General features: G+C 36.9%; 1 protein-coding gene and 1 pseudogene across 1 annotated transcript; one reads left to right on the top strand and one right to left on the bottom strand.

Moving 5' to 3' along the window:
• Positions 1 to 28,310: 28,310 nt before the first annotated feature.
• Positions 28,311 to 30,006, bottom strand: LOC113341179 (annotated as a pseudogene).
• Positions 30,007 to 55,251: 25,245 nt separating this feature from the next.
• On the top strand, positions 55,252 to 56,880 carry LOC113341181 (mitochondrial fission 1 protein A-like). Its single transcript, XM_026586163.1, has 4 exons — positions 55,252 to 55,359; positions 55,669 to 55,807; positions 55,970 to 56,100; positions 56,848 to 56,880. The coding sequence occupies exons 1-4, from the start codon at positions 55,351 to 55,353 to the stop codon at positions 56,866 to 56,868; spliced, it is 300 nt and encodes a 99-aa protein (XP_026441948.1). The 5' UTR covers positions 55,252 to 55,350; the 3' UTR covers positions 56,869 to 56,880.
• The last annotated feature ends 15,209 nt before the right edge of the window (positions 56,881 to 72,089 follow it).

The following is a 72,089-nucleotide window of genomic DNA, read 5'->3' as shown; positions in this document are numbered from 1 at the left end:
TTCTCGATCTTCTCTTGCAAACCTATATCATAATTATTCCCATTTGATCAAATCTCTTCTCAATCTCTCTGTTAATTCATCTCACCATAACAATCAAAAACACCAAATAGTTCAGTTTCTCATCCATTTCGAATCCAAATCAACCTGCAGTCTTCAACTACAATCTCCTCACAATATCGAGCCACTAATTCACCCAAACACCCAACAGAATCCATGGCATAAACAGCTTCTCTCGACTGGATTTCAGGCATAAAACTGCCCCAATTCTCCTCCAAATCAAACATAATTCAGCTCGAAAATCCATCCACATTAGCCACTTCCATGGCTTCCCCTTGTCGGATTTAGTAGAACTGTTGACCCTTGATGGGCTTCTGACACTCTTTTATTTCAGCAGGTTTCCAGGCTTGTAACTTCCGAGCTGTTATGCCCATGTCAAAAACTTCATATTGTCTCATTTTAAGTCCATGCCCTTGTATTTTCCAGACCGCAACAAAGAGAATTAAATTCTCTTTAGCTCCAGCTTCGTTGCCAATATCCTTGGCTTCCAATGAGCTTTAGCCGCGTGCATAGATGTAACCCATTTTGGTGCTTTTTCTTCCCTTGCATTCTTCCACCAACGACAGCCGTCTTTTATTTCTCAGATCCACTTCTTTCCTTCAATTCTATACATCATTGAAGCTGTCATGCTTTTCAGACAAAATTTGCATCACTAAAGCTGACATGCTTTTCAGCCAGAGATGAAGAGATAAAAGAAAATACTAAAAAATAATCCGCCTCCAACAACAGTTGCACATGAGATGAGATTTTTGCGCTATTTCTTCTTCATTTGTTCCAAACGACTTCAAAGTACCTAAAACTCAAAACTAAACAAAAGATACATAATTTACAAGAAAACTTAGCAAAGAAAGCATAAACAATAGATAAATATTAAGGTTATTTAGACACCTATCAGTAATTCCAAACACCCAAAAATTATCAATAAGAATAAGCAATCAGGTTTTCTGTTAAATAGGAGTTCTAGTGGTGTGTTAGTTTTTGAATTGGATTTAGGAAGCCTATTAATGAGATAACAAGTAGTGGTAAAAGCACCATCCCAATAAGAACTTGGAATGTGGGCATGGAAGCTACATGTCTTATACGACGTTCAACTATGCAATTTTAAGGTTAAGTATGTGGACAAGAGAACCTAAGTTGGATGCCTGAATCATTGAGATCTGTGAACTTCTTGTATTCCAAAGCATTATCCAATTGGAACACTTTTATTTTATGATCTGTGAGATTCTTAACTTGTTTATGAAAAAAAAAAGGTTTGTAAAGCATCTGAACATTAAACAAGAGGGAAAATCCATGTAAAATGAGAAAATACATCCATAATAAGCAGATAATAACGAAAACCAGAACATGATAAATGAGGTGATACCCAAACGTATGAGATAACTAAGCTTAAAAGATTTTCATAAACAATATTGCTAACAAAAAAAGATAGTTTCTTGCTCTTACTGATTTGGCAAGAATGACAATAATTAAAATGTTTATTCAAAACTGGAAGACAATATTGATGATAGATCCTAGAGACAGTTTGCAACATAGGATGACCTAGATGTTGGTGCCAAATTGGAAGAGTAGATGACATATATGACTGTGGCTTGATGAATTTGTCTATAGTGTCAACTTCATCAAAGATATATAGCCCATTTCTATTCAGCCCACGTAGTAGTGTGTTCCCCGTGTGTTTGTCCTTCACAACAAAAAAAGGATATGTGAAACTCAAAATATATATCATTATCTTTACAAAACTGAAAAAATGACACTAAATTAGTTCTGATTTGTGGCACATGATATATATTGTTCAAATGGAAACATCTTGATTGATATGTGAAGGAAGCATTACCAATACTGGAAATGTTTATCTCATCACCATTACCAACATGTATTTGTTCAGTTCCATCATACTCATGAAGAATTGTCAAGTTCTTCACATCTGCAGTTAAGTGACGGGTTGCACCTGTATTAGTCACCTATTGATTATCAGTTGAACCACCAGGTAGGGATATATATGTTGCTGGTTGTCTTTGATGGTTATTGTTGCTCTTGTTATAGCAAAACCAACACCTATTAGCTGTGTGATTTTGTTTCTTGCAGATTTGGCATGGTCCTTTTTCACGTTGATTAAAACTCCTTTGAGGTACCTGATTACGGCGGTTGAACTGGTTGTTGTTTTGTTTGTAAGGACCTTTGTTTTGGTTGTTGAATTTTCTTGGAGCAGTGTTGCTAGAAGAACATGAGTTGGGAAAAACAACATTTGCTATTGTCTGCTGCAGTAATGCGAGTTGTTGTTCTAGATGCATATCAAAAGCGAGAAGATGTGCATACAAAGTCTTCATTCCATATCCTCAACTGCACTTAATGCAGTCACAATAGGGTCATAGGTTTGATTTAACCCATTGCTTATGGACTGCTTCATCTCATCAGCAGATCCAGTATATCTTGATGCTGCAAGCTGATCAAACAAACTCTTAGCTTCATGAAAGAATACTTTTAAAGTTTTGTTCTTTAATCATTGAATGAAGTTGTTTCTTGAGCTGATCTGACGTGCCTTTGTTTTTGGTGCAAAATGCCTTTATATGGTATCCCAGACCTCTTTGGATGTTTTTAATCCATTAACTTTGCCTAGAACAACTTATGTTAGTGTGCAATTTAGCCAGTTAACAAGAAGGTAATCTTGTTCTTCATACGCATAGTATTCTGGTTGATAGCTTCTGAATTGGGTAAAGTTCGTGGGGTTTTTTCCTTTGTCCTGTCAATGAACCCTGTGATTTAGGTTTGAACTGAGTTTTCCAAATAAGAAAGTTTGTTTCTGAAAGTGATAGGGTAACTAGGTGGTGGATCTGTATTTGGCACAATTGATTTGTGATTACTGTCATTGAAGATAATAGGCTGGAGCGTGGGTTGGACCGAAGGTTAATACTAACTTAAAACTCATAAATAGGTGAATATACACCACGCTTAACCTGTGGAGATTACAACCTTATTTATATTGAAAAGATATTGATCAGAAGTTACAGAGTTGTTACAGATTTTAAACTCATTCAAAAGACTGACTAACGACTTCACCTAAAAGGAATGTAAGCATAGCCTAAAGACTTGAGCTATTTAGCTGACTCAGTTGGGAGTCTTTAGGCCCCTTCCTATGGGTGTGGCAAACATGAACGTTTTCCATTTAAGAACCCACTATGGAGGTGGCAAACCGGCCTGACTAAGTGGAAATATGCCACTTAGCCAGGCCTGGTTAAGTTTCTACCGAGTGGTCGAGTCTGGACCGCTTGGTCTAGTTTACACTGTTAGGTGGATACTACACCGCTAGAGGCTTCCATAAGACCGAACGGTCTAGTTTAGACAGTTGAATAGAATCAGATCCAACGATCATAAATCTCCCCCCTATAAATACCACATTTCTATACCATTTTAACTCACACCTTCTCTTCCCTGCTCTTCACATTTGTTAATCTAAAACAAATTTCATCATCTAACTCTTTCATTCACTCGTATTGTGTAATTTCTTTAATATTTCTCAATCTAATACTCAACCTAAACAACAAAAGAAGAAAATTAGGGTCCAAAATTTACCGTAGTCGAAGATGAAAGCATTTGCAGAAACTATGTGTAGTTTACACAAGATAGTATCGATGGTGTCAGTCAACAATCTACCAATGGGATAACATATTTGCTAACTTTCGTCAAGAAACTATGAATATCAACGAGCATGATGCAAATGGATTGTCCGGTCACTTTGTTAGTATCAACGCCCAAGTTTCCTTGTATGTTGCTGCTATAATGCAAGTTGCTCGTGGTCGAGAGAGCGTTCTTGTCGATGTTGATGTCGAACGAAAGTGCCGAACTGATTGGCACCATAAACATGGGACAAATTTTGCTTATGAAAGTTGTTATCATATTTTGAAAATATTTCCTAAATATAATCCAGAAGTGTTAGCAAACATGCAGAATATACCTGCAAGTTCACCATACACTTCTTCATCTTCAACGCCAGCTTCACAACCATCTCAATCATCTCATCCCCCTTCAGATAATCCATTTTCTTCACCAGAAACAAAATTTCCAACTTGAATGTCAATACTGTAATTAAGAGAAAATTATTAGGAAGAAATCATGCAAGAGCGGCGAGAAAAACTGCCCAAGATGGAGAAGCAAGTGAAGGAGGTAGTAATACTATGGAAACTTTGATAGAGCATCAGAAGACCGTAGAAAAACAAAGAGTTGTAGACCGCAAGTTATTGACTAAGGAGATGAAAAAACATCGACTAACTCAAGAAAATTTTGTTTCAGACTATGACAAGAATAAGATTCTAAATGCAAACACCGAAAAAAAGAATTCTAGACAATTTATGGTATGAGAGATGGAGATGGACAGGTTAACATAGGAATTGGAAGTAAAAATAAATAAGAGAAACATGGAAAAATAATTTGGGGTTCAAGCTGAAGATGAGGATGATGAAGACGACGATGAAGTAGTTGAAAAAGCGGGGGACTAACAACACCACCCAATCTTTCGCTTAGCAATTTGTATGGAAAAACTCCAATATACTTTTTATGAGAATCAACTAGACAGTCAGACTCAATCAATAAAAATATATATCAAAGAGTTTATATCTCACTCTCTCGATTTGATCTTTATTCAAGCAAATAGAAATCTGCGAGTCTTTATCAAAGAGAGAGATAACTTGGACGGTACCAAAGACCAATGTCCAAGGATCAATCAACAACCAAAGGTTGGATTTCCAATTGATGATATTAACGCACAACCTGTATTATTTCAGTTATATAAAATATAATGCGGAAAAGAAATAATCAAGACACCAGAAGTTTTGTTAACGAGGAAAGCGCAAATGCATAAAAACCCCGGGACCTAGTCCAGATTGAATACACACTATATTAAGCCGCTACAGACACTAGCCTAATGCAACCTAACTTCAGACTGGACTAAAGTGGAACCCCTATCAATGCCCCACTGATACAAGGTACATTTGTACTCCTACGCCGCTGATCCCAGCAGGACACTGCGTATTTGATTCCCTTAGCTGATCTCACCCACAACTAAGAGTTGTTGCAACCAAAAATCATAGACTTGATAATAAATGAATCTGTTTCACATAGAAAAGTCTATCAAAAGGATAAATTTGTCTCCCACAGATAAACCCTAGGTTTTGTTCCGTCTTTAGATATAAAATCAAGGTAACGGGAACCAAATTGATATTCCGGTCTTAGCAGAACATCCTAGATTAATAAATCACCTCTCAACAATCCTTCCTGACTAAACAAGCGGATTATCGAGGAATCACAAACAGTGAGACAAAGATGTTTGTGACTTCTTTATCTTGCCTATCGGAGAAATCTCACGATCCCAAGCCAATTAAAGATTGTACTCGTACGATAGGAGATGCAAGATTAGATCACACAACTACGAAAAAAAGTAGTATCGGTCTGGCTTCACAATCCCAATGAAGTCTTTAAGTCGTTAACCTGATTTTAGAGAAGAAAATCAAAGGTTAATGGAGATCGACTCTAGCGAGCGCACTAGTATCACACAGACGTGTGGGGATTAAGTTTTGCTCTAGCTAGATGTCTCCTTTATATAGTCTTCAAATCAAGGTTTTTCCTTAGTTACAAAGAAATCCATATTCACTGTTAGATGAAAACTGATTTAGATTCAAGCCAATATCTCTCAACCGTTAGATCGAAAGACATAGCTTGTCACACACACTTGGGTACACGTTTACTGGGTTCGTGAAAACCATGCCTAAAGGAGTACGTGTATGTTGGTTTAACATGATAACCCAAAAGGTCAACCATATGAGAATTTCATATTAACCTTGTTCTTCTCCACCATAACTAGTTAAATTGATCTTATGTAACTAAACAAGACACAATTGAAACAAAGATGATTCGATTCGATTAGAATCAACTCATGAACATTATAGCCACGGTTTGCATAAAGCATTGCTTAATAATTAATGTTTCATGTCATAACCACTTAAACTCACAAACAAGTTTACGGACTTAAGTTAATCGGTTGAGTTTTCCAAACTCAGCAGAAATTCTCGGTTCGAGAACTTCCGCCAGTTCACGGACTGGGTTCGCAGACTGAGTTCGTGGACTTAGCACACAAACGAGGTAAAACACAAGGCAAGGTTACTCAAATTATCAGTACTTTTCTGTTTAGAATTTCCTGATAAAATTGTATGTCTTTGTTGAGTAACGCAAGGTTGCAAAGTATTTTTGCGAGGATTACTTACACCCGAGGACATACGGGCTTGTTGAGAATGATCGACAGAGCATTCATATAAGCCAGACTCTTGAAATTTTTCTGAGTGGTTCCTAGTCACATCAGTTTTCTCAACAACCGATCGATGAACATTATCTGGCTGGTGACAATTCTTTAGAAAATAACAACTGGATTATCTCAGATTCAATGAGAGACTCTTATTAGAAATCAAATCCTTAAGAGTCGCAATTTCTGCAACAAGTTTAGAGTAGATCCGGATTTGTTCTTCCAATCTCTTTTAAAGAGTAACCAGTTTATCAGATCTTTTCTTGCGGTTCTTTTTCAACCTTGGTGAAGCGTTAATTGAGAATTTATAATCCATAGAGTCAGATCGCCACGAACACCGAGTTTTGAGGTCTTTAGTGTGTTTGCCTACTATGATACCAATTGAAAAAGCGGGGGTCTAACAACACCATCCAATATTTCACTTAGCAATCTGTATGGACAAACTCCAATATACTTTTTATGAGAATCAACTAGACAGTCAGACTCAATCAATAAAAAGATATATCAAAGAGTTTATATCTCACTCTCTCGATTTGATCTTTACTCAAGCAAATAGAAATTTGCGAGTCTTCATCAAAGAGAAAGATAACTTGGACGGTACCAAAGACCTATGTCCAAGGATCAATTAATATCAATCAACAACCAAAGGTTGGATTTCCAATTGATGATTTTAACGCACAACCTGTATTATTTCAGTTATATAAAATATAATGCTGAAAAGAAATAACACACACACCATAAGTTTTGTTAACGAGGAAACCACAAATGGTGCTTTCTCACAGGGGGTGACTTTAACAAATCTGCCAAAACTCTGTCATAAATATAGAATTGTTGGACATCAATTATCTGAATGCAGAATTAACAAGCAGTCAAATGCAGCAAATACTCAGCAGGCTTCTACTTCTACACCAATAAAGAATTCTGAGGCAACCAAGGATCAACAAACTTCTATCTCTACACCAGTAAAGAATATACATAATATTTATTTACTCCATTGAGGGTCACTCAATCTCCATTGATCCCAAGTTTAATAGCTAAACCAGTTGAGACACCTCAAAATCCAAGTCCAAAAATCTTAAACAAATCATCTTCATCTTCTCCAGCAGCTACAAATTGAGAACTCCCTTTTACTGAAGTTACTAAAGGAGGATCAAATCTAGGTCTTCTTGCTATCTCTAATCCTTCTATTCAGATTAATTATAATCAATATGAAATATTACAAGACAATGACAGTGAACTATCTGACTTTGAAGATGGTGAAATAAAGGAGGTTAGTACTTCTAATTTATTAGAATTTGGATCTATTTCTCAACCAGTTACTATTTTACAAAAATAAAAGGTGATTACTCAGGTTCCTGAATCTAGTGAAAATGATAAGTTAGCTGGGAAGAAAAAACCTCCTAAAAAACCAGCAGTGGTTACTAGAAAAGCTAGCAAAGAGAGTATGAAGCTTTTGGTTGACAAAGGGAGTTCACCTCCTCCTCCTCAGCAACCTTTCAAATGAAAGTTGTTTTTTGGAATCTTAGGGGCCTTAAGAGACAAAAGGCCAGGGATAAATTACATTCTTTAGTCAAGCATAATAATCCTACTCTAGTTTGGCTGGTGGAACCGAAAATTGAATCTCAGAAATCCAGAATAAAGTTTCCTGGTATGCATCATAAAATAATTCATAATTCTACAGATGGTAATAAAGGAAATATTTAGTTGTTTTGGAATTGCTCAATTCAAGTTCCTAATGTGGTTAAAATTTCTAGTCAAAGTGTTACTGTGGAGGTTGGTGGTGTTCTTGTTACAGGTATTCATGCTAATTCTTATACAGTGAATAGAAGAATCTTATGGCAGGATTTATATGAAATAAGTTTACTTGATAAACCTTGGCTTCTTATAGGTGACTTTAACACTGTCCTAAATGCTGATGAAAAAAAGGGAGGCAGAAGTCCTCTTAATGCTGCAATGAGTGATTTTAAGGATTGTGTTGACTCTTGTGGCCTAATTCAAGCTCCTAAAAGTGGCTTAGAATTTTCTTGGTGTAATGGCAGAGTTTGGAACAAAAGAATCTTATGTAATTTGGACAGAGCCTTATTTAATCTGAAATGGCTGGATACTTTTAGTGGTTGGCATTATCATGTAGCTGCAAGGGGGATATCTGACCATGTGGCTGATACTACTATTAGTAGAGCTTTAAATACTCCTTTCAGGTTTCAACAAATGTGGCTGAGTCATCCTTCCTTCTTACAAGTTGTTATTGACTCTTGGAGTGAAGACATTTCTGGTAATCCCATTTTTATCTATATGAACAAATTAAAAAGACTAAAGAAGATTCTCAAAGATTGGAACTGGGAAGTTTTTGGGAATGTCCATGACAATCTTAAAAAAGCTGAAGATAAGATGATGGAAGAAACTATTATTTCAGATGCTGATCCAACCAATATTTCCTTGCTGAATAATTTGGTTACTGCCAGAGGTAATTATGAAATTGCTGCTAATAAACTCAACACTTTCTTAAGAAATAAGGCTAGAATGAACTGTATTAAAGATGGAGATGTGAACTCCAATTTCTTCCATACTTCAATTAAAATGAGACAATCTCAAAATTCCATCTCAGAATTGGAAAATGATTCAGGTGATATTATTACTACTCAACAGGGGATCTCTGATGTGCTTATTGATTACTTCAAGAAGAAATTTGAACATCAACCAGTTCAGATAAATGACTCTATTTTTGATGTTGTTTCTAATATTATTTCTGAAGATGAAAATGCTTTTTTGGAAGATTGTCCAAATGAAAAGGAAATTAAGAGAGTTGTTTTTAATCTGAATGTTGATAGTGCACCAGGCCCAGATGGTTTCACTGGAGCTTTTTACAGAGCAACTTGGGAAATCAATAAAGACAACTTAGTGGATGCCATTCAATTTGCTGGAGAAGAAACACTATTCCTAGTGGTATGAATTCCAACTTTGTTTTCTTAATTCCTAAAGTTAAAGGAGCTAAGAATGCTAGAATCTTTAGACCTACTGGCCTTAGTAATTTCTGTTTTGAAATTATCACCAAAATAATTACTGAAAGACTCAATAGATTTTTACCAGTTCTTATTTCACAACAGCAATATGCCTTTGTAAAAAGTAGAAACATTCATGAGCAAATTCTATTAGCTTCTGAGCTAGTTAATGAGATGTCAACTTCTAGAAGAGGGGGAAATGTTGGTCTAAAACTTGATATATCACAGGCATATGATACTATGAGATGGGTAATTGGCAACGGTGCAAAAGTCTCTATGTGGAATGATAAATAGATTTTTGATGATCCAATATGTAAAATCTTTCCTAATCATCCTTATATTGTTCAGCATCCTCATATGAAAGTTCAGGATTTAATTGTTGATAATCATTGGTGCTTTCATGAAGATTTCCTTCAATTCTTCAGCATTGATCAACTTCCTGTTATGAAAGCAGGTGAAGACTTACTCATTTGGTGTAACAGTCATTCTGGGAAATTCTCTGTTTCAGAAGCTATTACTAAAATCAGACTTCATCATCCTAAGATACATTGGTATAAAAAAATATGGGATCCTGCAGTTCTCCCTTCAACAACTGCAAATGTGTGGAAGATTGCAAGAAATGTTTGTGCTACAGAAGAGAACCTGAGGAAAAAGGGATTTCATTTTGCGTCAAGGTGTTATATTTGTCATAATGGAGAAGATAATATTGAACATATTTTATGGCAATGTTCTTTCAGCACCAGTCTGTGGAATTGGCTTTCAGGTATCTTCCTATTTCCCAAACCAAACTCTTTTGAGGATATTTTGAAACTTCATAAATCTTCTAGTCCCGTGATAAAGGAGATTTGGTGTATCAGTTCTTATACTGCTATGGTTGAACTGTGGTTTTTAAGGAATGTTATTTGTTATGATGATGAGAAGCCAGCGCTAACTAAGATTCAGTTCAGAATTGCTAAGATAGTTCATGAATGTGAAGCTAGACTGAAGGGTATTATGTGGGGTACTGATATTGAGAAGTCTATTCTACAATTCTTCAACATCCAATTCAGAAAAATAAAAAGAATTAGAATTGTTGAAATCTTCTTCACTCTGCCAAATGAGAATGTTATATTACTTTGCTGTGATGGAGCCTGCAGGGGAAACCCAGGTTTTGCAGGGTATGGATTTATAGCAAGAGATCACACTTGAGCTTTCATTTTTGCAGAATATGGAGGTCTGGGGATTTTTACCAACTATGTTGCAGAGTTCATTGCTTGTATTAGATCCTTAGAATGGGCAATTGAGAACTTTCATTTTCAGCTTATTCTGCAAACTGATTCTAGATTATGTGCTAAAGCTCTTCAGCAAGACAAGATCCCCTGGTTTCTTCTAGCTAGATGGCAAAGGATTACTTCAAGAATTCAATCTATTAACTTCAAACATGTCTATAGAGAAATTAATTTCTCAGCTGATCATTATGCTAAGAAGGGAGCTCAATTGCAGAAAGGACAAATAATCAAGTTCAATGAAAGACCTAGTAATTCACATTGTCTTGAACAGCCAAGACAACCTTACTACAGATTTTCCTGATTTTGCTCTTTCCTATTTTAGCTTTTTTCTTTTTTCCTTTTCCTTTTCCTTTTTTCTTTTAGTCTTCTTTATGGGTTGTATTTTGAACTTTAAAAAAAAAAGAAAAAAAAAGAGGAAACCGCAAATGCAGAAAAACCCTGGGACCTAGTCCAGATTGAATACACATTATATTAAGCCGCTACATACACTAGCCTACTGCAAACTAACTTCAGACTGGAGTATAGTTGAACCCCTATCAATCTCCCACTGATACAAGGTACAGTTGTACTCTTATGCCCCTGATCCCTGCAGGACACTGCGTACTTGATTCCCTTAGCTGATCTCACCCACAACTAAGAGTTGCTGAAAAGGCGAGGGTACCCAAATATACCTCAAGCTAAAAGACAATACAACTAATCGGTTCACTCTGTGTGATCGTCTATGGATACCAGATCGAGACAATACAACGACAAACTGTGTTACTTGATAAAAAGGTTCGGACTTAACCAAACACAGTGGGATCAACTTATCAAGTAATAGGATATTAAAGTTTGTGTGATTTACTTTAATTATAATAACAACAATTATAATGCAGAAAATAAAAGTAAATGACAAAGCAAGATTTTGTTAACGAGGAAATCGCAAATGCAGAAAAACCCCGGGACCTTGTCCAGAATTGAATACTCTCAGGATTAAGCCGCTATACAAAATGACACTTACTTCGTATAGTTGAGACTAAGTACCTAACTCTATAGTATAACTAGTTCCGTCTGTATTCCCACGCCTCCAACTTATAAATAAGTCACGTACTTGGAACAATCCCTTTGGTTCGTATTCCAAACAGTAAAGAAACAAGAAATCTGTTTGGTATCAACTCACTTCAACAAAGTGATATGAGTCAAACAAAAGCTCTTCCGTTTATCTCAACATAAACTCATTCGTCAGGTCTAGATCTATCTTACGTTTCAATCACCCGGAAGGCAATCAGTTAAGATTAAGACAATAACACCTTTAATCCACAAAGTAACCGTGTTGATGCCGATCTACTACAATCAATCAATCCAATCTACCACAAGGATAAACCGATTATCAATTGGATCCTCTTTTCCCAAACAAGTATTACGCACACTAAATATTAGAAATCCAAGTCAGATCTTCAATATCTTCGTCGTCTTCAAATCTTCTTTGATCTTCAATAAACACCTGCACACAATCACTTGAATCTTCTTGTGATCAATCACGCACAAAACGGAGTCTGTTAACAATGGATCACCACAAGAACGTCTTTAGATCTTACAACAATCTAAAGATCCCTGTCAAAACTCTGTACTAGTTTGAGTGAATCTTATATCAGAAGAGAAGATTCTCAAGCATAAACAAACTAGGTCCAAACAGATTTCAACCTCTGTTAGTCAATCAAATCAAATCGAAAACAAAGATAAACCGCAATTATCTAGTTTCCTACCAACGGGTCGCACTAGAGCTTCTCAATCCCAAAGAAGACTTTAAACTGAGCGGTCGTAAGAGATTTAACCTAATTAGATTATTCTCCTCTCCGATAGGCGGCTACACCAGTAGCAATGACAAAAGAGGAAGTCAAATTGTTACGAAGGATTAGTTTGCTAGTGAAGGCAAACTTCGGTATTTATAGACAAGGAAGTTTGTACACCAAGGAATTTCCAAAACCAAAAATATTCTCAAGATACTCATAAATGCACGGATTCGGTTTTCATAATTCCTGGAAATGCTCTGTCCAAAAATATAATCGAAATATGTTGGAAAATATAATTAGTAAATGCACATTACCAATTCCATAAGTTTTCGTCCAAGATAAAATTAATAACCTTAATTAAAAGATTCTTAACTTATATGTTTTGATTCTGGGATTCTCTTCCATTTAGCCTTTAAGGAATATCTTTGAACAGTTATAGTAAATACGCATTCATCACGTGTTCAAAGTTTGTCGACATCTTCTCTTTGTAAGTTCTCTTCCACACTTACAATCTTGAAACCGATTTGCCACACTTCCAAACAAGTTTAGAATTGGTTCATCTGAATTTCAAGAACTATGTGATTGATCAAACGAAACATTCAATCACACTCATGGGTTTACGGTTCTACCAAAACAAGTTTCGGTTCTACCTCCATGTGAGTACAACGCATAGTCACACCATCTTACCAAAGATATGGTTGACTAGGTACTAGGATCGGTTCCCCACATATATATGGTATCTAACTTGTATGTACTTCACCCCTTCACAGGATCGGTTCCCCTTTTCACTGTAAAAGCACTGCACCCCATACACGGATCGGTTCCCCTTATTTGCACTGCACCCCTTACTAGGATCGGTTCCCTTCACCCCTTACAAGGATCGGTTCCCCTCTCATCTTTTGGCTGTTGCATAACCGATACATACCAAGGTGATTACTTAAGATTGGTTTTACTAATAAAAGTTCTATAATTACAAAAGTCAGGACATTGTGAATAGTTTTACCAAGAACACAACAAGTTGTGAGCGGTTCTACTCTATCACACATATTGGTTGTTCATAAGATATGCAATGAATAACAAAACCAATAACTCCTGGCCATTTCATTTTCGGTTCACAAAACAAGTCTATGAACTTACTTCCTTAGAACACATGCAAGCATTGTTCCCTAGGATGAAATCCTCATCTTATACCCATACATAACCACAATATCATTCAAACGATTATGGAGATGTCTTATCTACAAAGTTTAATAGTTAAGCAATAAACCTCGTATTGTATTCCTTAATACTATGTCTATCTAGAGTTCAAAAATGCTTCGCAGTTATGTTTTCAATATGCACGACTTGAAAGATACGATAGGGAATGAAACAGTTCAAGTCAAATATCACTAACCTCAAGTGGAAGGATGATCGTCGTTGTTGTAGCTCCTTGCTTCTTCACACCTTCAAGACTTCGCAATACTTGTAGTGTCTCATATCCTAACACTTTCAAGCTAACCTATACGAAGTATAACTCTAGTACAAAAACAAGCGACTCTTAATATGAGTTTTGATTCACTAAAATATGACAACCACACTTGACATACCAACGCATGGTGGGTTCAATCGATCAATGCTCTAAGAATCTCCCCCTTTGTCAATTTTAGTGACAAAAATCTTACATCAATATGGATAAACAAATTACATCCGCTTGACTCCTGATTCAACATCACGGAAAAACCTGCTTACATTCAATCCTTGAAAATGTCGTTGTTGACATCATAATAACAAAGCAAAATACTCCCCCTAAGGAAGATAGGTATATAATCAATCCGCACGGCTTTGTTATACCACAGTATGACATGTTACTCCCCCTTAGTCCGTGCTTTCACTCTTTCGTTAGATATAACATTCAAGCACCAATGTTCTTTCCCCTAGTGATACCAACCAATATAAATATCAATGCCAGTATCACCTGTTTACTCCATATATTTCTCTCCCTTTTTGTCACAAAAATGACAAAGAAGTGAATAAACACAGGACAACACGAAAAGAATCTTACAAATCTCAGAAATAGACTTGCAAACCTGTAGAGTTAGGCACGAGGGTTCCACACATCATGTTCTGATAACCATCATCAAAACCGAAACTACAAGTAGTTTTATTTTGAAGTGTTACCAAGGAAACAATTGTCCGAAACAATTTTTCCCATTTAATTTAGCAAACCAAAAACAACTAAACAATATAGCTCCTTTGCTAAACCGATTGTCCAAGAACAACCGCTTAATTCGATAAGACCAAAATAAAGTATAAAACTCCATCTTTCTCATCAGGTTCTAATTATCCACAACTTAGACCTTTCAATTTCAAACAAACCAAATACTAGGTTAATTAACTAGTATTTATTTGTTTAGGCATTCGATTAGGCTTGAATAACCGAAACCTCACTTCGATAAGACAAACTAAGATCAGAATTAACTTAGCTTCTTATCTGGAATCGAATTGGACTAAACAACTCGTCCCGTAAGCATATTATTTCGTTAAGTCATAAATAATTCATACCAACCAATATAAATCAACTTGCAAAATTATTCACCTCAACCGGAAGCAATTGAATCGATATAGACGTTATAAGCACCGCATTTGCACCGTAATTTTGTAATCCTAAACCAGTGATAAACTACCAAAGCAAAATACCAAAGGTTTTTTATTAACCGGAACCAATTGAATCACAAACATATCAATTGTACCGCACTTTTTTAAGTTTAAACTATCGATACCTAACAAAATCAAGACAACACTGGTTTTCCTTAACTTGAACCAATTGAATAAACACACACATCAATTGTACCATAACTTCGTAAGCCTAAACGATTGATAGCACACAATAAATCAAGATAACAATAGTTTTTCTTAACATGAATCAATTGAAACACACATCCACACACATATCATGGAATAATAAATCAATTGCACCTAAATTTCGTTAAGCAAAAGCAATACATATATATAATGTAAACTCCGGCTTTTCTTAAACAGGAAAACAATTAACTAACAACATTGTTACCTTAATTTCGCATCCACTCCTCCAATACGATTGCATCTTCGTCCAGGGAGGATCAATAACGAAATATCACCTCTCGTTGTCATACTCATGCATAAGCAAAAGAAATAACAATACACCTCAACCCTTACCAGAGAAAGGTTGAAAACCGGTTTTGAACTATTGCAAGCAAAAGTTGAAAACCGTCGAAACACATATGCTTTTATGCTAAACCAAAATCGATTCAACATATTGTGAATTTTTCACATACTGTTTCTAAGAGAACCCCTCATAATCCTTTGATAAAGCCTACCTACTTGGGTTGGAACTTAATCCTGCTAAATCAAAAAGTCACCCAAACCATGAGGGTTCACATATGAGATCGAATATCACAGTAATAAAACCGAAATCAAACATCTCATAATCATAAATAACACATAAGATAAAGGCAATGAAGCACAAGCTATGTAAACCGAAAACTATCACAAGAAAAATACTCAAAACAAATAATTTTATTCATAATAGTTTTATTCATAATAGACCAATACAATTGATGAAAGAAATCACAAATTGATGTCTATTAAACTAGATTAAGTCCAGCAGTAATAACTTAATCTCTAGAGAAGACCTCTATATATTAACAGAAGATTCTTCGGTGCATTGAATCCTTGATCTTCTCTTCTCTTTCAGTTGATTGAGTCTTTGCATGAGAAGATTCATCTCCACAATCGACTTCAAGAGATCCGATTAGAGCAGTTTCTCATTCACAACTGCCATTTCTAGAAGCTCACGAGTGACTTCAAAATCCCCCATTAGGGAAAACATAACCTCAAGAGAGATATGACTCTTTTTATGTTCCTTCGAGAAGTAACACTTGAATTCAACATGAAAGGTTTCAAGTTTTCGAAGTTGAGATTCAATACCCACAGCGTTTTCACCCATCCTTGACCACAAGCAAACATAGAAAATAATCGGTCCATGAATGGTTTATATAATAATTCAAACTTGATTTCCAAGAATGAAATACCTAATTTAGGTATCTTATTTTCGATAACTAAGAAATAAGACCGGTTAGGTCAAAACCGTATATTCAAGGGATTGTACGCAACTTACCAAACCTTTTATCAGAAGGGATTTCCAACAATAGAAATATACTCAAAGTATAAAGATACTTTAGATATTCAAGAGTCTGTAAACATTCCACAAATTCATGTGCTCCTTTTCAAGAATTCCCCCTTTTTATTTGAATGAGCACATGAAGGGAAATTCTGTGAACCAACATTAGTCGTTGGTTTGAGCTAATGATAGCTCAGAGTTTGTGGAATAAGATCCATCATGATATTTCATAATATCTTTCATATTAGGATTCTTCCGAGAATAAACTTCTTCCATGTCGTCACAATAAAGGTGGTCTGATTTATCAGAGTGATCATCACGAAAATCATGATTGTGAGTTGAAGTTTTTTGAGCTGCTTGAAAACCAGAGCTCTTAATCCGACCCAGAAATTTTCGGAATGTTACATCAACTCTTGATGAGAAGATTTTTCTGGATCCAAACTCAGACAATTGATCAAAACAACATGATCTGAAATCACTTCTTTTTGAATATAAGAGCTGATTATTACAACTGTCATAGAGATAGTCATTGTCACCATGAGTAACAATAGATTTTGACTGGATACAAGTCAAAGTATTATCTCTATAAATGCGGTCATCATGATTCTTGTGTAAATCACAATGTTGTATATTAGTTAAGAGATTCCGAGCAGAATCATATATCCTTGTTTTAACTAATATAACTTTATTGGCTGGAGAAAATTCAAGACCATTAGATTCAGCATCTTCATGAATCAAGAAATCCCTGATCATCTTTTCAGCAGAAGAATAGTAAATATTTTTATTTAGATTATATTTTTCAGCGAGCTTTCTGAAAAACTTGATCTCATTATGATCTACTGAATCCAACACTGTCTCATCAGTTTGTTTTCTTATTAACACATCATGGTTAATCTTATCATGTTCAACTAGTGAACACAAACAACGAAGTTGTTTATCCCTTTTTTAAAACAAACTCTCTTTAAGAGGAGTGTCATCTTCTTGCTCAAGAATTATAATACAATTCATTTGAATGTGTTTTTCTTTAATCTCCTCCTTAAGAAGATTTGTCTCTGTATTTAAAATAGCCACCTTAGAAGACAGAGATTGTATAGGCTTTAGGAGTTTAACCAACTCTTTATCAGCATCTTCTTTTTCATCAGAAAAAGATGTAGATGTTTTCATTACCCCTGGATCATGAGTCAATGAAATATTAACATCCTCAACATTTAAGCATTCAAGCTCTTGCATAATGTTAACTGAATCAACATCTGGATTCATTCTTATAGGTTGGATCACACCAAACACGGATTGTTAGATCTTTTCGTGTTTGCCTGCTCTTATACCAATTGAAAAGGCGAGGGTACCCAAATATACCTCAAGCTAAAACTTTTCCTACCTATAAGTCTTTTCCTCCGAAAGTGATTGTCTATGGATACGAGATCGAGACAATACAACTAATCGGTTCACACTCTGTGTGATCGTCTATGGATATGAGATCGAGACAATACAACGACAAAGTGTGTTACTTGATAAAAAGGTTCAGACTTAACCAAACACAATGGGATCAACTTATCAAGTAATAGGATATTAACGTTTGTGTGATTTACTTTAATTATAATAACAACAATTATAATGCGGAAAATAAAAGTACATGACACGGCAAGATTTTTTTAACGAGGAAACCGCAAATGCAGAAAAAACTCGGGACCTTGTCCAGAATTGAATACTCTCAGGATTAAGCCGCTATACAAAATGACACTTACTTCGTATAGTTGAGACCAAGTACCTAACTCTATAGTATACCTAGTTCCGTTTGTACTCCCACGCCTCCAACTTATGAATAAGTCACGTACTAGGAACAATCCCTTTGGTTCGTATTCCAAACAGTAAAGGAACAAGAAATCTGTTTGGTATCAATTCTCTTCAACCAAGTGATATGAGTCAAACAAAGGATATTCCGTTTATCTCAATATAAACTCATTCGTCAGGTCTAGATCTATCTTACGTTTCAATCACCCGAAGGCAATCAATTAAGATTAAGCCAACAACACCTTTAATCCACAAAGGAACCGTGTTGATGCCGATCTACTACAATCAATCAATCCAATCTACCACAAGGATAAACCGATTATCAATTGGATCCTCTTTTCCCAAACAAGTATTGTGCACACCAAAGATTATAAACCCAAGTCAGATTTTCAATATCTTCGTCGTCTTCAAATCTTCTTTGATCTTCAATAAACACCTGCACACAATCACTTGAATCTTCTTGTGATCAATCACGCACAGAACGTAGTCTGTTAACAATGGATCACCACAAGAACGTCTTTAGATCTTACAACAATCTAAAGATCCCTGTCAAAACTCTGTACTAGTTTGAGTGAATCTTATATCAGAAGAGAAGATTCTCAAGCATAAACAAACTAGGTCCAAATATATTTCAACCTCCGTTAGTTAATCAAATCAAATCGAAAACAAAGATAAACCGCAATTATCTAGTTTCCCACCAACGGGTCGCTCTAGAGCTTCTCAATCCCAAAGAAGACTTTAAACTGAGCGGTCGTAAGAGATTTCACCTAATTAGATTACTCTCCTCTTCGATAGGCGGCTACACCAGTAACAATGACAAAAGAGGAAGTCAAATTGCTACGAAGGATTAGTTTGCTAGTGAAGGAAAACTTCGGTATTTATAGACAAGGAAGTTTGGACACCAAGGAATTTCCAAAACCGAAAATATTCTCAAGATACTCATAAATGCACAGATTCGGTTTTCATAATTCCTGGAAATGCTCTGTCCAAAAATATAGTCGACATCTCTTGGAAAATATAATTAGTAAATGCACATTACCAATTCCATAAGTTTCCATCCAAGATAAAATTAATAACCTTAATTAAAAGATTCTTAACTTATATGTTTCGATTCTGGGATTCTCTTCCATTTATCCTTTAAGGAATATCTTTGAACAATTATAGTAATACGCATTCAACACGTGTTCAAAGTTTGTCGACATCTTCTCTTTGTAAGTTCTCTTTCACACTTACAATCTTGAAACCGATTTTCCACGCTTCCAAACAAGTTTAGAATTGGTTCATCTGACTTTCAAGAACTATGTGATTGATCAAACCAAACATTCAATCACACTCATGGGTTTATGGTTCTACCAAAACAAGTTTCGGTTCTACCTCCATGCGAGTACTACGCATAGTCACACCAGCTTACCAAAGATATGGTTGACTAGGTACTAGGACCGATTCCCCACATAAATATAGTATCTAACTTATATGTATTGCACCCTTTCACAGGATCGGTTCCCCTTTTCACTGTAAAAGCACTGCACCCCATACAAGGATCGGTTCCCCTTATTTGCACTGCACCCCTTATTACGAACGGCTCGCTTCACCCCTTACAAGGATCGGTTCCCCTCTCATCTTTTGGCAGCTGCATAACCGATACATACCAAGGTGATTACTTAAGATTGGTTTTACTAATAAAAGTTCTACCAATACAAAAGTCAGGACATTGTGAACAGTTCTACCAAGAACACAACAAGTTGTGAGCGGTTCTACTCTATCACACATATTGGTTGTTCATAAGATATGCAATGAATAACAAAATCAATAACTCCTGGTCATTTCCTTTTCGGTTCACAAAACAAGTATATGAACTTACTTCCTTAGAACACATGCAAGCATTGTTCCCTAGGATGAAATCCTCACCTTATACCCATACATAATCAAAATAGCATTCAAATGATTATGGCGATGTCTTATCTACAAATTTTAATGGTTAAGCAATAAACCTCGTATTGTATTCTTTAATATTATGTCTATCTAGAGTTCAAACATGCTTCGCAGTTATGTTTTCAATATGCACGACTTGAAAGATACGATAGGGAAAAAAACAGTTCAAGTCAAATATCACTGACCTCAAGTGGAAGGATGATCGTCGTTGTTGTGGCTCCTTGCTTCTTCACACCTTCAAGACTTCGCAATACTTGTAATGTCTCATATCCTAACACATTCAAGCTAACCTATACGAAGTATAACTCTAGTATAAAATCAAGCGACTCTTAATATGTGTTTGATTCACTAAAATATGACAACCACACTTGACATACCAACGCATGGTGGTTTCAACCGAGCAATGCTCTAACAGTTGCTGCAACCCAAAATCACAAACTTGATAATAAACGAATCTGTCTCACACAGAAAAGTCTATCAAAAGGATAAATCTGTCTCCCACGGATAAACCCTAGGTTTTGTTCCGTCTTTAGATATAAAATCAAGGTAACATGAACCAATTGATAATCCGGTCTTATATTCCCGAAGAACATCATATATTAATCAATCACCTCTCAATAATCCTTCCTGACTACACAAGCGGATTATCGAGGAATCACAAACAGTGAGACAAAGATGTCCGTGACTTCTTTATTTTGCCTATCGGAGAACTCTCACGATCTCAAGCCAATCAAAGATTGTACTCGTACGATAAAAAATGCAAGATCAGATCACACAATTATGAGACAAGTAGTATCGGTCTGGCTTCACAATCCCAATGAAGTCTTTAAGTCAATAACCTTATTTTGGAGAAGAAAATCAAAGGTTAATGGAGATCGACTCTAACGAGCGCACTAGTATCACATAGACGTGTGGGGATTAAGTTTTGCTCTAGTTATATGTCTCTTTTATATAGCCTTCAAATAAGGGTTTTGCCTTAGTTACAAAGAAATCCATATTCACCGTTAGATGAAAACCTGATTTAGGTTCAAGCCAATATCTCTCAACCGTTAGATCGAAAGACATAGATTTTCAAACACACTTGGGTACACGTTTACTTAGTTCATGAAAACCATGCCCAAAGGAGTATGTGTATGTTGGTTCAACATGATAACCCAAAAGGTCAACCATATGAGAATTTCATATTAACCTTGTTATTCTCCACCATAACTAGTTCAATTGACTCAAATGAACTAGTGAGAGAGTTGTTCAATTGCTATGAGATCTTATGTAACTACACAAGACACAATTGAAACAAAGATGATTCGATTCGATTAAAATCGGATCATGAACATTATAGCCACAATTTGCATAAAGCATTCGTTAATAATTAATGTTTCATGTTCAGAGCACATATTTAGATCATAACCACTTAAGCTCACAAGTTCACAGGCTTAAGTTAATCGGTTGAGTTTTCCAAACTCAGCAGAAATTCTCGGTTCAAGAACTTCCGCCAGTTCGCGGACTTAGTACACAAACGAGTTTTGGAAATCCCAACAGAAATTCTCGATCGAGAACTTCCGTCAGTTCGCGGACTTGGAAAGCCAATTCCACAATTCTCCCGATTACTCTTGATCAATAAAGTTTGAAAAACTTCGGTTCAAGGAATACATGGTTATGTAATCTAAACTCTCATTCCAACCATAGAGACATTCTCAGAGGACGCTATGTCGCTGTTATTCACAGACCAATTCACTTCAGAGCAATTCTCAAATAGTGATTGAAACTTTTCATGACTTTCGTCACTAGATGAAGATAAACCTGATCAAAGCGAAACGTTTTACCAACACATGATTTCGAGTAAAAGATAAACAATGAATACTCAGCTCGAAATATCAAGTGTGTATGATCTAGTCTATATAGCATACGATTTTTGTCTCATAAGAAGTAGAATACATAATAGATAGACTTTTGAGTGATAAATAAGTTCAAGTCTTCACATACCTTTTTGTTGATGAAGTTCCATGGTTCCTTGTGTAGATCTTCATCGTTGTCGTTGAATCGCCATGAAGTCCTTGAGCTCAGCTACACTTTTCCTATCCTAGTCCGAGACTTAGCTAATAAGCTAGAAATCAAGATTTAAAGTTTCGATCACTAACATTGACTAACATGCTTGATATAGCAACGCATGCGAAGTTGACCGAGCTATACTCTAACAGTAGTTCCACTTAATTAATTAATGTATCAACTTTAATTTTAATGAATATGTAGTAGTTTGGTTATAGTGAATGAAATTGTTCTAGATGTTTCATTATAAATTGTTCTACTTTTTTTTCTTCATTACATTAAAACTTAAACTTGACAACATCCATGAAAATATTATTAAGCCTAACATCCCATACGAGTTATTAAAAACTCCTTAAGAATTTGGTAATGCGCTTCGTTTTCGAAATCTTTTCGTTTCCATTTTCGCCACTCGTCTCGAGTTCGTATTCCCAATTCAGCGTTGGTGTTACCTCTAAGACGGTATCGAGTGACAATCCTTTTCATAGCTATAAGATCCACAAGTTTTTTTATTTATATCCATGAATCGGAATAACAAAGAAGCACGATCCCAGTTATGAGGATGACTTGTCTCTGTGCAGAAGGCATCATGAATTTTACCCAAATTACTCATACTGGGTAAACCGTTCATCCGTCATTCTTCACTTCTCCTCCGGTAGTATATTACATAGTTTATACGAAGAAAAAATCTTCATCTTCAGTGAATCTAGGATCATACATAATTTAACCAGAAATTAGAGAAGTGATGTGTGGAGAAGTGATGTGTGAGTTTGAAACGGATTTAACCAGAAATTAGAGAAGTGATGTGTGGAGAAGTGATGAAGTGAAGGATTTATTAGGAATGCTAGCAGTTGAGTCTAGACCGTTAGCGATTAAGTCTAGACCACTACTTTTAATGACCGTTAAAAAAATTTAAACTTAAAACAGTTACAAAACAAAATTATGGAACAACAAATGAAACTTAAACAATTTTTAAAAATAAAAATAAATGACAAATGAAACAATAATAAAAAAACGAAAACAAATGAAACAATACTACTCAATTCGACCTCCATCTCTTCCAAACTCAGCCCACAGATTCACTCTGAGATCTTCCCTTAACATGTTATACAAATTTATGTTCTCAATATGACTGGCCATTTGCGCATAGTTCCTTGCAGGTAATCCTCTTGATGGTATAATCTCAGGCCTTAAGTCTTAATCTTGATAGTTAGTCCAATTCTTATTACGACGAGTCTCCTAGATAACCATGTTATGCATAATGATGCAAGTCAGCATAGTCTTATGCATTTTACGAGCACTTAGACCACGATAAGGCCCACAAATGATTGCGAACTTCCGCTTCAAATTCCAAAAGATCGTTCCACATCCTTTCTCAGATTCATTTGTTTACTATTGAAATACGAGTATGAATGAGCAATTTCACCGGCAGGTGGCTGACGGTAACATTGAACTAAAGTTGACCATTTTGGATAAATTCCACCTACAATATAATAACCATGAGTGTAGTGATTCCCGTTGATAGCGAAATTTACCCGAGGATAAAACCGTACTTTGAATCTTCAAACAAAGGCGATTTGTGTAAAAAAAATTTATATCGTTTTGAGATCACGGGAGACCAAAAAAAGCGTGCCACATCCAACAATCATAAGAAGCAGCAGCATCAAGGATCACCGTTGGTTTTGCGTAGTGACCTTTATACTGACCGATCCAATAGGTGGGGCATCCGGTCCATACCCAATGCATGTAGTCAAGACTACCCAGCATCCCGGGAAATCCCATTTCCTTTGCTTTAATATTTCTCTAACATCTGCATCAGTTGGTTTTCGTAAATAGGTAGGACCAAAATGATTAATCATTGTTTCGCAAAACAACGCAAGATACTTGTATGCAGTTGTTTTGCCAATGTGAAGGTACTCATCATTAGAATCTGGAGGTCTTCCATATGCTAAAATCCTCAAAGACGAAGTAACTTTTTTTTCAGGGCTATGACCCCTGATATTCAGTGCATCATACTGATAATTAAATTGAGGTTCTACCTGACAAAGCTCACCAATAATCTTTAGCACCAAATTTCTGGGCATGCGGAATCGACCTTGGAAATTTTCATCTGAGAACACACATTCATGAGGAAATTAATCATGCATCAGCTTCTCGTTCCATTCATCCCGACCACGGTACATATACCTTCTTGTGAACACTTATTTTGGCTCTAGATCTATAGGTATTTTCCCCGATGAATCTAGCTGCATCAAGGTGTTGGTTATTTCTTTATCTTTATCTGACTCATCATCAATTTGTTTCAAGGCCAAACGAATACTCGTTGTTGTTCTTCAAATCGATCCATATGAATACGCACTTCTTCGTCAGAAGAATCCATATCCATTGAGTTAAAAAAAGTAATTAAACATATGATTAAGGTACAAAAGAGTGAGTAAAGATAGAGTTAATGAGAAAATGAGGTGTGATTAAATTTAATTGGATGGGGAGAATTTATAGATAAACGTAGGGGGAAATATCTGTTACTTCACTAAAATAAACGACTACCAGATCGACTGGTTTTAAAAAAATGTCTTCTCTCCATCGAACGGTGTAGATTCGACCGCTTATGTTTTCTCCGATAGTGGCGCGACCGGTTTGCCAAGCCAGCTAGCATGGCAAACGGAGGGTTTAGCCATTTGCCATAGGAACCGGCGGCCTTAGGAGTGATAACCCGTGGATCGGTTAAGTTAACACCAAACCCGGCCCATAAACCACCTGTATCCAATTTTGAGTTACATAAATACGGCAAATTCTTTTTGTTTGTCCATGAGTTTCTTCCTTCCTTCTGCGGCAATTCTTACCAGTACCAATCTTCGATCAGTTTCATCGTGCCAAATCATTTCCGGTATGTACACCGAAGATTCGAACAGCATAATGTTTTTCCTTTTCGTAATTTACTTGATTAGGTTAGAAAAAGTAAAGAGTAAAACTATAATTGATCTTCTCAGCTCCCAATTGTCTTGCTTTTTTCTGTTTTGTTTCTTTGTTCGAAATTTGTATATCTTCACGTTTTGTGACTTCTTCTCTTAATTAATTACGATTGTTTCTGTTAAAAGAAAAGAAAACATTATTGCTCATTTACTGTTTGATAAAATGCCTCAAGGAAGTGATTGTCATGTGCCTTCAGTTTTTGGCTTTTAAAGATTTTTGTCAAATAGGTCTTCGTAAGAGATAAAAATTTCTTAGTACATTTGAATATATACGTTGTATTCAAAAAATTGTGAACTCATCAGGTGTATGTTTGAACGAAAACTGTGCACTTTTGATGTGCTAGAAGCGTAGAACCATATAACGGTCTGAAACTAATTCTTAAGGAATGAAACAACAAAAAAAAAGAAATGTAAGTTGACACTAGCACCACCTCTTACTGTGTTTATTTTCTTTAGATGTCTTTATTTAAACACTGCACGAGTTCAAGGTAGAAACATGTCAAATGGTGCCTAAAATCCTGTTAGAAAAAAAGAAGAACAGAGAAGAGATAAAACTGTTGAAAACTATTCTCGATAAATTAAGTTACGGAAGTTCTCGAGTCTACATAGTCTAGAACTGATAGTGATGGATAGTTGAAGGTAGGATAGACTTCCAGAAGTTTGATACTTCTCTAAAACTGCTGAATAAGTTACATTTTGGCTGGACTGCACCCATGGTTGGGCATAAGGTTGCATTTTTTAATTTTCACAATTCAGTACCGCACCCTAGGTATCCTAGTATTCAGAAGTTAAGAATCTTGGGTAAAGTATATAGAAAATGATTGAGATAGTCATCATTTATGTGGTTATAGGAAATCATGTACTTCCAGTCTTTTATTTTTGTTACAGGATACCGAGGTTGATGAGTGTATAACTCTCAGTCTTACCCTTGGTCTGATCAACTAATAATCCGAAGTGTGCCGCGAATAGTTGATGGCAATTTAAGGGGTGCCAAAAGTTAGAGTTGATCCAACCTTACCGATGGGATGATGGGGTGTGACAGTTGATACATTTTTTTGTTTTAGTAGTTTTATTTGGTAACAGATTGTCGGAAATGATATGTTACTGATTAAGCTATGTACTCCTACATTGTGAAAACCTATTTGTGCTGTTTATAGTCCATATTAGTTAAAAGTGCTACTGGAAACTGTTGTGTTAAGCTGCACTACAAGGTCCACAAAGACCATATTAGTTAAGGATATAGGGCATGTGGGTCTTACGATCAACTGCGGTGATGTACTTTTCGAAGTAGCTTGCTAGCATTTCTCATGAATTTGATTGTATCAGGTTGAATATCCACATTTAGGACAGTTATGTTCTTTGGTGATACCTTGTGCATTAACAGCTCTAGATCATTGGTCGCCTGAAGTCAAAGTAAGCCTTCTTCACAATCTAGTTTGTTTAGTGAAATGAAATTTCGATGCATAGAAAGAACTAATAACCGTGTTTGTGTATCATCTGTTTCATTCCAGGGACAAGGTATGTTGAGTTTCATACATCTGGCGAAGAATGTGAATGCTGCTGAATTTGGTGTTTATGAGGATGTGATTCTTGATATTTGTTGTAAAAACATTGCTGCGACTGATGAATCATGGCATTACGTGGTTGAGATGTCGGTGCTTATGGTGACTTGTACTCAGCGAAAGAACCCTCGTAGCTCATGGTATGACTTGTTCTTGCAGACTAGAAACTTCTATTTCTCTAACACTGATGGTTTTGGTGGGACTTGTTTTGATAGGTTTGAGAGGATGATGAATGAAATGTTAAGTCATTTGGAGCGTCAACCAAGGCATAAAGATCGTCGTAATTCATGGCTTGAACTCATTGAACCTGTTTTTAACAGCATGGGGATTGTCTTATTGGCACACTTTACACGCATTTTTCCACTTCTTTTTCAGTGGATGCATGCTGATGATGATAGAATAGTTATACTTGTAAGATCAAGTCACATTTCTTCATTAATATAACGTGTCCATAATTCTTGTTAGAAGATCACCATATTATTTAAGTGCTTGGGATAGTAACCATTTACTGTGATTTCGTAGGTGCTTGAAAGGGTTCAGACAATTATCAAGTTAACCTGGATCAGGAACACACCTTATAACGAAAGGTAGACTGAAGTTGCAGGTTATAATTGCACGTACCTATGCATGACCAATGTTTTGTAGGTTATAGTGATTCACTAATATTGCAGCGGCGGCTACTTTGTGCCTCCAATCTCTCTTTTAACCACTTCGGCTGTCAAAATACACATTCTATTTTCTCACAGACATGTCTGGTTCACCTCTAACTGATTATTGAATCTCATTAATGTTTTGCTTTCGCTTCAGATTGGTAGAAGAGCTTACTGTTACCCATAAAGAAGCAGCTCTTAGAAGATCTCGTGAAGAAATCCGAAACCAAGTTCTTCAGATTCTGGTCTTGCTTCATAAGTAAGTGATACTGCATAGAAGTTTTCTGCTTAGTTGATGTTTCTTTTGCAATTTGAACTAATGGATTTTCTTGTGCTGCCAAGATGCAAGGGCACACAGTTTGAAGCAGTCTGGGACAAGTACAGGGACGACCCAAACTTAAGAACTCTTTCATAATTTTTATGCAAAGAGACTGCGGCTGTGGTATAGAACTATATATATTAGACCTAGTACTTGCATTCTGTATGTATGATTCATGAAAACAACTTTCGGTTCTTACTGCCTAATATGGGAATTTACAGGTTGCTCACTGATGGGGATTGAAGGTTCTGAAGTTGTTACGCAAGAGCTTATAATCAGTGAAGAATTGCTTTGAAGGTATTGGTTACTCAATAGTTGGTGTAAATTTGTCATCCAGTTGCAATGTTTTCACCCATTGATGATTTTGAAGACCCTTAGACCGTATCCAGTGTTAGAGTTCATAGTTGCATTCAATTAGAACAGTTGTACCTGCATCCTAATTTCAAGTAACTTCTATAATTTAGATTAATAGAGAGATGATCCTTATGCTGTTAAGAGGAAATAGAAGGAAATCTAGCTAACTGACTATTGAATGCATTTGAGAATTCAAAACTATCATGTATATTTACATTATTTTTAAATCAAAGTATCTTTTATGACCCTGTATGTCACCACATTGTTTATGCCACTCAAACAATAAAAGGAAATCAAAAGAAGCATCGTCATCCGCATCTCCCTCAAACCCATTGCTCACAAACAATTCACCAAAATTACGACCACTGGCTCTAGGGATAAAACTTGCAGGCCATGGTATGTACTTGAATGAAGAAGAAAAAGAAAAAGAACAAATATTTGGGGAATCAACTCTGCTCACACGCCAAGTGCAGGCAAAAACCCTCAGAGGTTTACTAAAGCCTCTTTCAGGGAAGAACAGAATCAGTCTAGTTTTTTTATTTCTAATACCAATTCTCTGATTGCGCTGAAACACTTCATATCCAACTTCATGTACAATCTCTGCAGTGACCTGCATCCTATCATAGCATATCTGTCTATTTGATTTTCATATTTCTCATACAATGCGGGTACTGTGAGAACAAGAAAAAGACCTGCATGATAAACAACATAAGTTACATAACACTAATAAACCAATAGAATGACATGCAATTCTATAAGCATTGGTGATGTAAATTTTTTGTTCAGTTTTGAATTTAATAGATTGTATGTTTCATGAGCTAGTTGGTTGTGATATGGATATTGCGTGATTGAGACTAACAAAACTTACTGGTGTAGCCCAATGTAAGGAAATCTGTCCAACCACCAATGACCGAAAGCAGCAAGAGAGCTCCAGCCACTTTAAAAACAGGTCCGAGTTCTTCCCTAGTGCAATATCCAAAGAAACAGAAGAAAATGCATTTACCGGACTTCGTATTATAGCTGCTGCTTCATTCATAACTTCTTCTGAAATATGTAATTCTGGTAATGGTGGAGGTGGTCTGTAATCGAGAACCATAACAAATTTAGTGAATAGGGTACAACAAAGATACCCCAGAAAATACAATCACTAAATGCAATACTCCGTTCACTTTGTTTTGATATCTTGTTATACCATTGTGGTAATTGTGCCCCAAATCATACTGAGCTTTTTAATGAAAGAAAATGGGCGAATTAGAAGCTTGCATTACCTGTTGAGAATGGAAGCAGATTTTGCCCAGACAAAGAAAATGACAACCAGTAGAAGGAGAACACTGGACACAAGCGATAATAGAGTATAACCAGATTTCTCGAACACTATCCAGACAGCAAATGTCACCAACAATAATCCAGAAGTTAAATTTGGCCGCCTCCACAGGATTATGTCTGCAACTGTATAAACAACATGAAACACATTAGATTTTTCCCTAAATTTCGATCCAGTTTCTTATGTAACTCTGATATAGTACCGGCAATAAGAAAATCAACGATGATCCTTTTTATGAATCATGATGAGATAAAGAATGGAATAAACTTACTGAATCCTCCACCTAGAAGCTCATGAATAGTCCTTTGTCTACCAAACAATCGATCCGACGAAGAATTCATTTTACAATCCGAACTGAAACTCTAATCTGATCGATTATATGATGTCGATTGAATAACAGATCATCAGAGAGTAAAGATTGTGAGCTGATTTTCCAGCTCTAGTTTCAGCGAAAGCAAAGAAATGTGAAAAGAGGAGAAAAGAAATAAAAAAAGAAAGAAGAAAAGGACTCTTCAACTTGTTGAAATTGTGGGGAGTTGGCTGTTTCAGTGTACAGCCTGAAAAGTGTCAAACCTACTCATTCACATCTCTTTTTCGTTTCTTTCCTCTTTGGTCCTATATTTTCCTTTTTACGTTTTACCCGATTTAAAACTTCTAGAAATTGATTTCACCGATTCGGTTCTGGTTCACCTGAATCAAAATGGCAAATGCCAAATGATTTTATTTTGTTTCACATCCTTATTAATAAACATTCACGAATCATATCAAATGAATCACTTTTGGACCGATTGGAATTGGAATTAGTATGTACCAATGTAGTTAATATCGGATATCGGTTCATCTCGGCCGGGACCGATACACTGGTACGATTTTATATCAGGGATATTATCGTTGAATATCGGCGCAAATGGCCAGTCATATTGAGAACATAAATTTGTATAACATGTTAAGGGAAGATCTCAGAGCGAATCTGTGGGCTGAGTTTGGAAGAGATGGAGGTCGAATTGAGTAGTGTTGTTTCATTTGTTTTCGTTTTTTTATTATTGTTTCATTTGTCATTTATTTTTATTTTTAAAAATTGTTTAAGTTTCATTTGTTATTCCATAATTTTGTTTTGTAACTGTTTCAAGTTTAAATTTTTTTAACGGTCATTTAAAGTAGCGGTCTAGACACTTAATCGCATTTTAGCCAATAATAGTACGTCCAATATAGGATAGTGCTGGTGATAATAGTACGTCCAATATAGGGTAGTGCAAAATGGTTAAGATGAGTATGTGGGACCTTGAAGAATCATAGAATAGGATCCCATTCATTTTAGCCAATAATAGTACGTCCAATATAGGGTAGTGCTGGTGACTGCCTGACTGGGCATCAGATTAGATTCCAAACATGATCTGTTATCATTGTGATGTTTGATCTCAAATTCAACACAAACCATTCAAGTATCTCTCTGTGTAAGACCACTAGACCGGATTCTGGAGGATTATTTTTTTCTTAAAGCAAACCCGATTTATTAAACCTGGCTTGATTGGGATATACCCAAAGTTAAATGGACATGTGCTCTTACTAAGGGGAGGCCAAAACATGGTAAAGTTACTTTAATGCCCCTGCACTAATTAATCTAAAACTAAATCCTAAATTTAAAAACTAAAAACTGATTAATCTTCCTCTAATCCATTTTCTCTAATCCCTCTCCTCTTCTCTTTCATTCCAAAAATCTAAAATCAACCAAAAAATTCAATTTTGATTTCTACAACAAATGGTTGATTCTAAACAATCCAGTAGCAAAGAGATTCAATAGGTAACATGAAAAGATCCAAATCAGAGGGAAAAGGTAAGGAAAAAGTTGTAACAAGTAAATCCAAGAATCCAATCCTTGAAGATGTTGAAAAGAAACTCTACAAGCGAAAATAAGATGTAAGTGATTTCTAAACCCAAACCCGTTATTTTAATGTGTTGTATGCTTGTTATATTAGGTTAGAAATCGAAAATTATTATTTTCAGGGTATTCGGCCGGCAAGGTCGATAATTGAACAACATGCCAACCATTGGTTATTTTAGGTAGTCGGCATGGTATCAGGATGAATAACCTGTCGGATTTTCATAACAGCCATGGAGATTATTGGACAATAACCAGGGCCGACAGGGTATAATAAACAAACTCATCCGACTTACATATGGCCGGAATTGTCTTGGACTTGTACCATGCCGACTTTGGGCCACATAAACATTAATTTCCTTAGCTAAACGTCGGAAACTTTTATGAATAATACCATTCCGACTGTTTATTTGTCGGCATTGTGGATGGATAAGACCGTGCCGACGTGATGGTTGTCGGCACTGTTTAGTTTATCGACCTTGTCGGCCAGTGGATGACCAAAACCATATGAAAATGTGTAACACTTTTCATCTCTCTCCCGCTTTATGTGTATGGGTAAGTGGTGAGGAATTGATTATTGTTCCCTGAGAAACAAGGAGAACAATATTTAATTCTTCGCCATTTCCCCATACACGTAAAGTGAAAATGAGATGAAAATTGTTATCACTCAAATCATGAATATACCGACCAATATCGTATGTTCAACAGTGTTGCTTGTTTTCATATCTCTTATTTGTGCATTGTTTAGGTTCCCAGAGGAAAAAAAAGAAGATCTACCTTGTCTTGTTAACAATGCAAAAGAGCTATTTGAATTTTTGGACACAATTTATCCCAATTTAGAAGATCATAAAGATGAAACTGAAGAAAATTTCCCGTTTAGAAAGTTACGTTTGATGGGTAAGGAAGATCCTGAAGAATTTCTAAGGTTTATGAACAGTCCTAGCAATCCCCTCAACTATGAAGAGGAGGAAGAATAGGAGGTTGATCCAAGAACATTTTTCAGGGCATGTGACTTTTCTGGAGTGAACCCCTATTACAATGAGGATGGTGACTGCATAGATCCAGTGAAGGGGAAGGGAAAAGCAAAAGCTGATGCCGGTGAAAAAGCTAGTGATGGGGAGGAAGATAACAACAATGAGAAGGATCTTTGAAATCCTTAAACTTTATTATGTTTTACTTGCTTTAGAAACTTAGATTGTAGTTTGAACTATTACACTATGTTTTGAATTGTTAGTTTGTGGTTTTAGAGTTGTTAAACTTATGTTAATTTTCAGTTTTAGTTGCTTTAGAAGTTAATCTTTTTTAAGCAGTTTTAGACAATTTTTCATGTTTTACTGAGCCGGTATGGTTTGTAAGCTCGACCTTGCCGGCCATATCAGGCTTTGTAAGCCACAATGCTGTCAGGTTGTGTTGGTCGCAGGGTTTTAAATCTCTACCTTACCGGTGTTATGTTAGTTGTACTTTTTAGGTACAAAGTACAACCCATTGAATGCTCAACGGCTAGAAATTTCAAAATCAAGATATTAGGTGTGTTGTTATTATAAAAGCATTCCCAATTCATCTTCAACCTTGTATAAAGAATGGAAGTTTCACCACCAAATATTTGTAGTCTTTGTACACTAAGTGGTCATTTTGCAAACGATTGTCCCTTTAAGGAAGAAATGCACTATTGAAGGTTGTAAGGGATTCTTATTTCTCATGAAAGCTGAAATAGTAGGTGTATATCAATCATATGCTTCAAAATGCACTTGTTGTGGGTTTTTCTATTGGATAGATGAGAGTCTAGCTCCGTATGAAGATGAAGTTGCTGAAATCAACCTTCTACCATGCACAGATCCATGTTGCGACGGTAAGATGAAGCTAATTACCTCTCTAAGAAATTGTGTACCGGAAAAAGATATATCTATGTCCAAAATGTGTTAGGGTTAAGTTTTAACGCTTGTATGCTTTAATTAAGGTTTGTCATCGATGTATAGTCGGCAATGTCCTAAATTAAAAGCTTGCCTGCGGCATAATAGTCGGCATTATCCTAAATTGAAAGCTTCTGGCTGTTTTTTAGTCGTCATGGTTGTCATAATACGCCTTGCCGGCTTGATAGAAAATAACATCCAAGAACCAATTTTTTGAGGGAGTTCGTAGCCGGCATAGTTCTCATCATAAACATTGCCGGCCAAGTAAGCGCGATCCTGACAAAACCCATACCTTGTCGGCGGATAGAAAATAACATACAGAACCACTTTTTTGAGGGGGTTCTGAGCCGGCATGGTTCTTCTCATAAACCTTGTCGGCCTGGTAAACGCCGGCATCCTGGCAAAGCCCAGACCTTGCCGGCTATATCTGGCAGCTTTTTCCTGTATTGTCATGCATTGGCCGGCAATCTGACGAAATAAAATATGTCGACCCTGGGAGCGCCGGCAGGGTCTTGTAATAGATACAGTGCCGACCAAATGAGATACACCAAAAAAAACACATCCATTTCATTCATTTGTAGCACTCCAAAGTACATTACACAAAACACGCATGCGATTACAAAAGTACTCCAAAAAGTACGAATGTTTTTGTAGTACTACATTGTATACTACACAAAAGATTCCTTATTCCCTAATGATAATCACTCATCACTCAAATCTATTGAGGAGTTCATTCAAATCTATTGAACCTCCTTTAGTCAAATCTGTGGGACATTCCGTAGACTCATCTAAAATATTCCAAAGGGCCATGTTGTCCTCATAAAATTTCTCCATTCCTTGCTCTTGTTGTTTGTGAACTTCTCCCAAAAAGTAAACCTACAAAGAGGAGGTAATTGACATTCCTGTTGAGTTGTAGACCAATAAAATGATTTTTATCCACCAAAGCCATGAAATTCTTCTATGCTTGAGTTGGTCCACACAAACGCATGTTTCGGCAAATGCTATAGATATCCTCACTAAAAAAATGTACCACGCAATTCCATGTATCCGCCAATAGATGGCCACACTCCGACATTCTCAACCAATGCTCCCATTTGATCGGTGCATTTCACTCGGGCCTTTAACACTAGTTAGCAAACCTTTGAAAGTTGCTTCTTTCTCCTCCATGGAATCTTCTAGCATCATTGAGATATGAAACTCCTTGTCGTTTTCTAGTCGAGTGGCATCTTCTTTCTAATGTATTGGCATTGGGTGGATTTTCCTCAACCGCTCCACTTAGGTGTCCCAATTGTTGCGAAACAACGTGAAACCCACAATTTCATCTTTTGGAACATCGTCGACCAATCACGAACTCTTGAATAATTGGAGGGAGTTTATTGCGACACTTTTGCAACACCGGTTGTACTACCTTCTTTGGACGACTTCTTTTCTTCCCAACATATTTGGCTTGCTTGACTCTAAGAGGTAGAGTTCCATTTGTTTCAAGTTAGAGACCGTTGGTGTAGTTAAATCCTTCTTTGGCCGGCCCATTTTCTTTCCAACAAATTCCACACTTGCTTGACTCTCAAGAGGTAGAGTGTCATTTGTATTCAAGTTAGAGACCGCTGGTGTAGTTTAATCTTTCCTTGGACGACCTCTTTTCTTTTTAGCGGGCTTCTCCTTGTATTGCGCCTCGGTATAAACATGTCCGGATGGATCGCACTTTGTACTCAAATGTTCTTTAATATTTTCCCTTTCGGATTGATCTTGATCGCTATTTCTACTTAAAAACTCTTTGATTTGTTCTCTTTCGGATTGATCTTGATTGCAATTTGTACTCAAGAACTCTTTGATGTGTTCTCTTTCTTCCTCCCTCGTCTTTTTGGTAGTTGGTCTACCATTAGGATCTTGTTCCTCCGGTTCTTCAAGTTCTTCCATAAAAGGGTAAACAATCGGCATCAACTTGTGCCTCATAGTTTGTTTGTCCAACCTATTCAACTTGGGGTACTTTTCAATGATTATTCTTCCAAGTTCCATGTCACCAAACTCTTCACCGAGATCTTCTCTTGGAGCCAGTTTGAAAGATAATTGCTTCCAATAAGGATCGATATCATCAAGAGGAATGGGAGTTTTATACCTACAAGCATATGGCGACATGGAAGTCCGATAACCTTCATTATCCTACACTTACAAGGAGTGGTCGGGGCTTCATACTTTTTATACTTTTTATACAATGCGAGATGTTTCCTCATGAAACATATAGCCCAATGCGAGACGTTTCTATGTATACCAACAAGCAACCAATCATCCTCCTTAAACTCCTTCAACTTCCGAAAGATACTTTCTTGGAATTGTTTTTTTATCTTGTCGATATCATTATTAGTGTACTCATGGATAGCATGTTGCACCGTCATAATCCCATTTTGACTCGTGAAAAGTAGACCTTTTAGTCTCCCATGAGCTTGCTCTACCATACTTGTGGATTCAAGTTTGAAATGTTTATAGTCGTAAGTATAAGCATACTCTTTGTGTGGCCTCAACCATTGTTTCTTGCAATATTCTAATACTTTGGGGTAATTAGTCCCCCAATCATCCTCGGAATCCTTCAAGTTTAACTCATATCTTCCCATACTCATCGACCAAACCACCTTATCCCACGCTTTCATGAATAACCCAAACTTAATCTCACCTTCTTTCCATTCTTCGCCTTCTTTCTCTTTCTCCTTCTCTCGCTCCTCTTTAGTTAGTTTGTTAAGACGTTCATCTTCCTCTTTTTCACGTTTAGTTCTTTCTTTGCTTTCGGTTTTTGGATATGACTTCTACAATTCTTCTAAGATTGCATTGTATATGCCAAGTGCAAAGGAAATTTTGTGCATTCTGAAAGACTATCCTCACGGCGTTCATTATTGATTGCTCATTGTCGGTGACTATAACCCCCGGAGTTTCGTCTTCGTGGTAGAGAAGCTTCAAAGTTTCCAATGCCAAAATATACTATCATTCTTCTCACGATCCATAAAACACCATGCCACTGTGAACGATTGCTTATCCGAGTTTTTCCAACAATGTTCAACAAAGAAAGTTGTACCTATTCGTCTTATAAGTACAATCCATGAACAAAACTTGGTGAAAGAAACGCGCCAATTGAATCATACCGGACCTTCCCCTACGATGACTCATGGTGTCTCACCGTGTAGTTTTATTTGTGTATTAACCATTGTGATTCTTCCATCACCTTTCTCCCATCCCATTCAATTCCTTTAATGATTGCCTTGGCCGCATAAATTGTAGACAATGAAGAGAGGTTATGCGGGTCGTCCCTCTTGAACTTACAAGGAGCTTGCTTGGTTTAATTCTGCAATTTGTTCTTACTTGTTCGAACTCGTGCGGTTTCAACTTGGCAACTTCACAATGCCCAACAAGAGTTTCCAGATCTTTATGGTTATGCCAACCAACATCAACTCTACTCATTCTCCACATGTTGTCGGTGTCTTTGTTCCTCCCAAAAATAATCTTGAATGGGCATTCACACTTCTTTGACTTCGTTTTGTACACCCTAGTCGTCTTCTTATCATACACATAACCATTTCTCTTGTGACTTTCTTCTGGCGACCCTAACACTTGCATACCATTTCAAACCGCGTATCTTTTTGTTGGGTGTTTTTCACTAGAACGCACATCTTCTCTTTTGCTTTCTCAATAATCCAATTTACCGCGTCATCTTTTTCCTTCCATTCCAAATCATTAGCATAATGTTCGGAAGTATCGGGACCCCTAATTTTCTGAGCTTGAGGCTGATCCGCCATCGGTACCAATGCAACAATCTACAAAACATCAAAGTTAGTTGATATGTATTCACAGGATCGGCAAGGTCGACATCTAACACCATGCCGACAACAAAACAGCCGACAAGGAATCAAAACTTAACAGTGCCGACCAAACTAAAGTCGGCAAGGTACGAAAAAAATAGGCTGCCGGCTTAAAGTAATTTCAAGTAATGACTCCTGTGTTGTAAAACTAATCGTCGTCAGGGTCTACATATGAAACCCTGCGGACAATAAAAACGCCGACATGGATTCAAAATTTAACATTGCCGACCTGACAACAGCCGACAAGGTTTGTAAACTTGAAAATTCTGGCATAAGCATTTTCAAGTAACGTCTCATGTGTCCCAAAAAATGGAGGTCAGCATGGTTAAAATTGTCAACCCTGCCGACAGGATGATGCTCATGAAAAGTCGGCAAGTTGTTCAAGAAAACACCACGCTGGCGTATTTAGCCGGCATGATCGACAAGTGTCGACCTGGGGAAGCAAAAGTGGAAAAAAAATCGATCATTTGCATGAGAAAATCACAATCTTACCACGTAGGTTGTCTACCTGATTACTTGCATCTCCATTCTATTCTTCTTGGTCATTGGATTCTTCATTTGGCTCAATACATTCATCACTTCCATACCCATCATGAGTTTGAGGAAAATAAAAGTGAGGGTCATGCATGTAATCTATTTGATCATGGGCTGGTAGATCATCATACAAGTACTCATTAGTAGGAGGAAAGTTAGAAGGCTCCCCCACTTCAAAATCAGGATTTGAATCACTCATATCACAAATTTCTCAAAAAACTCCTAACTCCCCCCCCCCCCCCCCCCAAAAAAAAAAAAACCTCATCTACTACTCATTCTAATTCTCTCTCTAAATGATTTCTAAAACCCAACTTATAACTAAATCAACTAACTAATCTAACTAATTTACTAATCTAATCATTATAATTAAATTATAGTTAATCATTATGGGGGCATTTTAGCCATTCAGAAAAGTCTAGGTTAAGGGGTGGCTTGGATTTACTTCATAATGACCTGATTTTTTCTTATTGGGTACACCCCAATTAGTTTGGGCATATCCCAATCAAGCCAGATTATTAAACCCAGTATTTTTAGGGGCAACCCCAAAAGAATTAGGGGCGACACTCAAAGACAAAAAAAAATGTCATCCAAACGTAAATCTAAGCTACCCCTTATCTTCGATTTATCGAAATGGCCAATATGCCCTTGAATAATCGGGAGCCTACACCATAATCGGTGGTGGCTCTCTAAAAGAGTCACAAACTGATACCTGCAAGTGCACAGGGTCTGTTGTAGTGAGTGTGCAAGGCAGGGTCGAACCACAGAGACTAGGGTGTGTATTGAAATTCTCCTAAGCTACTCTCTAAGTGCAAGGCAGTGAAGTAAAGAGCCAAAGAAACAAAGTAAAACAGTGGCAGTGATGGAAAGAGTGCATTGAATAAAAGAAGCAAAGAATATCAAAGTAAACAGTTGTGGTAACACTACTAGGGTCTTGAATCCACCTTCTTAATCCTATGCTAAGGCAATATTCATTCAAATTATGTTCTTGTTCCTTTCCAGAGAAAACTACAAAGAATGATTTATCAGTTAATCTTCCTAACTCACCCTAGCATAGGCTGTCTTCTTACAGCACAACCTATCACAGGCTAATTTGGTTCAATTAGCTAACTCTCATTCCTTTCTCAATTAAGCACAGTTCTTATTCTATGGTGGGATCTCAAATGGATAACTTATCAACCAACTTCACTAATTCCCCCCTAGCATAAACTGTCTTCTTACAGTACAGCTTATCACAGGTTCATTTGATCAATGTAGCTAACTAGCATCCCTAAAGCTATGAAGCATTATAAGAACAATAATATGAACTTGAATTATCTTAACATGTGATTAAGGGTTTCATCTAAACCCTAGCATATTAATTTAGAACATGAACTGAAATTAAATTCTAAAATGAACTGAAATTTACAAAACAATTAAAACTAAGAACTAACCCTTGAGGCACTGGCTATTCCAGTCCTCTTGGGTGAAGCACTGGCTAGCCCAGGCATGTCTTCTAACACACACCCACACATCATATTTATAGTTACAAGCTTCAATTAGGGTTCTACACAAGTTTTCCCCAAATCCCCAAAAACAGCAGAAATTAGGGTTACTGATTTACCTAATTTGATGGGATGATTCGTTCCCATGTCTTCGACCCATCCTTCATATGCTCTTCCTTCTCCATCTCATGTTCCAACTGCTCCTCTAGCTCGAGCTATTTTATCAATTTCTCTTCTTTCCTGTCTCTGAAACCCTAGGAGAGAAATTGGTATGATAGCTGGCTAGAAAGAAGGGGAAATAAATGGGGTTTCGTTAGGTAATAGCCATGATGGATTTTGGTGGTGGTTGTGGCAGTTGAGGAAGGTGGTGGTGATGATGGTGGTGCGGCAGGGTATGGTGGTGTTGCAGAGGGTGAGGGAGAAAGAGAAGAAGTCGATGGAAAATGGATTGGGGTGCGTTTGTTTTGGGTATAGGGTATTTGGTACTCGGGTATTGAGCGGGTTTAGCAATTGTTGATGAACAACGAGGATGAGACGTTGGATGCGAATATGATGGATCGATCTAACGGCGAGACAGAAGGAAGCGAGGAGCGACCGTTGGATGCGGAAGTACAACGAAACTGACGGCTCAAGATGGAGTTAGGTGCTGTAGTGTTTGACAGGAGCTTCAGACTTCGATGCACGACGATGAAGCGACCGTAGGATGCATCTGTGGATCCAATCTGACGGCTACGAGCTTAGGCAGGCTTTGGGCTTGGTCTTGGACTTAGGTTAGAGTTTGGGCTTAGACAATTCTGAGCCCACTTCTTCTTTAAGAACAAATTCTTCCTTCCAAGCCCACTTCTAGTTGATCCGGCTCTTGCAAACATCATTCTTCGCTGCCTTTCTGCGGGAGTCTTTGCCGTTTCTTTGCTCTTTTCACTTCGTGAGTTAACCAGGATTTATTTAGTACCTAAAAATGCAAAATTAATTAAGAAAAGTATTTATTCTTGAAAACAATGAAAATACAGAATATGGGATAAAATGGAGAATTAATGCACAAAAGATGAGTTAAATGCCAAAAAAAATATATAGAAATATGCACTTTTTAGCACCCATCAAATACCCCCAAACCTGAATTTTACTTGTCCTCAAGTAAAACAAAACTAAGGAAATCCTACCTATACCACTGTCGCTGGTTTCTCGAATGCATTTAGCGTATGCACTAGGCCTTTTAAACCACTAAGTGTCTCTAGTGGACGAGTGAAGTCTCGTGAAGGTTTGCTTAGAACGTACCTACAAAGTTCTAGGACAAAATATAAGCTCATATTCCATCAAATGTGACATGTGCAAGACAGTTTAAGCTCACAGCAAAATGGAGATGTCAATCTAGCTATCAAAGGCACAATCCTAGCACTGATAACAACTAAAGACACGTGATAAGAGTGTAAAGTGTATCTACACATGTTTCTAGAATGACCTGAAGTTATGACTACTAATCACCAAGAGATAGTTTTTAGGCTAAGAACCGAATTCTAAGCCAAGCTAGCTGTCCGGCTTTACGAGAATTGTGAATGTTCACCCAATGAGTTGGTGATATTTCAGTGTACCCGCGTTATACATCTATGGATGCACCCTCCTTGCTTATTACAAGACTATTTACAACAAAAAGATGACTCTTTACATGACTCTTATTTACATTTATTACTCTCTTTTATTTTTGGAACAAGAGAGAACTATTGTCTTTAACATGACAAAACATGGAATAAATAAATACTTGATTTTTTTTTTTTCCTGATATTTTTTTTTTTTTTGAAGAAATAACTTTGATCTTTACAACATAGTGACACTTTTGATACATGAACAAAAAGAAAAACATAATTACATGACTCTTAGCAAGAGGTGGCCCTTATCGAATGCATCCGGTCAAATTCTATGGTTGCTTTTCTTAACGTATCCTCCAACTTCTATCCCAGCCAACCAAAGAACAAGATAGTCAAGTCTCATTCAGTATTCTAAAGTGATTGGCAATCTAACTTCTTATCAAACACCTTGAAGATCGAGGCTATACATGTATTGGTAGATTGTGCGTGTGCAAGTTTCTTATCACATGTGAATTGTGCTAGAATCAGGGTGCCTAAATATCTAGACTAAGAATCCTTATGTTTACATACATGCACAAGAGTCAACATTTCAAGGTAAATGAGCTCCATTTTTATGATTTTTTATTTTTCAATTTTTTATTTTTTTCAAAAAGGAAGAGTTCAATTTTTCGATTATGGCATATTATCATGGTATCTACTCTATACCCCCAAACCTAAACTAAACATTGTCCTCAATGTTTCAAAAGATGAATAAAATTATAATACAACATACGAATAGGACCATGCTGAGCAGGGAAAAGGGAAAGAGAATACCCGGATGTCGGCGAAAGCAAGATTAGAACTCCGTTATTCAAGGCAAAAATCCAACATATTTCAGTTAAGAGTCACATTGGATTAGCAAAATATGTACAAAATAAACAAAAGATTTAACTAAGAAACTATCTACTAGACTCTATACAAGAAAATTTGGTTTTTAATGGGATTGGACTTTTTGGGAAAATTTTGGTTTTTAAGGGAATGAACAACATTTGGTTTTTATGGGAAAAAGCCTTTTGGTTTTAATGGGAAAAAACTTTTTGGTTTTTAGGGAAAAAGCCCAGCTAATGGGCTTAGAGATCTTTGGCTTTTAGTTTGTTTGAGGCCCAGAACTCAGTTAAACTTGGCCCAGAATCAAGCCCAAATAAAATTTAAACAAGCCCACAAACTGGGTTCGGGGGCCCAGTTGGGTTTTCAAACAGAGTGAGAGTGGTGCAATTGGGTTGTTGGGTTTTGAAGCCCAAAGTTTAGTTAAGTACCAAGCCCAGCTTCTGGTTTAAACAAGCCCACTATTCAGTTAAATTACAAGCCCTCAGAACTAAAACAGAAACACACACTAATTCATACAAGCCCACAAAACTGTTTTGAGTTTAGGCTTACTGTTTTGCTCCTTCCCTCAGCTTGTGCAGCCCAGCTTGGGCCTTGGGCCTTGGTCTAGCAGCAGCAGTAGCAGCAACAGGTGTGCAGCAGCTAGCAGTAATTCCACAGCAGCAACAGCAGCACAACAGCAATTCCACAGCAGCAATAGCAGCACAACAGCAGCTCAACAACAGCAGCCTTTGGTTCTCAGTGCTGCTAGCAACAACTTTTCAGGTACTGTTCAGTTGAAGCATAGCCACACCATGCTTTTCTCTTCTTCTCTTTTGCTTTCTCTTCTTCTCTTCCAGTTCTTAGGCTTGCTGTCCAGTTAAGCAACAACACCATCTACCTGCACACTTAAATGTGTGTGATCTATACACAGAAAAAGGCAGGGAATTGTGTAAGTGGAATGAAGAACTGCATAAAGCAGTGCAGTTCAGGTGAAGAGTGCAGTTGAATATCAAAGTGAGCAAAATTGAAGAACTGCAATGCTGCAGTGGCAAAGTATCCAAATGCACTCAACAATATTGTTACAGTTGCAGAACAGAATGATATCAACTACACTAGCATGCTAGCACAGGGCAAAGATGCAAGAACAATGATGCAAATATGCAATGATGTATGTGGTGCAGCAGATGCAGATGCTGATGCTAAGATGCTAAAAACTACAGATGCAGATGCAGTGAAATGGAATGAAATGCAGATGCAGATGCTAAGATGCAAAAATACAGGACATACATGCAATGATGAAATGGAATGAATGCGGGTGCAGTTGCAACAAAACTAACAAGCTAATGAGCACAGGCTACAGGGCAAAGCTAAAGACAGTTACACTAATATAGCTAAGTTAAGTTACAGCAAAATTTGAAAACAGAAAACAAGAGCAAATTTTTTTTGTTTTGATTTTTGATTTTTTTTTTCTTTTCAACTACACAGCACCAATCCCTGGCAACGGCGCCAAAAACTTGGTGGCTCTCTAAAAGAGTCACAAACTGATACCTGCAAGTGCACAGGGTCTGTTCTAGTGAGTGTACAAGGCAGGGTCGAACCACAGAGACTAGGGTGTGTATTGAAATTCTCCTAAGCTACTCTCTAAGTGCAAGGCAGTGAAGTAAAGAGCCAAAGAAACAAAGTAAAACAGTGGCAGTGATGGAAAGAGTGCATTGAATAAAAGAAGCAAAGAAGATCAAAGTAAACAGTTGTGGTAACACTACTAGGGTCTTGAATCCACCTTCTTAATCCTATGCTAAGGCAATATTTATTCAAATTATGTTCTTGTTCCTTTCCAGAGAAAACTACAAATAATGATTTATCAGTTAATCTTCCTAACTCACCCCTAGCATAGGCTGTCTTCTTACAGCACAACCTATCACATGCTAATTTGGTTCAATTAGCTAACTCTCATTCCTTTCTCAATTAAGCACAGTTCTTATTCTATGGTGGGATCTCAAATGGATAACTTATCAACCAACTTCACTAATTCCCCCCTAGCATAAACTGTCTTCTTACAGTACAGCTTATCACAGGTTCATTTGATCAATGTAGCTAACTAGCATCCCTAAAGCTATGAAGCATTATAAGAACAATAATATGAAATTGAATTATCTTAACATGTGATTAAGGGTTTCATCTAAACCCTAACAGATTAATTTAGAACATGAACTGAAATTAAATTCTAAAATGAACTGAAATTTACAAAACAATTTAAACTAAGAACTAACCCTTGAGGCACTGGCTATTCCAGTCCTCTTGGGTGAAGCACTGGCTAGCCCAGGCATGTCTTCTAACACACACACACCCACACATCATATTTATAGTTACAAGCTTCAATTAGGGTTCTACACAAGTTTTCCCCAAATCCCCAAAACAGCAGAAATTAGGGTTACTGATTTACCTAATTTGATGGGATGATTCGTTCCCATGTCTTCGACCCATCCTTCCTATGCTCTTCCTTCTCCATCTCCTGTTCCAACTGCTCCTCTAGCTCGAGATATTTTATCAATTTCTCTTCTTTCCTGTCTCTGAAACCCTAGGAGATAAATTGGTATGATAGCCGGCTAGAAAGAAGGGGAAATAGATGGGGTTTCGTTAGGTAATAGCCATGATGGCTTTTGGTGGTGGTTGTGGCAGTTGAGGAAGGTGGTGGTGATGATGGTGGTGCGACAGGGTATGGTGGTGTTGCAGAGGGTGAGGGAGAAAGAGAAGAAGTCGATGGAAAATGGATTGGGGTGCGTTTGTTTTGGGTATAGGGTATTTGGTACTCGGGTGTTGAGCGTGTTTAGCAATTGTTGATGAACAGCGAGGATGAGACGTTGGATGCGAAGATGATGGATCGATCTAACGGCGAGACAGAAGGAAGCGAGGAGCGACCGTTGGATGCGGAATTACAACGAAACTGACGGCTCAAGATGGAGTTAGGTGCTGTAGTGTTTGACAGGAGCTTCAGACTTCGATGCACGACGATGAAGCGACCGTAGGATGCATCTGTGGATCCAATCTGACGGCTACGAGCTTAGACAGGCTTTGGGCTTGGTCTTGGACTTAGGTTAGAATTTGGGCTTAGACAATTCTGAGCCCACTTTTTCTTTAAGAACAAATTCTTCCTTCCAAGCCCACTTCTAGTTGATCCGGCTCTTGCAAACATCATTCTTCGCTGCCTTTCTGCGGGAGTCTTTGCCGTTTCTTTGCTCTTTTCACTTCGTGAGTTAACCAGGCTTTATTTAATACCTAAAAATGAAAAATTAATTAAGAAAAGTATTTATTCTTGAAAACAATGAAAATACAGAATATGGGATAAAATGGAGAATTAATGCACAAAAGATGAGTTAAATGCCAAGAAAAATATATAGAAATATGCACTTTTTAGCACTCATCAATCGGCAGGTTAGAGGTGAATCAGTAGGTTCAACTGAAACACTACCTACCGATTATTGTGTAGATACTTCCGCCAATAATCCTTATTATAATTGGTAGCTTATCCAACTTGTAAAACTTCTGATTATTAAGAGCCCCATATTCAACGTTGGCCAAATTCCATAGGTTTTGAGGGGTGCAGAGCCATCCATAACCACTTGGATTGAGCTGTTGGGTAGCCATAATCGGAAGCCATATAGGTTACAAACCTTACCGATTATAAGTTGCACCAAAATGAGTATTTTCTAAAATCCTTCACGTAATGAATTTTGAAATCTGCAATAATCGGTAAGGTATACAACTAAACAACCTACCGATTATAACGAGCCTCAGATCCAACCTTTGTCATATTTCATAGTTTTTGAGTGTAAACAACCAGCCATAACCACTTGGTTCGTGTTTTAGATGCAACATTAATAGGGAGTTAAATATATTACCAAACCATCCGATTATAAGTTGCCCCAAAATGAGTTTTTTCTAAAATCCTTCACGCAAGGGAATTTGAAATCTATCATTATCGGTAGGGTATCCAACATAACAACCTACCGATTATAAGAAGCCCCAAATCAAACCCTTGCCAAATTCCATAGTTTTTGAGTATACAGAGTCAGGCATAACCATGTGGTTCATGATTTGGATGAAGCCATAATCGTAAGGCAAATAGGTTTCACAACCTACCAATTATAAGTTGCCCCAAATTCATATTTTGAAAGCTACCATAATCAGTAGATATTCCAACTAAAATACCTACCGATTATTGGTTTATCCACATTCAACCTTCGTCAAATTAGTCGTTGCAGTTTAAACCAAATTTCAAAAATAGTCGTTGGAGTTTTTGGGAAAAAGAAAAAGAGTCGTTGGACCCCAAACATATATAAAGAAACTCATCTCTACAATCCCAATTGCACCAAACTCTTTCCTCTCTTCAGTTCTAATTTTGAAAACAAAAAACATGGATATTGCTTTTGCCGAAGAATAAGATTATGCTATTTATAGAGCGTGGTTTGTGGTAACTGCTCATGATCGTGTTCACAAGCTCCACAAACGGGAATCCAAAGAGAAGTTATGGAACCGTATTTTAATGGTATTTGAGGCGTTAGATGGTAATCGTATTCAAAGATCATCCAATGACATTAAGATGAGAAAGAAGGCGATCAACAAGGAGATTGACAAACTTGAAGATGAGGAACGATTTGTTAGGGACGCTTTTTCTTGGTGGACATATGAAAAACGAGTAAGTATCTGTATAACTCCGATTCATATTAACATAAGTTAGTACTAACTTGTTACTCATTCGTAATGTCAGATAAATCTTGTTGATCGTTGGTATATGGACCTCTACGGGAAACGAATTGAACATGGAAGATGTTACAAAATCAAGAGGGACAATTTCTATGGTCACTGGACGTTATGATATTTTTAAATACTTTTATGGTCAATTAGGAGTATGGATTTAGGTGCTTTTAATGTGATTGTGACGTTAAGGTCTTTTGAACTTTATGTAATGCAAGAAGCATATTAATATAACAAACTCCCGATTATAAGCAATCGAAAACGTATTTAGTTAAACAAGCTACCGATTCTAATATTCGGGTATATTATTAGTCAATTTTCTTTCCGATTATGTTGTTGTTTGGTTCCAGGAAACTGAGCTTTTTCACATAGAATAATCGGTAGGAAAATATACACCAAACCTACCGATTATATCAATGGTAAACCAAGGAGTGATTTTCTTTCCGATTATGTTGTTGCTTGGTTCCAGGGAACAAAGTTTTTTCACATAGAATAATCGGTGGAATAATATAAACAACAACTACCGATTATCATAATAGTAAACCAATGAGTGATTTTGTTTCCGATTATGGTATTGTTTGGTTCCATGAAACCAAGTTTTCTCACATAGAATAATCAGAAGGGTAATAAACATTAAACCTACCGATTATTATAATTCGAAAGTCATGATGCACATTTACCTTCCGATTGTGGTGTTGTTTGGATACAGAAAACAAAGTTTTCTTTACACATAATAATCAGAAGAAAAAGTATATTAGAAATCTTCTGATTCTGACGAAATATTTTGCAAATTCCCCGGAATCGGTAGGTTAATAATATATAAAGCTCCCGATTCTGACCAAAAAATGCAAAATCCCCAGAATCAGAAGGTTCAAATATAAACTTAGCTTCCGATTGTGTTCCAAAATTCAAAAGTTTCATGTCTCTTCATGTGATTCGCTTGCGAGTCATCGTTAAATGCATAAACATAACAACATAACCATTCATAATCCATAAACATAACGTAACAACTAATAATCCGATACAAACTTTGAAAACGACGTAATCCGACATAAACAAAGTTATCCATAAAGTTAACGAAAACATTGAGAGTTTACAACATCGAAAGTTTACTTGTTCCTTTTTTCTTGGATTTTGCAACCTTTACCACCTCTACGACGTGGACCAACATCGTCATTGGTTTCATCGACTCGAGTGCTCGATGATGCCCAAGGTCTTTTTTTCACAATCTTATTAGGTTGGTTGCCATTTTCCCCAAACTGAGATGCATAATCTTCATTGCCAATGTTATCAATCAACTATTGGTGCTTTTTTATCTTCTCAAGTGGCACAGGCTCTCCGAATTTTATGCAATTAGTGCACCATTTGGACAAACTCTTGAACCTGCTCATCTGTTTTAAAACTTAGCATACCATCAAACATTTATTACTCTATTTTGACACATAATATTAAACTAAACTAAGAAAACAATACGTACCAATCTTTCATAACCCCCAAGTTTCTATTTGAGGATACTCTTGTCCGAAGCTGGCTTTGGTTTAAGATCACGGATTACACGAATGTGAGAAACATTCCGGTACCATTCCATATAGTTGGGAGAATTTTCAAAACCTCGGTTGGCTGGCCTTCCTTGGTTGACCAAGTAATGCGCCCTTCTATCCCAATGGAATTTACAGGATGGATAATTCCAACCCTCGACGCCTTTCTCAACTCTTCCATCAACCACGCATGGCATGTCGTACCCCAAGAGTATTCATGCACTTTATTGAGAGGATCCAGAAGTTGTAAAAGGTAGGCGTCGACCCGATTTCCACCGGTATTGGGGAAAACGACACATCCCAATACACATAGGAGATATGCGGTGGTCGCGTGGTTGACTTGCACATCGGTTAAGGTTTCTTTCTCTTCTTTTTCCTTGCTGCCCTTGAACATATCCATCAGAGTACTAATGTTGAACTGTCTAGTTCTATACTTCATGCATATATTGAACTCAGTTGTTGGTGTTTCTTCATCCCAACCCAAAAACTTTTAAATTAGAGCATAAAGTTTGCTCCATTCCAAATGCTTTATGAACTCAGCCCTAACACCTTTGCCGTGGACAAGGAGTTTAAGAATCTACACAATATCATCTGGGGTAATCGTCTTCTCCCCAAACGGCATATGGAAGGTGTCTGTCTTACCCGGTCGTGTTCCAAGATTGAGTTCTCCGCAGCATCAGCAAACCCTGAATTTGCAATAATGGTCTTGAACCTTTCACATTCATCCTTCAGAGGCCAATCTAGCATTTTAGTTGGTGCGGCGGTCGGTTTGAGTAAACGAACCGCATCGGAATGATACTATTAAACACATGACAAGTTAAAAAATAAAATTAGAATAACCTAAAACTATAACCGTTAAAAGTATTACGAAGAAAAACATAATAGGTTAATAAAAATGTATACGATAATTACCTCGGTTTCATATATTTCTTTGGCCCAAGAGTTTTTGTATCCAAATAAAAATTCTCCTCCATCCTCCGGAAGCCTAAGGATTATACCTTCTGGAATATCCTTCACCTTCAGTTCATCTGGGACAAGGTGTTGCGCTTTCTTTCGAAGAGGATTTTTCTTTTCGGCTTCTCCTTCTTCTTGAGCACCACTAGGTTGTCCTACTTCTTCGGGTGCTTGTATTTCAATTTCTGGTTGTGATGCTGGAGCACTTGGTTGAACACTTTCTTGATATGGTTGTGATTGAGAGGCACTTGGATGAACACCTTCTTGAACTGGTTGTGATTGAGAGACACTTGGTTGAACACCTTCTTGAACCGGTTTTGACTGAGGGGCACTAGGTTGAACAACTTCTTGATTTTCTTGTTGAGTTCCATGTAGAGCACTTGAAGCAGCTTTAGCAGTCCTAGATCTCCTAGCACTAGCTGTCAAGTTCATACACATTTTCTTCCTTGCACTGGCTAAGACAATTGCATCTTAATGTTTTTTACCTCGCATATCCCTAAACAACAATAGAAAGTGTAACAGGTTAGTAAACTCTATAATCGATAGTTAATGTAAAACCAACCTTTCTGAATATATATTCGGTTGGTTGAGTAAACCACTAGCCTCCGATTGTGCAGAATCAGAAGTCCCAGTTCACCAAAAACCTACCGAATACGAATAATCGGAAACAAAAGAATTTTTTGGTGTTCGAATATGTTTATCTACACAAAATAATTGAAAACTAATAAAAAATATACCCTTCTGAATGCATCACAATCGGAAGCCTCACAAAACTAATGTCTACCGAATATGCATCACTTTGTGTCCAGAAACTACTAATATGGTTGAGCCTAAACAATCAGAAGCAAATTACACAACATATCAACTGATTACTGAATCCCTAATACTTGTTCTTCCATAGTATATTCGGAAGTCAAAAACACAATTAGATTTCGATTATGATCGATTTACGCCTCAGTAATGAAAAATGTTCAACAATCGGTAGGCAACCTAAATATTTAGCACCCGAATATGACGAATGTTCTTGTGAAATGAAGAAATCAACAACAATCGTAAGTTTAAAACAATTACTAATCTACCGAATATGGGTAATAACCGAAAAACCCTAAAAAAAATCATGGACTCGACGAATTGAACCAATATAAACCAAATTAATGGTCGAATATTACCTAATTGGCGCCATTTCAAGTTGCTGGAGAGTTTGGCTTTCAATTTCGCCTATATTAGGGGTCGCATCTTCTTCGTGTTCTCGGTGTTCTTCGGATTCACGAGTTAAAACTTCTTTATTACGAGCATGTAATCCAATTTTTGGATCCTTACCGCGATAAATGTTGTTGGTTTTAGCTTTCTGATTATCCTTTTCTTTCATCTTTATAGAGAATAATCGAAGATGATTCAATTCGACGATTAACGATGTATATCGCGGAGAGCGGGAGAGTTTTCCTCTATGCAATCAGAAGGAAAAAGGAGAAGAGGAGTTGAAGTTGAAAAGAAAATGAAATGAAATGAATTTAGGTTGATTTTGGTTTTATCTGTCAAACGGTTAATAATTGGTAGGCAATACCACATCATAAACTACCGATTGTTGAGTAACCAAAATCGGTAGGGTTTGTTACTTAAATACCTACCGATTATATGAAGCCCCAAATCGAACCTCTGCCAAATTCCATAGGTTTCAAGGGTACAGAGCCGACCATAACCATTTGGTTGGTGTTTTGGATGTAGTCATAATCGGAATGCATATGGATTACAGAAGCTTCCGATTATAGGTTTCCCCAAAAGAAGTTTTTCTAAAATCCTTCATTTAATGAATTTGAAATCTACCATAATCGGGAGGGATTGTTAATTGTAGCTTGTCGATTATGTGAAGCCCCAAATCGTTAGCTTAGACAGTTTTAAATTCGTCTAATTATATAGGAGCCCAAAATTTCCCCACTACAAAATTCTAAAGATTTCTAATTTCTATACTTTAACAATCAGTAGCTTATTAAGTGATATTACCTACCGATTGTTATAGAATCTAGATACGAGTTAGGCACAAAAACGAACTTAATCGGTAGTATAAATCACGCTAGTAAGCTTCTGTTTGCGTTATATCAATCGGGCACAAAATAGCTTCCGACTATGGAAGGGCATTAAGGTATTCTCTGCGTTTTTGGACATCTCTTAACGTTGTGGATTGGTTGGGAATAAAAAATTTGCCCCTAATTCTTTTGAGGTCCCCTAAAAATGGCAGATTATTAAACACACACACACAAAAAAGCAAGATTGCTAAAGGGGGATGCCAAAACTTCCAGGGATACCATTCTAAGATAAAATGATCCTGACCGCTGGATCATTCAACAGTATCACCTGCTAATACTGGCATCTTTTTTTTAGCAATCATGCGAAAATAAAAAAAGGTTATTGGAATGGCTCTCGAAGGAAATGTATCCCATTTTTATTGACATGGTTATAATGATATAATCTTGACATTTTAGCACCATTTTTTCTACCAAGCCCAACCGACAATGAATTTGATGTTAATTTTTTAATGTCATGTTCTTCTCAAAAGCCTCTACACTCCACCAAAAATGGGAGCAATCCAAGATGTATAAGACCATCATATACCATTTTAAATATCAATCCTTGAAGATTAAAGATTAAAATTAAAATTTGTGGATGGTGAAGTTTCGTGTTTCAGAAAAATTTCATTTTTGATAGGAATGTAGATATTTATAAGAGGAACATATCATCAGAATCTTAGCTTCAAATTCATTTCCGATAGGGTTTGGTAGAGATTTATAAAATTATGTCATTATAACAATCTTATTGGATCCTTTCCCTTTCATATTTACATGAGATTTACCAGCTAGCTTAGCTAATGCATCCCGCTTGCCTATCATATTTTCCATTTATATACACACATTTATAATCTTGGATTATACAAGTGAGGAAATGCTGATTTTATAATTGTTTATAATGAGAAATTTTGTCCTGTGCAATGCATAATGAACTTCATTAATAGCCTGAAGTAGAGAGAGATTCTCTCAAGCATAGATAACTTTCTCCAACTAGATAAAGTTAGACCACTTATTGGCTGAAAGCACGGACTGAGCTTCAGCATATACTAACGAGTCTGCATAAGTTATTCAGCATCTAGCTGCCCCCGAAAACTCTGTTGGCTTCGCTGCCTACAAGATTGGAACTGTTAGTTCTGGAAGCATCAACGAACATAAAATCATATTTTGTATGTCTCATAAGCAAATCATATTCTCCGAAAACTTCGAGGACTATTAAGTTCCCAATATACTAGTTTGACTTTGGCTTAATACCGAAAAACACATTGCTGACTCATTTTCATGCCACACATAAACTAGTAGACCATCTCCTAAAGGGCATCCGATTTCTATTTTGGAGATGTTTCGGGACAAAACTCTTCCTTTAATCTACTGATATACTCCCTATAATTTAAGAAAAAAGATATTATAGCTTTTTCAATCTTGATCAAAGTCATATATGTTAGAATTGTCGATGTTTAGTAAGGTTCCAGAATTTTTCTAGAATCATCTAGGTTTTTTCTTATTTTGGAATAGTCAGAGGTTTCATATTTTAGTTAAACTCAAGGTTTCCTTTCTTAGCTATGTTTAGGTTTCCTAGTATAACTCATATACTTGGAAGACAAGTTTGTAACCTATATAAATAGGTGTACAAGTGTTAGGGAAAACACACACACCACAGAATTTAGAGGAGTTCTCACAATTAGAGAATTTTAGGGTTTAGAACGTTTGTTCATAGAGAATTAGTTTGGTGTTTGTGAACAAGAACCTGCTGCTTATAGTTGTGGTTTAATTCTATGTAATTTGTTATAATAAGAGTTGATCGTAGCCGTCTGTGGATGTAGGCATCTTTCCGCACCACGTTAAATCTTGTGTCTTTCTTTGTTTCGTTTAGTGCATCTTATTTCTATTTTCTTTAGTTCTACATTGATCGAAAGAACTTTTGGTGTCTTGTGAGGTTAATCATAAGGCATTAATCCTAACAAGTGTGCGGTGAGCGTGGAGAGGATCATAGTTAGAAGTGAAGATGTTTAGTTCTACATCAAGTGGATTTTCGAAGGTGCATGGATTTGATATTATCAAGTTCAATGGGAAGAATAATTTCACATCATGGAAAACTGATGTAAAAGATATTCTTGTTAGTATGAAACAAATCAAAGCTATCAAGGCGAAGCCAGCAACGTTACCAAAGGATTGGACTGATGAGAAGTGGGCTGACCTTGATTTGGAGGCGTGTTCAACTATTCGTTTATGTTTGTCAAGGGAGATCACTCATAACTTTTCGAGTGAAACCTCTGCAAAGACGTTGTGGGAGAAGTTAGAGAAGCTTTACTTATAAAAGGATTTGATTTCAGAACTTTACCTGAAACGTAGACTCCATGCCTTTAGGATGTCTCCAGGTAAGTCTATGATTGATCATATTAATGAGTTTAATAAGATCTGTTCAGATTTGTCCAATATCAATGTCACTATCTCTGATACGGACAAATACATGATACTATTATGTTCTTTGCCCCTCATATGATTCTTTCGTTGACTATTTGTTGAATGGGAAAACCGATGAAGACGATGATGATGAAGAGAAGTTGGTTTTCGATGATGTGGTCTCTGCTTTACAATCTAAGGCATTAAGGAAGCAAGAGTTCAGCGATGAAGCACAAGTCGAGGGCTTGTTTGTTGATAGAGGAAAGAATGGTAATGGTAATAGGAAGTCAAAGCCAAAGAATCGTTCCAAAAAGAGCGATATTGAGTGTTACTATTGTCGGAAAACTGGTCATATTAGGGCTGATTGTCTCAAGCTTAAGGCAAGAGATGAGAAACGTGAGAAATCAGATTCGAAGAATGTTGTTGCTTCGGTTGCTGAAGGAAGTGAAGTTTTAGAAATCCCAATGTGTGGTTTTGATGAAGAAGTGTTAACCGTTACATCAAAGAGTTGTCTCAATGATGGTTGGATGCTTGATTCCGGTGCTTCGTATCATATGTGTCCTTCAAAGGATTGTTTCACTACTTATAGAGAAGTGAATGGTGGTACTGTTATGATGGGCAATTCTAATGCCTGCAAAACAGTTGGAGTTGGTACGGTACAGGTTCGTTCACATGGTGTTATCACAACACTTTCAGAGGTTAGACATGTTCCAGATTTGAGGAAGAGTTTGATTTCGTTAGGAGTACTTGAGTTACTTGGATACAAGTATGTTGCTGAATATGGATTCTTGAAGGTATCCTATAATGATAGTTTGAAGATAACTGGTGAAAGACATGGTAATTTATATTTTCTACAAGGAGATATAGTTTGTGGCGGAGCTATGGTTTCTTAATCAATTGATGAGAAACAGGTGGACTGAACACGTTTATGACATATGCGTCTTGGGAATATGAGTGAGAAAGGTATGTCGGTGTTGAGTAGTAAAGGCTTGCTTGGAGGTGAGAAGACTTGCAAGCATTATTTATGTGAGCATTGCATCTTTGGGAAGCAATGTAGGAGCAGTTTTGGTACCGCTGTACATCACACACAGGGTATGTTAGATTACATCCATTCGGATGTTTGGGGTCCCTCTCGTACGGTTTCTAAGGGAGGTGCTAGGTGGTTTGTGACCTTCATCGATGACTTTTCGAGGAGAGTTTGGCTTTACTCCATGAAGCATAAGAATGAAGTCACCGAGGTGTTTAAGAAGTGGAAGACCATGGTACAGAAACAACTTGGTCGTGTGATTAAGAAGATACGTTCCGATAATGGCGGTGAATATATCGAAGACCCACTAAAGAAGTTTTGTGAGGAACAAGGTATCGTTAGGCACTTCACAGTTAAGGGTACACCACAACAAAATGGAGTAGCGGAGGGAATGAATCGAGCGTTACTTTAGGAAGGTTCCAGAATTTTCTAGAATCATCTAGGTGTTTCCTTATTTTGGTATAGCTAGAGGTTTCCTATTTTAGTTAAACTCAAGGTTTCCTTTCTTAGCTATGTTTAGGTTTCCTAGTATAACTCGTATACTTGGAAGACAAGTTTGTAACCCATATAAATAGGTGTGTACAAGTGTTAGGGAAAACACACACAACACATAATTTAGAGGAGTTCTCACAATTAGAGAATTTTAGGGTTTAGAACATTTGTTCATAGAGAATTAGTTTGGTGTTTGTGAACAGCAACCTGCTGCTCATAGTTGTGGTTTAATTCTATGTAATTTGTTATAATAACAGTTGATCGTAGCCGTCTGTGGACGTAGGCATCTTTCCGAACCACGTTAAATCTTGTATCTTTCTTTGTTTCGTTTAGTGCATCTTATTTCTATTTTCTTTAGTTCTACATTGATCCAAAGAACTTTTAGTGTCTTGTGAGGTTAATCATAAGGCATTAATCCTAACAAGTGGTGCGGTGAGCGTGGAGAGGATCATAGTTAGAAGTGAAGATGTTTAGTTCTACATCAAGTGGATTTTCGAAGGAGTGGTCGGAAGGTTCGCCGGCACGGTTCTGGCGGTTTTGACAAGGGAAGATAAGTTCCCATTATATGATGTTATGATTTATGTAAGTCGTTCTCTCTTCAAAGTTGCGATTATCACTGACTTAGGGTTCATCACCATGTAATCTTTCGTATTCGTCACTTTCATAGTAACATGCATGCTAAGTGTTTGTATTGGAAACAGCGGTAGTATTTTTCCGAAGTGAGTTGAATTTTTCCCAATACACTAGTAAGTGAGATGATTTGGGAATTTTACAGCGGATGACACACCTCGACTTTCAATTGCAAATGTTAATCTATTGTAGGAGTCTGAATTATCAATTGCAAATGTGTAATTAGTTGATGTATTCCAACCTTTCTTAGTGCATTTACAGGATTATAAAGAAGATCTCAAGAACTACCCAGAGGAGACTCCAAGGGATGTTATGAATGGTTGCATCCTGAAGTTGTGCCGGGCTCTTGTGCACTCAACAGATAAAGGAAATATCAAGGAAGGAATACAAAAGCTTGAAGGTGAAATGAGAAAATTTCAGTTATAAACAGTTCTAACATTTTCTGTCGATGTTGAATAACTGTACTTTGTATGCTAAATCAAGCAAATTGAAATAGTTTTCTCGCTCTCGGCTGGATTTTAGTGCTCACTACCTAGTTAAAACTGGTAATTTGTTTTTGTAGGCGGTCTTAGGGGTGTACTGGGTGAACTTAGCCCAGTTCAAAAGAGAGAGATGCTTTATCTTCTCGCAGTTGGACATTACAGAGATGGTGACTATGCAAGTAGCTTATCTTACTTGAACCAATGTTTGGAGGTTTGATCTCATCTCCCGCATCTTTATGTTAACCATAAGGAGTTATGTGGACTAAAAACAACCATCCACCAGTAAATATTTTTTTCTCTTTTAATCTCTAATGCTTACCTCTAAGTTAGAAGGTGGAGTGATGTAGGATCACAGATAGCTATCTTTTCTTTATTTGTTTTGAGTTATTAAATTGTTAATATGTCACGTCTCTATCATGCGGCTTTCTTATTGATTAAACTCTTTTATAGGTAGTTTTTATTAATCTTCTTTCATAGTTGTCTTTCTGCAAAGGAACTCTTCTTTATTCTACGTTCTGTGTGAATCAGAATCTGGTTTTCATCTTACCTATTACTGCGCCATGATGGAGGAATATGTTTCGTCCTCCTTCGACAACATTGTCCAGTGGCACAACATTGCGTGTTATCCTGCACATTTCTGTGATGTGTTAAGAGGTTGACCCCAACCATACTATGTATGTCAAAGACAACATCTATCTTAAAAATTTAAGTTATACAGTTTCTCTTGCTAGAGCTGATATTTATGCAGCCTATATTCACCTCTAGTTGCAGTAAAATTTCTTCCGAATTGATCTTTCATGGCACGTTGATCTTCCGAAGAGCATCTTAGTTTATCTTTAATCTTGAGCCTTTTTCTTTTTGTATGTTAATTTTGTGACTTGGCATGCCAATGTGTTTACCGTACATGAGTGTGCATAAACGACGGATTAATAAGAGTACGATTGATTTGGATTTGTAGATTGCACCCCACTTCAACTAAGCATTGACCCTGAAGAAAAAATTTGGATCGGTTCTCTGGTTTCTCATTCGGGGAGAGCACCAATATTATCGTGATATCTCTGATCAAAAAAAAAAAAAAAAATGTTATCGTGATATGATTCTTGTAAGTTTTTTTGTCGTTTAAGTTATTGTTATTTCAGAGTTTTAAGGCTCATTTCCTGATTCAAGGTTTCTCTCTATCTGATCTTTCTTTTTTATGCTTATATTCACATTTGCTATTTATTACTGTACTGGAAAATGGCGTTTTACCTAACCTCAACACATCAAAAATAATAACTACCAAGATTTTTTGTTTGGTTTAGCCAAAGTGTTCTGAGACCTGCAATGAATTATCAAGGATCATAAATTATGTCTATGAGAATGCTTTTGTAGTCTACTTCTCGGCAATCCAATTTTGTGGTGACAGTATCCTGTGTTGCTTAGTCAGCTTTTTTAACCCTTTTGCTGGCTAAGAGGTTGATAACTTTTAGTTGAGGGTCATATCTGTTGGTTTAAATTGTTCACTCTGTAACAATCGTTTGCTCTACAACCATCTGTTTTCAGTGCTGTATGTAGGTTTTTGAAGGATAATCACTTTCTTGGATTGAACTTGTAATATATCTCGTTTATGCCGAGGTGTTACACTCATAATTGGTCATAAAGCTGCCTATACACAACTATTCTGGTGATTGTTTCTGGTGACTCTTTTACCACATTGTTTTATGTGGTTTTGTTCTTTCTTACAAGATGAGTTTAGACTGGATATTGATTCCACCTCTGACCTTGCGAAGTTTCTCCTACTTATAACTTGTCTTTTTACTGACATGTTTCTTTTTTACACGGGCCTTGAAGTAGATAGGCAAAACATATTCTATGGTACAAGGTGGTTTAACTGTCAAGCTGATCAAGTCGACGCTGGTCCAAGTTTGTTTGTTGGATTCTAATTTTCCTATGCATACACAGGATTGTGAGAGAGATATCGCAGAGGCTGGAGATGATGCATCAGATGAGGTTAAGAATGAAAACATCATCAAGTTGTCCTGGGCTCTTGTTCACACAAGACAACCAGAAGATGTCCAGCGAGGAATAACTTTGCTCGAAGGCAAGTTAGAATATTTCAGTTAAAAGCAGTTTCTACACTTTCTGAAATGTGAGAGTTATATATTTGTCTTGTGCTTAACACCCTGTTAAAGCTGAAACATTTTTTTTGTAGCCCCTTTTGAGAAAGGTGGACTGAGCCAACTTGAGAAAGGTGGACCGAACAAACTTCAGTTCAGAGATATGCTATATATTCGCTCACTTGGGCATTACATAAGTCGTGACTTCATTAAGAGCTTCAGCGGCGTGTGTCAATGTTTGGAGGTTTGGTCTCCTCTTGATGTTATCCATTAATAGTATTCTAGACTAAAATACCATATGTCAAATTTTATTTACCTGTAAAGCTTTCTCTAAAGTTTGATTGGTGGGAGTGATACTATAGGCTGTGTCCTCCTTTAATGAAACTATCTTTGTAAAACATTATCCAGTAGCGTGATGCTGTGTGTTGTCTTGCACGTATCTGTAACCTGTCGGAGGGTTGACCCCAGTAAAGTTACATATATATATTTTTGTAATAAAACAAGGTTTGCCATGTTTCAATTTACTTTTACATTGGGGTACATAAACAGGAGATGAATTGGATTGTTCTAGACCCAGCTACTTGGTCCTAACTGTTCTGTTTATAATATACATGAATTTGATTTTAGGTTGCACCAGACTTCTGGCAAGGTAGGTGCCTGAGCCGTACAGTATCAACTCGAATGGATAGAGGTGAGTGTTCTTTACTGTTGCTTTTAAAACTTTTTCGGCTTAGGAGTTTGTGTTCCCCAATTACTCTGTTCAAGGACTTGTATGAAATGAATGCAGATGAATTTCCCGGCACATTCATTTTATATACTGCTACTTATGGTGCTGCTACATTTGTGCCAGCTATTATCAAGGCAAGAATGCATCTTAAGACATGATATGGCTCATGGAGTGGCATGTAAGAATGATACAGCTCAAAACCACTGTACATTATCTTTTTTGCATGACATTTTCTCACTCTCGACACCTAGTTTAACCCTTGAACATTTGTGATTATATCTCTTTGCTATCTTTGTCAGATCATCTGTCTCAATTGGTGTTGATTTCGCTAACTTACAATGTTGATTTTGCTATCCTGATGGAAATTTTAATTCGTGTTGCATAGAATTTGGTGTAATAAGTTTTTTTTTTTCTTCAGGTGCAAAAGGTTTATAAAAGCGAAAGTGTATAGCAACACGCTCATGCAGTAAAGCGCAAAGCCTTGCGGAATTGCAAAACATATAATAATATATTACTTTCTAGTTTTGCTAGCCATGTTTAAAATTTTTGGTGAAGTACAAAAAGATTTGGAACCCAATCCATCTTCCACGGTTTAAAATCATTTGCTAGTAGAGAAGAGTGAAAAAGGTTTAAGTAGGCCGTCACTTGCGGCACGGTTCTCTTTTAAGAGCAAGTCTTATGGTGGAATCCATCCATCTTCCATGCCACTTCAGCACTTGGAATTGTGGATGGAAGAGCAAGTGTAGTGATGGAACACAGAAAACGCTAGTAATAATAGCGTCGGGAAAACGCGAATAATAATAGCGTCGGGAAAACGCGTTTGACTCAAGTCAACGGTCAAAACCTATTCTTAATAGCGCCTAACGCAATTATTAACAACGCTCAAGGTTTTAAAAAGCGGAAGCGTGGGGCAAGCGCTCTCATACTAAAGCGTAAAGCGCTGTGAATACGTAGAGCGAAAGCGAGCTTTTTAAAATATACAAGTAAGAGGTTGTCAACCAAATAAAAAAAAACTACTAAGTAGTTCAGACATAATAAATAAATAATTAAACTAACTAAATATGGCATATTGATGCATATTCTATCCAAGAGCTATTTTAATATACTAGCTAGGAATGCATCATTCATATCATCATGTAGAGAGTCATCTTATCATGATCATTATGCCCCATCAATTAGGTTTATTAGTATTTGGTTAGAAAACGTAAAACAGGCCCTACTTTGTTTCAAAGGCCAGCTTTTTACTTTCTAACACAAGCCAGTTCGTAAAGCGACATTCTAGAAGCGCCTAGACCTGAAGCGCAAAAAAGCGTCCAAAAGGCCTTTTTAAACCATGACAACGCTTAAAAACGCAGTTGTTAATAGCGCTTAACGCTGTTGTGAATAGCGCTTTTTGATTCTTATATCCAGTAACACCATCGACCCCTTCTTCCTCCTCAGTTCATCTTCTCTACTCGTGAAAAAAGAAAAAGAAAAACCAAACCTAAAACCCCCTTGTTTAATTCTCAGAGCATGGCTCAAATCAACGAAATTGCTTCAAAGGGTTTGTTCTATGCTTCATAAGGAATCGAATCATACTTAAATTTCTCAATTTGATTGAGAATCCAAAGAGAGGTTAGTTGACTTATAATTTGAGTTTATTTTATGGTTTGATGAAATGTAAGGGATTTAGATGATATTATCGTTGATTGTGTGTACGATACTCGATTGTATGATGAATGATAACAATTTTGATTCTAACAATGACAAATTTGACATGTAATTTAGGGTTTTAGATGATGAACATGGGTTTGAGATGATGAACATTGTGAAATTTCCATGAAATAATGAATTAACATGTTCTAGTTATATTATGTAAACAATTTAAGTGCATTGTTGGACTATATTGTTTTTATTTGATGATTTTGTATAGATTATGGATATGGATGTGTATATGACCTTAAGTTCAAAAAAACCCGATGAGAAACATATTTCTACAAGTATAGACCCACTTGATACACAACATGATATCACGTTTAGAAGTAATCTAGAAGACCTTGAGGATTTACATAAACGTGTGGTGGTTCATGAAAGTGCTAGTCAAGTTCTTCAAAATTTCGTCCTTGCTAGATTTTTTCAAATTAGACTTAAGAGAGCTGATCAACAACTAACTTATGCAATCATAGAGAGGTGGTGGTATAGCACCAATTCGTTTCATTTCCCAAATTTTGAAATTGGTTTCACCCCTTTAGATTTTGTTCACTTAACCGGAATTTCTATTGGAAATGGTCGTAGAAGATTGGAACACGCCGCTAAAAGTAGATGGAAAAGTAAAGAAAATCAACAACTAGAGGATACCCACTTTAAACCTATGCATGGGTATGGAAACTACAACAAGAATTCACCTGATTTTCCTATTAGTTGCCTCGCAAGCTATATCAAGGACAATCCAATTAATGATGAAATTGGGAGATTGTGACTCGATACTTCTTATTTTGGGTGATTTCAAAAGTTTTATTGGCACGTACCACTACAAGAGCAACCAAAGGTTGGATCGCTTTCTTGCGTGATTTGAATGCGATTGGTAATTATGATTGGGGTTCGGCTTGTATTAGTCACTTGTATAGTAGCATGAGTGCGGTAGCTAGAGGTGAAAAAAACATGTGTGGAATGGCGATGGTTTTAGAATATTGGTTTTACATATATTTTCGTACTTTGACGCCTTTTATCAAAGAAGGTGAACTGACTGATGTATGGCCTGCAATTATGATATTTAAGAAAGATAGTCTAGTGAAGTTTCAACGGGGTACTTCCAAACACTCTCTTAATACAGCTTGCCAACAAATTGAGTTGAGGAAAATTGTTGGAATGGAATGGCAACCATGGTCCACTAGTATGTATAGATATCATCCTGATATAGTGCATGCTCGCGGAATCTCCAATCAAAGAGTGGCTTTCTATAATCCGGAAAGCGATACTAGTATCATGTATCTTGGTGAACGGTTTTTAAGGAAAACAAGAGGATTTATAACAATTCCAAGAAGTCCACGTGAACGTTTTGAAGACTTCGCTACCCCCATGATCCTATTGATGTGGTTGAAGGCCGAGACTATAAGCATGTTGATGAGAGCGTGTATGTGTGGTGGTGGAAGCAACAATCTATTGGATTTTTTCTCCCAGAAATATATCCTCAAGAAAACAGAGATGAAGTTGGAGCTACAAGTACTCAAGATCCGCCATTTCTTGTGAATCTAGTCCCCCCAATACATCCATCACGGTATAAGTATGACATTGTCTCACGAGCTTCACCTGAATTTCCAAGAGTTTCTTTATGTACCATACGTTCAGACAGTGAAGGCAACAGTGTTCAAGTGCCTTTGCAACCACCCGATCCTCCTCCATTAATGTTTGATGCTAATTGGGGAACAAGGGTTAGTAATTTATTATTTTTGCCATATTATTATGATTTTCTTTACACATATTAGAAGTTTCTTAATATATTTGCTATGTTGATGTTTCTTTTCGGGAGCAATGGAAAGATTTTGCGCAAATTATGGCTATGTTAAATCTTGCAAAGGAACAATATTGGTTTGAAATAGATCGTGCACGTGCTCTTGGGGAAGGATCGACGTCAACCCAGTCATGTTATGATCTTGGAGACAACTCTCAATGTTCAAGCCGTAAAAGACCAACCACAAGTCAATCAGATGATGCACATGGTCATTATGTTCCACAAGAAAAAGTAGTTCCAAATGTAGTTCCAGAGTCATCAATTAACTCAATTGATGAATAGTGGTGGGATTGGTTTAAGTGAAGATGATGTGGCAAGGATGTTAGGATTAAAGGGAACAACATATATGTGTTTTCTTTCCTGAACTTGTCTTTTATTTTGTATGAAACTTGGATGTGTTTTCCTTAATGAACTTGTCTTTTCTTTCGTATGAAACTTGGATGTGTTTTCTTTAATGAATGTGTGCATGAATGTCTTCTCTTTTGTAGGGATGCTTTTTCTTTTGTATGGATTCAAAAATATTGGAATGCTTACAGTATTTGAGTTTTGTTTACAGGTGTAATAAGGACGATGAACATCCGCTAAGGATGTATGTACTAGTGACATATGGTATCGATCTTAGCATTGGTGATGATAGCAAGAAGAGAGCAATTGTGGTGTACCAGTATATGACTCAAAGAATTCATATGCTCTTCCAACCGCTGCCTCAAGAAGTATTGACGCGACAAATGGTTCAAATACTCCGAGAGGATGGAGATGCAAGAATGATGCATGACTACTTTGGACCTAACTGTATTTGGGGTCCAAAGAAGTTCCACAAACGTTTGGGCATGTATCGACCTCTTTTCTTACGTATTCTAAGTGAAATAGTTGTTGCGGATACTGCTTTTGATTTCCAAGTTGATTGCACCGGAAAACTTGGCCACTCTCCCCACATGAAGATGTATGCTGTAGTGAAATGTTTTTGGAAAGGCATAGCCGCTAATAGCACAAATGATTATGTCCGTATGGGAGCGTCGACCGTCTATATGTATGTGAAGAGGTTTACCAGGGTAATTGTTCGCCACTTTGGTCCAAGGTACATGCGACTTCCTACAAGAGAATACACGAAAAGATTATTGGCAGAAAATGCGGCTAGAGGGTTTCCTGGAATGCTTGGAAGTGTTGATTGTATGCATTTTCGGTGGAAGAATTTTCCAACAGCATGGGAAGGTACGTTCCGTGGGCATGATAAAAAAACCTACCATCATATTAGAAGCCGTGGCATCATATGATCGGTGGTTTTGGCATGGTTTCTTTGGAACGTCAGGGTCGAACAACGGCTTGAACGTCTTGGCTCAATCTCCACTTTTTGATAATATGGTTAATGGTTTAGCGGCTCCTTGTAATTACCGCATCAATGGCCACAGCTACGACAAGGGTTACCTACTCGGCGGATAATATATATCCACAATTGTCTTGTATTGTGCAGTCATTCAAAATTGTTCTTCCAAATCAGCCAGCTACTACGTTGTTCAATAGATACCAACAAGCGAAGAGAAAGGATATTGAAAGGGCTTTTGGAACTCTCCAAAACAAGTTCCAAATATAACAAAAAAGCCATCATTTTAATGGGATAAGGAGGATATAAACTTTATTGTCAAGGCTTGTTTGATTTTGCATAACATGGTCATTGAGAATGAAAGAGTAACTCAGATTGGGGTCAAGTCGTGAACGAACCAATACGACAGGTTACTGGAATACGAAGGTCATACTATGAGTTAAGGAATGATGAGGCATATCTCCAACTCCACAATGATCTTATTCAACACATTTGGATACGACATGGACTAGGTCTCAGACACGGTGAAATGCCACCAAAATCTCCCCCTTCCCCACCAGATGATCTTCACGGTTCAGATGGTGAATTCGATCCTACTGATGTTTACCCACCAGAACAGCTTTAGTCTTTTTTCGTAAGATTTCGAAGAACATCTTTAGTCTTTTTTCGTATGATTTCGAAGAACATCTTTAGTCCTTTTTCGTATGATTTAGAAGAACATATTTAGTCTTTTTTCGTAAGATTGCGAATGAACTTTCAGTATATAACTTGGTTGCAATCCTATGATTTCTAGATTTCAAAATTAAGAAATATTAAGATTTTCATTGTATTATTTTGGTTTTCATTGTTTTGAAAAGAGAAGAAAAAAAACTAAGTATGGAATCGACTTGGTTCTGGATGTTTTTCATGAAAAACGCAAATAAGAATAGCGTTTGGAACTATTAAGAATGTCGCCTAACGTTATTAAGAACTGCGTTTCTTTCCTACCCATTATATCTTTAACGGCTCCTTCTAATTAACGACTCACAAAAAAACGCTATTAACAATAGCTTTTCGACTGCTATTTTTTTTGAATTCGGAATTTTCCCTATAAATTGATCACTTCTCAGCTCAAACAAAAACCTTTCAATCTCCAAGATTTTTTTCTCCATCTTCTTGAAATTCTTTGCAATTCAAACTTTTTTTTTAACCATGGCAAAATATGCTACACCCTAAGATGTTGCAATCACTAAAGCTTGGATGAGCATTACACTTGATGGTGTTGCCGGAGTTGATCAAAAATCAAACCAGTTTTGGGAGAGGGTATTCGATACCCATGTAAGCAACTTTGGGAATAAGTATGATAGGACTGTTCATAAGTTTCAAAACAGATTTGGTACCTTGAAAAAAGATGTGAAGAAGTGGGTTGGTATCTTAAGAAATTTGCATAAAAACAATGCAAGCGGATGCGGAATCGATGATCTTGTAAGTTTTATTAAGATTTCTTAATGTATATATCATTTTATTTTATTTAAGTATTTCTAACTTGGGTTTTTGTTTATTTTTTGTAGGAGTTTAAAGCTAGAAATAAATATAGTAAGGTTAGCAAGGGAAACCTTTTATAAACTAGCATCACAACCACCAATATTACTGTTACGGGTCCATGGGCATAGTTCATGGTATCCCATCAACTCCAGTAAGGAGGAAATCAGGGGTTCAATTCTCACCATAAAAGTAAAGATTTGTATTTAATTGCATCAAATCCAGTAAGGAAGAAGTCAGGGGTTCAGTCCCCACCGTAAAAATAAAGATTTGTGTTTAATCTAGTGTATAGAGGTTTGGCAGGTTTGGGTCTCGCAATGGGGCCAATCCAACTGGATGAATTTGGGTAGAGATCTGGATCCGACTTTAGCCTAGAAAAAAATATCAGTGGTACCTGTTAGAGCATAGCTCGGTCGAACTCGCATGCGTTGCTATATCAATCATGTTTGTCAATGTTAGTGATCAAAACTATAAATCTTGATTTCTAGCCTATTAGCTAAGTCTCGGAATAGGATAGGAAAAGTGTAGTTGAGCTCAAGGAATTCATGGCAATTCAACGACAACGACGAAGATCTGCACAAGGAACCGTGAAACTTCATCAACAAAAAGGTATGTGAAGACTTGAACTTATCTATCACTCGAAAGTCTATCTATTCTATCTCCTACTTCTTATGAGACAAAAGTCGTGTGCTATATAGACTAGATAAAACACATTTGATATTTCGAGTTGAGTATTCGATGTTTTTTTTTCTCGAAATTCATGTGTTGGTAAAGCATCTCGCTTTGACCAGGTTTATCTTCATCTTTCAATCATCTTTGAGAGTTTCTCTGACGTGAAACGATCTATGAATAATGGTTATATAGCGTCCTCTGATAATATCTTAATGATTGAAATGAGAGTTTAGATTACATAACCATGTATCCTTGATCCGAAGTTTTCGAACTTTGTTGAGTAAGAAGAATTGGGTGGATTGTGGAATTGGCTTTCCAAGTCCGCGAACCCAGTCCGAAGACTCAGTCCGCGAACTACCGGAAGTTTTCGAACCGAAAGTTTCTGCTGGGTTTTTCCATTAAATCGTTTGCGTGCTCAGTCCATGAACTGGCGGAAGTTCTCGACCCGAGAATTTCTGCTGAGTTGGGAAAACTCAACCGATTAAACTTAAGTCCGCGAACTTGTTTGTGTATTTAATGGGTTATGATATAAAGATGTGCTTTGAACATAAATATTAAATTACTAAGGAATGCTTTATGCAAACCGTGGCTATAATGTTTATTGAGCCGATTCTAATCGAATCGAATCATCTTAATTTCAATTGTGTCTTGTGTAGTTACATAAGATCTCATAGCAATTGAATTACTCTCTAACTAGTTCGTTTGAGTCAAGTGAACTAGTTATGAAGAATGAGGAACGAGGACAATATGAGAAGCTCATATGGTTGCCTTTCGGTTACTATGTTGAACCAACATAAGTGTACACGTTTGGGATGGTTTTCACCAACCTGAATTTTTTTTACCACAAGTGTGTTTGACAAGCTGTGTCTTTCGATCCAACGGTTGGGAGATATTGGCTTGAATCTAAATCAGGTTTCATCTAACGGTGGATATGGATTGCTTTGGAACTAAGGCAAAACCCTGATTTGAAAGGCTATATATATGAGACATCTAGCTAGAGAAAAACTTAATCCCCACACGTATGTGTGATACTAGTGCACTCGCTAGAGTCGATCTCCATTAACCCTTAAGTTTCTTCTATAAATTCGAGTTAAAGACTTAAAGACTTCATTGGGATTGTGAAGCCAGACCGATATTAATTTTATCGTAGTTGTGTGATCTGATCTTACTTTTATATCGTACGAGTACAATCGATTGATTGGCTTGAGAACGTTTGAGTTCTCCGATAGGTAAGATAAATAATTCACGAACATCTTCGTCTCATTGTTCGTGATTCCTAGATAATCTGCTTGTGTATTCAGGAAGGATTATTGAGAGGTGATTGATTAATCTAGGCTGTTCTTCGGGAATATAAGACTGGATTATCAATTGGTTCATGTTACCTTGATTTTATATCTAAAGACGGAACAAAACCTAGGGTTTATCTGTGGGAGACAGATTTATCCTTTGATAGACTTTTCTGTGTGAGACAGATTTGTTTATTTATCAAAGCCTGCGATTTTGGGTCATAACAACTCTTTGTTGTGGGTGAGATTAGCAAAGGGAATCAAGTACGTAGTATCATGCTGGGATCAGAGGCATAGAGGTGCAACTGTACCTTGTATCAGCGGGAGACTGATAGGGGTTCAACTATAGTCCATTCCGAAGTTAGTTTGCAGTAGGCTAGTGTCTGTAGCGGCTTAATATTATGTGTATCTAATCTGGACTAGGTCCCGGGGTTTTTCTGCATTTGTGTTTTCCTCGATAACAAAACTTCTGGTGTCTGTGTTATTTATTTTCCGCATTATATTTTATATAATTGAAATAATAAAGGTTGTGCATTAAGATTATCAACTTCTCTAATCCGACCTTTGGTTGTTGATTATAGTTGATTGATCCTTGGACATTGGTATTTGGTACCGTCCAAGTTATTCCTTGTATTTGATTATAAAAACTCGCTATTATTTTAGCTTGAGTATTAATCAAAACAAGTGAGAGATATTAACTCCTTAAGATACTTTATCTTAGATTGAGTCTATCTGTCTAGTTGACTCTCTAGGAAAGTATTTCGGAGTTTTTCCATACAGATTGCTAACCGAAATATTGGGTGGTGTTGTTAGACCCCCGCTTTTTCAATTGGTATCAGAGCAGGCAAACACATTAAAGACCTCATCAGTCTGTGTTTGTAGCGATCTGACTCTATGGACCATAAAGTCTCAATTGACGCTTCACCAGGTTTAAAAAATAACCGTAGGAAAAGGTCTGGTAAACTGGTTACTCTTCATAGAAAATTGAAAGAACAAATCTAGATTTATTCTGATCTTGTTGCTGAAATTGCAACTCTTAAGGATTTGATGTTATGTAAGAGTCCCTCATTGAATCTGAGAGAATCGAGTAGTTCTTATCTAAAGGATTGTCCTCAATCAGATAATGCTCAACAAATGATCGTTGAGAAAACTGATGTGACTAGAAAACTCTCAGAAAAACGTCGAGGGTCCGAGTTATGTGGATGCTCATATGGTCATCCTCAACAAGCTTGTGTGTCTTCCCTAAAGAGTCTAGAGGCTGGAAGTAACCCTTGCACGGATTTTTCGCAATCTTGCGTTACTCAAAAAGGACATACAATTCTGTTAGGAAATTCCAAACACAAAAGTGCTGACAAAAGTAGTCTTGCACTGTGTTATATCTCTTTCCTTAAATGGTGTAGTAACAGTAAGTGTGGTCCTTTTCTACACCTACTAGACGATTCTACATCTTGTGTGTATTCTATCGTGTCTAAAAGAGGAAGTAAAATAAATGGAGATCTTCCTGATAAGTGTTCTGCTCAAATAGAATCAGGAATTATTGATATAACTCCAAATAACCCCTCTTGGAAGAAGCAATGGATGATGAGTTAAATCAACTTCATAGACATGTTGTCTGGAATCTTGTACCCTGCAAGTTCAAAGTCTATAATATTGGTTCTATATGCATATATAGAAAAGAGAAAGATTATTTAGACAGTTTCAGAGATAATCTCAGGCTCTTTTCTCAAGAACACTCACATGTTTAAGTGTTTGAACCTAAAGAAATAATTGTTCCCATGAAATGCTTTTTAGCTTTTCAACCTTCTTATAATTATTGCAGGTTGTATGTGACAAGTGCCTCAAGGAACAAAAGAAGAAGAATATCTGCTCATGTGTCTTACTTTAGAAAGCCATGATGGGATAAAAAGGGAGTGTCGTTTGGACCCATCATTCCCTTCTAGCCCTAGACGCCCGCGTCCCCATGTTTATCTTGAGAAAATGGAGATTTGCGTCTTTTGGCTCAAGAAATGTATTTTTGGTAGGTTGATTTGTGTCTATATATATACATCTAAAATACAAAAGTTTTTGTTTTTCCAGGGTTTCTGTCGTCCACGAACGGTGTATCTCTAGAAGTTAAGCAAAAATACATCACTGGCAGCCAACGTACGTCGGTCCACTGAAATTCCCTACTCTAGTTTGAAGAAAGTGAAGGCCACATTTAATGGTAAAAATACTTCTCTTAACTGGTTCTTGTCTTCTTATTGAAGTGATGAAAATTTCAAGAACCTTGTTAAGGAATTCATCAGCAAAAGAAACAACTTAAAATCTCGGATTGCTGCATCCTTAGAAGAGATAATTCACTTTGAACGTATGATTTCCCAATCTACAAACACTGTACAAAAATTAGAAAAAGAGCTTAGTAAGTTGATAGTGTTTTCAAAAGATCTGGAGGAATTGAATGATCCTTTTGTTAATGATCTATTCAATAATGAAGAGTTCTTTGAAGAAACCTTGGAGAAGCTTATTAATATCTAGGATGTCTTCTTTTTGGATTAGTTGGAAGAATAACTAGTGCTTGAATAGCAATGATTGTGACTACACATAACTATCTTTTGTTTCATTCTCTTATGTTATTTTTTGGGTTTATTGGATTTTAAATTCTAAAAATATTTGGAGGATGTTTATTATTGCAATTGGTTGATTTTCATATATTGCAATATGTTTATGGGATATGTATTGTTTGCGTCCGTGAACTTGAAGGTCTCATATGTTGAAGACTAGAACTTATCTATCACTTGAAAGTCTATCTATTCTATCTCCTACTTCTTATGAGACAAAAGTCGTATGCTATATAGACTAGATCAAACGCATTTGATATTTCGAGCTGAGTATTCAATGATTATATTTTTCTCGAAATTCATGTGTTGGTAAAGCATCTCGCTTTGACCAGGTTTATCTTCATATTTCAATCATCTTTGAGAATTGCTCTGACGTGAAACGATATGTGAATAACGGTTATATAGCATCCTCTGAGAATGTTTGGATGATTGAAATGAGAGTTTACATTACATAACCATGTATTCCTTCATCCGAAGTTTTCGAACCGAAAATTTCTGCTGGGTTTTTTCATTAACTCGTTTGCGTGCTCAGTCCGCGAACTCAGTTCGCAAACCCAGTCCGCGAACTGGCGGAAGTTCTCGACCAGCGAATTTCTGTTGAGTTTGGAAAACTCAACCGCTTAAATTTAAGTCCGCGAACTTGTTTGTGTACTTAAGGGGTTATGATCTAAAGACGTGTTCTGAACATAGATTTTAAATTACTAAGGAATGCTTTATGCAAACCGTGGCTACAATGTTAATTGAGACGATTCCAATCGAATCGAATCATCTTAATTTTAATTGTGTCTTGTGTAGTTACATAAGATCTCATAGCAATTGAATGACTCCCTAACTAGTTCGTTTGAGTCAAGTGAACTAGTTATGATGAATGAGGAACCAGGACAATATGAGAATCTCATATGGTTGCCTTTTGGTTACTATGTTGAACCAATATAAGTGTACACGTTTGGGCCGATTTTCATGAACCAGTAAAACGTTTACCACAAGTGTGTTTGACAAGTTGTGTCTTTCGATCTAACGGTTGAGAGATATTGGATTGAATCTAAATCAGGTTTCATCTAACGGTGGATATGGATTTCTTTGTAACTAAGGCAAAACTATGATTCGAAAGGCTATATATAGGAGACGTCTAGATAGAGCAAAACTTAATCCCCGCACGTCTGTGTGATACTAGTGCGCTTGCTAGAGTCGATCTCCATTAACCCTTGAGTTTCTTCTCTAAATTCGAGTTAACAACTTAAAGACTTCATTGGGATTGTGAAGCCAGACCGATACTACTTTTATCGTAGTTGTGGGATCTGATCTTACTTTTCTATCGTACGAGTACAATCGATTGATTGGCTTGAGAACGTCTGAGTTCTCCGATAGGTAAGATAAAAAAGTCACGAATATCTTCGTCTCACTGTTCGTGATTCCTCGATAATCCGCTTGTATATTCACGAAGGATTATTGAGAGGTGATTGATTAATCTAGGTTGTTCTTCGGGAATATAAGATCGGATTATCAATTATTTCATGTTACCTTGATTTTATATCTAAAGACGGAACAAAACCTAGGGTTTATCTGTGGGAGACAGATTTATCCTTTGATAGACTTTTTTGTGTGAGACAGATTTGTTTATTTATCAAAGCCTGCGATTTTGGGTCGTAGCAACTCTTTGTTGTGGGTGAGATCAGCAAATGGAATAAAGTACGTAGTATCCTGCTGGTATCAGAGGTGTAGAGGTGAAACTGTACCTTGTATCAGTGGGAGACTGATAGGGGTTCAACTATAGTCCAGTCTGAAGTTAGTTTGCAGTAGGCTAGTGTATGTAGCAGCTTAATACAGTGTGTATCTAATATGGACTAGGTCCCGGGGTTTTTCTGCATTTGCGGTTTCGTCGTTAACAAAACTTCTGGTGTCTGTGTTATTTCTTTTCCGCATTATATTTTATATAATTGAAATAATACAGGTTGTGCGTTAAGATCATCAACTTCTCTAATCCGACCTTTGGTTGTTGATTGTAGTTGATTGATCCTTGGACATTGGTGTTTGGTACCGTCCAAGTTATTCCTTGTGTTTGATTATAAAGACTCTCTATTGTTTTAGCTTGAGTATTAATCAAAACAAGTGAGAGATATTAACTCCTTGAGATACTTTATCTTAGATTGAGTTTGACTGTCTAGTTGAATCTCTAGCAAAGTATTTCGGAGTTTGTCCATACAAGTTGCTAATCGAAATATTAGGTGGTTTTGTTAGACCCCGCTTTTTCAGTACCAACATCCATCCACTACCACCTCCGGCACCACTACCACTACCTCCACCTCCATTGCCGGTACAACCACCATCATTGTCGTCGCCATCGCCACCAACACTGCCTTTACTATTACCACCATAATCATCCCTACCTCTACCAGCACTGCTTCTACTAGCACTGCCCCTACCACCAACAACACCATCGTCATTCCTATCTCCATCACCGTCAGTCCATTGCCACAATCAAAACCACCG

The sequence above is a fragment of the Papaver somniferum genome, unplaced genomic scaffold (genome assembly GCF_003573695.1).
Source record: "Papaver somniferum cultivar HN1 unplaced genomic scaffold, ASM357369v1 unplaced-scaffold_25, whole genome shotgun sequence".
Classification (NCBI taxonomy): domain Eukaryota; kingdom Viridiplantae; phylum Streptophyta; class Magnoliopsida; order Ranunculales; family Papaveraceae; genus Papaver; species Papaver somniferum.
The sequence above is the reverse complement of the archived record's forward strand: the minus strand, read 5'-3'. Positions and strand labels throughout refer to the sequence as shown.

Bases quoted from the DNA above. Each gene is read 5' to 3' on its own strand.
- LOC113341181 (XM_026586163.1), top strand. The intron at 55,808-55,969 runs GTGAAATGAGAA...TTGTTTTTGTAG, and splicing joins AGGAATACAAAAGCTTGAAG to GCGGTCTTAGGGGTGTACTG. The intron at 56,101-56,847 runs GTTTGATCTCAT...TTGGATTTGTAG, and splicing joins ACTTGAACCAATGTTTGGAG to ATTGCACCCCACTTCAACTA.